This window comes from Taudactylus pleione, unplaced genomic scaffold (genome assembly GCF_031769625.1).
Source record: "Taudactylus pleione unplaced genomic scaffold, aTauple2 ptg000562l, whole genome shotgun sequence".
NCBI lineage: Eukaryota > Metazoa > Chordata > Amphibia > Anura > Myobatrachidae > Taudactylus > Taudactylus pleione.
This window is the reverse complement of record NW_028284964.1, coordinates 3033677-3105765: the sequence shown is the minus strand read 5'-3', so window position 1 is coordinate 3105765 and position 72089 is coordinate 3033677. Positions and strand designations below refer to the sequence as shown.

The 72089-nt window shown below is 48.2% G+C and overlaps 2 protein-coding genes across 2 annotated transcripts; one reads left to right on the top strand and one right to left on the bottom strand.

Annotated features, from left to right (window-relative positions):
- Nucleotides 1-11782: 11782 nt before the first annotated feature.
- Nucleotides 11783-37166, bottom strand: POLI (DNA polymerase iota). Its single transcript, XM_088452996.1, has 10 exons — nt 36832-37166; nt 35748-35870; nt 32415-32579; nt 26724-26876; nt 24016-24252; nt 22302-22480; nt 20027-20118; nt 19196-19329; nt 15180-15403; nt 11783-13131 (listed from the first exon to the last, which is right to left on the bottom strand). Exons 1-10 carry the CDS (start codon nt 36944-36946, stop codon nt 12442-12444), a joined length of 2112 nt encoding a protein of 703 aa, XP_088309122.1. The 5' UTR covers nt 36947-37166; the 3' UTR covers nt 11783-12441.
- Nucleotides 37167-37445: 279 nt separating this feature from the next.
- On the top strand, nt 37446-70951 carry CACTIN (cactin, spliceosome C complex subunit). Its single transcript, XM_088452995.1, is given in 14 exon segments — nt 37446-38486; nt 41650-42091; nt 45960-46055; nt 56680-56825; nt 58050-58212; nt 58304-58418; nt 67094-67286; nt 67406-67528; nt 68590-68873; nt 70291-70307; nt 70309-70425; nt 70428-70514; nt 70516-70647; nt 70649-70951. Coding segments are annotated over 14 exon segments (2889 nt in total). The 5' UTR covers nt 37446-37650; the 3' UTR covers nt 70787-70951.
- Nucleotides 70952-72089: the final 1138 nt, after the last annotated feature.

The following is a 72089-nucleotide window of genomic DNA, read 5'->3' as shown; positions in this document are numbered from 1 at the left end:
ACAGGGCACACAGTGACAATGGTGTGAGTGGTGGGTAAATAGGATAGGCTACAAAGCAGCCTGTGCACAGGGCAGACAGTGACATTGGTGTGAGTGGTGGGTGAATAGGATAAGGCTACATTGCAGTCTGTGCACAGGGCACACAGTGACATTGGTGTGAGTGGTGGGTGAATAGAATAGGTTACATAGCAGCCTGTGCACAGGATACACAGTGACATTGGTGTGAGTGGTGGGTGAATAGGATAGGCTACATAGCAGCCTGTGCACAGGGCAGACAGTGACATTGGTGTGAGTGGTGGGTGAATAGGATAAGGCTACATAGCAGCCTGTGCACAGGGCAGACAGTGACATTGGTGTGAGTGGTGGGTGAATAGGATAAGGCTACATAGCAGTCAGTGCACAGGGCACACAGTGACATTGGTGTGAGTGGTGGGTGAATAGAATAGGTTACATAGCAGCCTGTGCACAGGATACACAGTGACATTGGTGTGAGTGGTGGGTGAATAGGATAGGCTACATAGCAGTCTGTGCACAGGGCACACAGTGACATTGGTGTGAGTGGTGGGTGAATAGGAGAGGTTACATAGCAGCCTGTGCACAGGATACACAGTGACATTGGTGTGAGTGGTGGGTGAATAGGATAGGCTACATAGCAGCCTGTGCACAGGGCACACAGTGACAATGGTGTGAGTGGTGGGTGAATAGGATAGGCTACATAGCAGTCTGTGCACAGGGCACACAGTGACATTGGTGTGAGTGGTGGGTGAATAGGAGAGGTTACATAGCAGCCTGTGCACAGGATACACAGTGACATTGGTGTGAGTGGTGGGTGAATAGGATAGGCTACATAGCAGCCTGTGCACAGGGCACACAGTGACAATGGTGTGAGTGGTGGGTAAATAGGATAGGCTACATAGCAGCCTGTGCACAGGGCAGACAGTGACATTGATGTGAGTGGTGGGTGAATAGGATAAGGCTACATTGCAGTCTGTGCACAGGGCACACAGTGACATTGGTGTGAGTGGTGGGTGAATAGAATAGGTTACATAGCAGCCTGTGCACAGGATACACAGTGACATTGGTGTGAGTGGTGGGTGAATAGGATAGGCTACATAGCAGCCTGTGCACAGGGCAGACAGTGACATTGGTGTGAGTGGTGGGTGAATAGGATAAGGCTACATAGCAGCCTGTGCACAGGGCAGACAGTGACATTGGTGTGAGTGGTGGGTGAATAGGATAAGGCTACATAGCAGTCTGTGCACAGGGCACACAGTGACATTGGTGTGAGTGGTGGGTGAATAGAATAGGTTACATAGCAGCCTGTGCACAGGATACACAGTGACATTGGTGTGAGTGGTGGGTGAATAGGATAGGCTACATAGCAGTCTGTGCACAGGGCACACAGTGACATTGGTGTGAGTGGTGGGTGAATAGGAGAGGTTACATAGCAGCCTGTGCACAGGATACACAGTGACATTGGTGTGAGTGGTGGGTGAATAGGATAGGCTACATAGCAGCCTGTGCACAGGGCACACAGTGACAATGGTGTGAGTGGTGGGTAAATAGGATAGGCTACATAGCAGCCTGTGCACAGGGCAGACAGTGACATTGGTGTGAGTGGTGGGTGAATAGGATAAGGCTACATTGCAGTCTGTGCACAGGGCACACAGTGACATTGGTGTGAGTGGTGGGTGAATAGAATAGGTTACATAGCAGCCTGTGCACAGGATACACAGTGACATTGGTGTGAGTGGTGGGTGAATAGGATAGGCTACATAGCAGCCTGTGCACAGGGCAGACAGTGACATTGGTGTGAGTGGTGGGTGAATAGGATAAGGCTACATAGCAGCCTGTGCACAGGGCAGACAGTGACATTGGTGTGAGTGGTGGGTGAATAGGATAAGGCTACATAGCAGTCTGTGCACAGGGCACACAGTGACATTGGTGTGAGTGGTGGGTGAATAGAATAGGTTACATAGCAGCCTGTGCACAGGATACACAGTGACATTGGTGTGAGTGGTGGGTGAATAGGATAGGCTACATAGCAGTCTGTGCACAGGGCACACAGTGACATTGGTGTGAGTGGTGGGTGAATAGGAGAGGTTACATAGCAGCCTGTGCACAGGGCACACAGTGACATTGGTGTGAGTGGTGGGTGAATAGGAGAGGCTACATAGCAGTCTGTGCACAGGGCACACAGTGACATTGGTGTGAGTGGTGGGTGAATAGGAGAGGTTACATAGCAGTCTGTGCACAGGGCACACAGTGACATTGGTGTGAGTGGTGGGTGAATAGAATAGGTTACATAGCAGCCTGTGCACAGGATACACAGTGACATTGGTGTGAGTGGTGGGTGAATAGGATAGGCTACATAGCAGTCTGTGCACAGGGCACACAGTGACATTGGTGTGAGTGGTGGGTGAATAGGAGAGGTTACATAGCAGCCTGTGTACAGGGCACACAGTGACATTGGTGTGAGTGGTGGGTGAATAGGATAAGGCTACATAGCAGTCTGTGCACAGGGCACACAGTGACATTGGTGTGAGTGGTGGGTGAATAGGAGAGGTTACATAGCAGCCTGTGCACAGGGCACACAGTGACATTGGTGTGAGTGGTGGGTGAATAGGAGAGGCTACATAGCAGTCTGTGCACAGGGCACACAGTGACATTGGTGTGAGTGGTGGGTGAATAGGAGAGGTTACATAGCAGTCTGTGCACAGGGCACACAGTGACATTGGTGTGAGTGGTGGGTGAATAGGATAGGTTACATAGCAGCCTGTGCACAGGATACACAGTGACATTGGTGTGAGTGGTGGGTGAATAGGATAGGCTACATAGCAGTCTGTGCACAGGGCACACAGTGACATTGGTGTGAGTGGTGGGTGAATAGGAGAGGTTACATAGCAGCCTGTGCACAGGGCACACAGTGACATTGGTGTGAGTGGTGGGTGAATAGGATAAGGCTACATAGCAGTCTGTGCACAGGGCACACAGTGACATTGGTGTGAGTGGTGGGTGAATAGGAGAGGTTACATAGCAGCCTGTGCACAGGGCACACAGTGACATTGGTGTGAGTGGTGGGTGAATAGGAGAGGCTACATAGCAGTCTGTGCACAGGGCACACAGTGACATTGGTGTGAGTGGTGGGTGAATAGGAGAGGTTACATAGCAGTCTGTGCACAGGGCACACAGTGACATTGGTGTGAGTGGTGGGTGAATAGAATAGGTTACATAGCAGCCTGTGCACAGGATACACAGTGACATTGGTGTGAGTGGTGGGTGAATAGGATAGGCTACATAGCAGTCTGTGCACAGGGCACACAGTGACATTGGTGTGAGTGGTGGGTGAATAGGAGAGGTTACATAGCAGCCTGTGCACAGGGCACACAGTGACATTGGTGTGAGTGGTGGGTGAATAGGAGAGGCTACATAGCAGTCTGTGCACAGGGCACACAGTGACATTGGTGTGAGTGGTGGGTGAATAGGAGAGGTTACATAGCAGTCTGTGCACAGGGCACACAGTGACATTGGTGTGAGTGGTGGGTGAATAGAATAGGTTACATAGCAGCCTGTGCACAGGATACACAGTGACATTGGTGTGAGTGGTGGGTGAATAGGATAGGCTACATAGCAGTCTGTGCACAGGGCACACAGTGACATTGGTGTGAGTGGTGGGTGAATAGGAGAGGTTACATAGCAGCCTGTGCACAGGGCACACAGTGACATTGGTGTGAGTGGTGGGTGAATAGGATAAGGCTACATAGCAGTCTGTGCACAGGGCACACAGTGACATTGGTGTGAGTGGTGGGTGAATAGGAGAGGTTACATAGCAGCCTGTGCACAGGGCACACAGTGACATTGGTGTGAGTGGTGGGTGAATAGGAGAGGCTACATAGCAGTCTGTGCACAGGGCACACAGTGACATTGGTGTGAGTGGTGGGTGAATAGGAGAGGTTACATAGCAGTCTGTGCACAGGGCACACAGTGACATTGGTGTGAGTGGTGGGTGAATAGGATAGGTTACATAGCAGCCTGTGCACAGGATACACAGTGACATTGGTGTGAGTGGTGGGTGAATAGGATAGGCTACATAGCAGTCTGTGCACAGGGCACACAGTGACATTGGTGTGAGTGGTGGGTGAATAGGAGAGGTTACATAGCAGCCTGTGCACAGGGCACACAGTGACATTGGTGTGAGTGGTGGGTGAATAGGATAAGGCTACATAGCAGTCTGTGCACAGGGCACACAGTGACATTGGTGTGAGTGGTGGGTGAATAGGAGAGGTTACATAGCAGCCTGTGCACAGGGCACACAGTGACATTGGTGTGAGTGGTGGGTGAATAGGAGAGGCTACATAGCAGTCTGTGCACAGGGCACACAGTGACATTGGTGTGAGTGGTGGGTGAATAGGAGAGGTTACATAGCAGTCTGTGCACAGGGCACACAGTGACATTGGTGTGAGTGGTGGGTGAATAGGATAGGTTACATAGCAGCCTGTGCACAGGATACACAGTGACATTGGTGTGAGTGGTGGGTGAATAGGATAGGCTACATAGCAGTCTGTGCACAGGGCACACAGTGACATTGGTGTGAGTGGTGGGTGAATAGGAGAGGTTACATAGCAGCCTGTGCACAGGGCACACAGTGACATTGGTGTGAGTGGTGGGTGAATAGGATAAGGCTACATAGCAGTCTGTGCACAGGGCACACAGTGACATTGGTGTGAGTGGTGGGTGAATAGGAGAGGTTACATAGCAGCCTGTGCACAGGGCACACAGTGACATTGGTGTGAGTGGTGGGTGAATAGGAGAGGCTACATAGCAGTCTGTGCACAGGGCACACAGTGACATTGGTGTGAGTGGTGGGTGAATAGGAGAGGTTACATAGCAGTCTGTGCACAGGGCACACAGTGACATTGGTGTGAGTGGTGGGTGAATAGGATAGGTTACATAGCAGCCTGTGCACAGGATACACAGTGACATTGGTGTGAGTGGTGGGTGAATAGGATAGGCTACATAGCAGTCTGTGCACAGGGCACACAGTGACATTGGTGTGAGTGGTGGGTGAATAGGAGAGGTTACATAGCAGCCTGTGCACAGGGCACACAGTGACATTGGTGTGAGTGGTGGGTGAATAGGATAAGGCTACATAGCAGTCTGTGCACAGGGCACACAGTGACATTGGTGTGAGTGGTGGGTGAATAGGAGAGGTTACATAGCAGCCTGTGCACAGGGCACACAGTGACATTGGTGTGAGTGGTGGGTGAATAGGAGAGGCTACATAGCAGTCTGTGCACAGGGCACACAGTGACATTGGTGTGAGTGGTGGGTGAATAGGAGAGGTTACATAGCAGTCTGTGCACAGGGCACACAGTGACATTGGTGTGAGTGGTGGGTGAATAGGATAGGTTACATAGCAGCCTGTGCACAGGATACACAGTGACATTGGTGTGAGTGGTGGGTGAATAGGATAGGCTACATAGCAGTCTGTGCACAGGGCACACAGTGACATTGGTGTGAGTGGTGGGTGAATAGGAGAGGTTACATAGCAGCCTGTGCACAGGGCACACAGTGACATTGGTGTGAGTGGTGGGTGAATAGGAGAGGCTACATAGCAGTCTGTGCACAGGGCACACAGTGACATTGGTGTGAGTGGTGGGTGAATAGGAGAGGTTACATAGCAGTCTGTGCACAGGGCACACAGTGACATTGGTGTGAGTGGTGGGTGAATAGGATAGGTTACATAGCAGCCTGTGCACAGGATACACAGTGACATTGGTGTGAGTGGTGGGTGAATAGGATAGGCTACATAGCAGTCTGTGCACAGGGCACACAGTGACATTGGTGTGAGTGGTGGGTGAATAGGAGAGGTTACATAGCAGCCTGTGCACAGGGCACACAGTGACATTGGTGTGAGTGGTGGGTGAATAGGATAAGGCTACATAGCAGTCTGTGCACAGGGCACACAGTGACATTGGTGTGAGTGGTGGGTGAATAGGAGAGGTTACATAGCAGCCTGTGCACAGGGCACACAGTGACATTGGTGTGAGTGGTGGGTGAATAGGAGAGGCTACATAGCAGTCTGTGCACAGGGCACACAGTGACATTGGTGTGAGTGGTGGGTGAATAGGAGAGGTTACATAGCAGTCTGTACACAGGGCACACAGTGACATTGGTGTGAGTGGTGGGTGAATAGGATAGGTTACATAGCAGCCTGTGCACAGGATACACAGTGACATTGGTGTGAGTGGTGGGTGAATAGGATAGGCTACATAGCAGTCTGTGCACAGGGCACACAGTGACATTGGTGTGAGTGGTGGGTGAATAGGAGAGGTTACATAGCAGCCTGTGCACAGGGCACACAGTGACATTGGTGTGAGTGGTGGGTGAATAGGATAAGGCTACATAGCAGTCTGTGCACAGGGCATACAGTGACATTGGTGTGAGTGGTGGGTGAATAGGAGAGGTTACATAGCAGCCTGTGCACAGGGCACACAGTGACATTGGTGTGAGTGGTGGGTGAATAGGAGAGGCTACATAGCAGTCTGTGCACAGGGCACACAGTGACATTGGTGTGAGTGGTGGGTGAATAGGAGAGGTTACATAGCAGTCTGTGCACAGGGCACACAGTGACATTGGTGTGAGTGGTGGGTGAATAGGAGAGGTTACATAGCAGCCTGTGCACAGGGCACACAGTGACATTGGTGTGAGTGGTGGGTGAATAGGATAAGGCTACATAGCAGTCTGTGCACAGGGCACACAGTGACATTGGTGTGAGTGGTGGGTGAATAGGAGAGGTTACATAGCAGCCTGTGCACAGGGCACACAGTGACATTGGTGTGAGTGGTGGGTGAATAGGAGAGGCTACATAGCAGTCTGTGCACAGGGCACACAGTGACATTGGTGTGAGTGGTGGGTGAATAGGAGAGGTTACATAGCAGCCTGTGCACAGGGCACACAGTGACATTGGTGTGAGTGGTGGGTGAATAGGATAAGGCTACATAGCAGCCTGTGCACAGGGCACACAGTGACATTGGTGTGAGTGGTGGGTGAATAGGAGAGGCTACATAGCAGTCTGTGCACAGGGCACACAGTGACATTGGTGTGAGTGGTGGGTGAATAGGAGAGGTTACATAGCAGTCTGTGCACAGGGCACACAGTGACATTGGTGTGAGTGGTGGGTGAATAGGAGAGGTTACATAGCAGCCTGTGCACAGGGCACACAGTGACATTGGTGTGAGTGGTGGGTGAATAGGATAAGGCTACATAGCAGTCTGTGCACAGGGCACACAGTGACATTGGTGTGAGTGGTGGGTGAATAGGAGAGGTTACATAGCAGCCTGTGCACAGGGCACACAGTGACATTGGTGTGAGTGGTGGGTGAATAGGAGAGGCTACATAGCAGTCTGTGCACAGGGCACACAGTGACATTGGTGTGAGTGGTGGGTGAATAGGAGAGGTTACATAGCAGCCTGTGCACAGGGCACACAGTGACATTGGTGTGAGTGGTGGGTGAATAGGATAGGCTACATAGCAGTCTGTGCACAGGGCACACAGTGACATTGGTGTGAGTGGTGGGTGAATAGAATAGGTTACATAGCAGTCTGTGCACAGGGCACACAGTGACATTGGTGTGAGTGGTGGGTGAAGGCTCTGCTGCCACCAGTCTATATAGCGGTGCTGGTCACGTGGGCCGCTCCTGCCACAGATTCCCCTATGCAAAGCAATACAACTAATAAACCTCAAATAAAAAAAAAAATTGTCTGAATCGATTTTGTGGGTGAAGCCGCGGGCAACGGCTAGTAACAAATATTGCCATCATTATTACATTTACCTACCAGGTAGGGAACAGTCAGACATCTGCAATACAAATGTATAGGAGGATCCTTGTAATTCATTCCTGAAATTCTGCTGCTTCTCAGTAGGGGGCTGGCAGCTGTTGGCCTAGGGTAGGACCAAGCTAGTACCAGCTACATATTGACAATAGCTGGGCATAAGGGATTGTTCCCTGTATATTCCTGCTGGAAAGCAGGGACCGTGATGTGCAGGGTTAATTATCAACAGCATTTCTCTGCACTGGCCCTAAAAGCCAAAATGAGCACAAATGAGGGTCAACCCTGCGGGAACAATTAGCGTAAAAGGCAAACCATCAATATAGGAATGTCATGAATCTATGGGTAATGTAGCAAGTCAGAATAGCAATTGATTTTATTGCAAACAAATGCAGTGTTGTGTGTTATCTTATTAAACAGCAATATACAGTACAGCTCAGCAAAAGTGTTCACCAATATTTCTGCTACTATCTGACTATACAGCGATGCCCAATTATTCAAAGACTAAAACAGTCATTCATGTGCTATAGCATTATCATCATACACTGAGGACACCAATGTAATTCATTCTTCCGGGACAGTGCAGGAGCTGTGCATGTATAACCCTGGCTGTTCTGAGTACAAGGGGATGGGGACCAGCAGCAGCAAACAGCTGGGAGGCTTCTGTAATCCTGCACGGTCTCCATAATGCAGGGGGCATCCTCTCTTCCCTGACTATGACCGTGGCTCCCGACCAGTGTTAGGGCAGATGTGGCCATCTTAAGAATGTAACGGTTTGTCAATATATATATAAAGCAAATTGAAGACCTGCAATGGTACAGAATTCAAATGTTTACTATATTTTAATTTATAAGTGAAAAAAAAAAAAATGACCAAAAAAATATTTTTTATTTTCAAATATACAGTCAGGTGCATAAATATTGGGACATTGACAGAATTTTCATATTTTGGCCTCTATTCACCACCACAATGGCTTTGAAATGAAAAACAAGATGTGCTTTAACTGCAGACTTTCAGATTTAATTTGAGGGTAATTACATCCAAATCAGGTGAACGGTGTAGGAATTACAACGGTTTCTATATGTGCCTCCCACTTTTTAAGGGGCCAAAAGTAATGGGACTATCAACTCAAAAGCTATTTCATGGACAGGTGGGGGCTATTCCCTCGTTATTTCATTATCAATTAAGCAGGTAAAAGGTCTGGAGGTGATTCTAGGATTGACATCTGCATTTGGAATCAGTTGCTGTTGACTCTCAATATGAGATCCAAAGAGCTGTCACTATCAGTGAAGCAAGCCATCATTAGGCTGAAAAATCAAAACAAACCCATCAGAGAGATAGCAAAAACATTAGGTGTGGCCAAATCAACTGTGTGGAATATTCTTAAAAAGAAAGAACGCACCGGAGAGCTCAGCAACACCAAAAGACCCGGAAGACCACGGAAAACAACTGTGGTGGATGACAGAAGAATTATTTCCCTGGTGAAGAAAAACCCCATCACAACATTTGGCCAAATCAAGAACACTCTCCAGGAGGTACATGTATATGTGTCAAAGTTAACAATCAAGAGAAGACTTCACAAGAGTGAATATAGAGGGTTCACCACAAGATGTGTAAACCATAGGTGAGCCACAAAAGCAGGAAGATCAGATTAGTTTGCCAAACAACATCTAAAAAAGCCATTACAGTTCTGGAACAACATCCTATGGACAGATGAGACAAAGATCAACTTGTACCAGAGTGATGGGAAGAGAAGAGTATGGAGAAAGAAAGGAACTGCTCATGATCCATGTATGGCTGCCAATGGAACTGGTTCCCTTGTATTTATTGATGATGTGACTGCTGACAAAAGCAGCAGAATGAATTCTGAAGTGTTTCGGGCAATATTATATGCTCATATTCAGTCAAATGCTTCAGAACTCATTGGACGGCGCTTCACAGTGCAGATGGAAAATGACCCGAAGCATACTGCAAAAGAAACCAAAGAGTTTTTTAAGGCTAAAAAGTGGAATGCTATGCAACGGCCAAGTCAGTCCCCTGACCTGAATCCGATTGAGCATGCATTTCACTTGATGAAAACAAAACTGAAGGAAAAATGCCCCAAGAACAAGCAGGAACTGAAGACATTTGCAGTAGAGGCCTGGCAGAGCATCATCAGGGATGAAACCCAGCGTCTGGTGATGTCTATGCGTTCCAGACTTCAGGCTGTAATTGCCTGCAAAGGATTTGCAGCAAAGTATTAAAAAGTGAAAGTTAGATTTAGTATTGTTTAGTTTGTCCCATTACTTTTGGCCCCTTAAAGAGTGGGAGGCACATATAGAAACTGTTGTAATTCCTACACCAATCATCTGATTTGGATGTAATTACCCTCAAATTATATCTGAAAGTCTGCAGTTAAAGCACATCTTTGTTTCATTTCAAAGCCATTGTGGTGGTGAATAGAGGCCAAAATATGAAAATTCTGTCAATGTCCCAATATTTATGCACCTGACTGTACCTATAATAAATACAGAGAATCACGATGAAATGCATTTTAACATCAATATGTCATGGAAAAATTAACTGCCTTCTACCAATAAAAGTTGTGAACCATTGAACTAGGGCATATATTAAATTTCTCCTTCATCAAGGCTGGGGGACACTGGACCATGGGATTGTAGGTTGGGGCTGGCACTTAATAAAAACTGTATCTTTAAATCCTATGCTCCTCCCCCCTGCAATCCCACAATTCCAGTCTTCGTTAAGTGCCTGAGGAGTTAGGCACCGTTTTTACAGCCCTTCTGTAATTATTTGTGTGTGGGAGGCCAGGCAAGACTGGGCACAGTTAAGCTTCTGGGTTGTCAGCTACAGCTGGTTTGGCTTGAAGGGTCTTTTGGCTCTACTCTTCGTATACGCATTCATTTCTGGTCCCCTGTCCGCTCTTATTTACGTTTCAGGTTTTTTTTGCCTCCGGCGGCATCCACTTTGGGCGTACAGTTCTCCGGTCAGGCAGCCTGAGCGTTCCCTCCCTGGGGGGGCGGCTTTCGAACGTCCCATGGTCCAGTGTCTTGATGAAGGAGAAATGGGGACAGGACGGGGACACACAGAGAGACTGTTTAGAAAGAAGAGATAAGGGCATAGAGGGAGATTATGCTTTTAACCCAGCCCAACCAGCGTTGACACAATGCAGTGACCAGCGCTGTGTAACACAATATAATGTGCTGTAAATCGCTGTGTAGACACAGTCTAAAGGTGCCCACACATATAGCGACATTTTACACGATGTGGCCGATTTCGACAAATCGTGACGACGAATCGGGTAAAAAAAGTACAAATCGTGAGTTTATACTCACGAGCACGATGCCGATGCGCGTCCCCGCTCGTCGTACATCGCATCTTCTGATCTGCCGTGCTGCAGGGCAGATTAGCCAATCTGGGATACAATGCATTGGCTGCAAGATGGATCTTTAGTCAGACTGGACATTTTTAACTCCAAATCGTGATCACGACGGCAAGGGAGCTCCCGTGAAAGTTCATGAGGAAATTGGCCATAAAATCGTATCGTGAGGACATCGTTATGTGTGTGGGCACCTTAACCTGCTCTTCAATAGTCTAACCCCACTGTGCAGTCACAATCTGGGCAGACAAATCAGTCTCTCCGCTGTTCAGCGTGGTCGCCAGCCTCTTCCTGGGAGCGCTGGGGCAGCTCTGAGGCAGGAGCAGAACTGTGTGTTACGCGCCGCCCCCTCCATCTGGCGCCTTTCAGCGCTGCTTGTCTCTTGCTGCTGATGCCCGCCTTTCATTTCTCCTGGCCACCCTGCTACTCAGGGTGCCAGGAGTTACTAACCTTAAGGCTGCCAAATGCTGCCGACGGAGGGGCTAAGCTAATGGGGGACCGCGACGAGTGCAGCACGCAGCCCATCTGGGTACCCCCCAGAGACAGTGGTCTCTGTAGCTGAAGACCCCAGCACATGCTGCAAGCAGCTGCGGTGGGGTCTCCCTGGCAGCTCCAATGAAGCAGACAGGCAGGGGCAATGAGCTGCCTGTCTGTTCCTCTTGCTGATCGAGCTCTTGTTGTAGTGAACCAGCTCCCTAGGCACACAATTAAGACTGACTTGTAGGGGGGTATAGAGGGGGAGGAGCTAGCTACTATTCAAATTTATTTAAGTGCCAGCTCCCAGTTATCCCACATCTATACCTCACTGTACTGAGACTGCAGTGTCCCCTAGTGGATGAAGGAGAAATGACTGTACAGGAAGCGCAGCCCTCCAGACGGACCATTCAATGCACACGCCATATGCCCAGATAGCCTTCTCTTGTTGCCGGCATTGAGTAACAGGCTGTAGATGGGGACCCCCACCTAACGGATACATGGAGGAGGGGAAATCCCTAAGGATAGATCCATAAAGTCATTTTGCAGTCCAACCTTATCACGCAAAACAGAACAGATGAATTTTACTAATGTGATCAATTTTTATAGTACAAAAGTTTACAGAACACGTCAACACATAAACCTTAATGCTTCAGTATTTCTTAAAGCAACATTTATCCATTAACTTTCTTTTCCTAGACATGAAGATTACAGTTTAAGATTTGTACAAACGAGAGCAATGATTACAGGTTACAGCATCTAGCCCGGCTTAAAGTACTTCAGTAAGCTGTTCGGCTGGGTTGCGGTGTGCGACCTTTGGCCTTTGGGGTTTTTTAGTTTCTCCTGAGATTTTTTGACCGTGATTTTGGGAGTGAGGTTTTGGTGCTTCCACTCAGTCATAAGTTCTTTCTGCAGCTCCACCGGAAGCTGCGAATATACATTCAGATCAATATCTGCAGGAAATAGAGCTTCGCGGTCAGCAGAATCTGCACAGTCCATGGCCACCCCAACGTCTGTGTCAGCACATTGATTCCGCACGGAGGTTCTGTGTGGCATAGAAGAGGGAGAATCGGCAGATAACCCGGGGTATTTGTCGCTACCTCTGTCCCTGCGCTTACACAAGTTCTCGGTCTCTTTAGCCAGAGAATGAGCCCCATCTCCGCCAGAGCAGTGTGGATCCCCTGTGTTTGCCTTAGTAAAGAAATGTTGTATTCCCTTAGAGGCAGACGTCTGGCTGCTTCTGTGCGTCCTTCCGGTACGTGGGCTGCAGAGGATTTCCTTCCTGATGTCCTCGGGGAGCTGGCTGAGCACTTCCATGTCAATGTCCCCAGGTAGCGGTACTGAAGCAGGGTGAGCCATCTCCGTAGCAGATAAAGCGCTAGCTGGCCTTTTACAAAATGGAAGATTATTCTTGGCGTTTAAACCCTGTTTTAGTTGCGCTCCGGTTACCTTACCAAGCAAAGAGGAAAAAAAAAAAAAGGTAAATTCAATTTCACTGATTTAGCTAAAGGCGAGTTATGTGTCATTCTATAATATAGACAGATTAAAGGTGTGCGCCAATTTAGAAACAACTTCTCGAATATTGTTTTAGGTTGCAACATGACTGAATGGAAAAGGCCATGGCTAAAATACTTTGCAACACTCAATACCTAATAAATTAAATCAAACAAAATAAAAACAAATGTGTACACACCATGTAATCCACTGAGGGGACACAAGATTTCCACGGGGCACCTAGCGTGACGATAGAAAGGTCAGGCTCCCCACAGCCTACTAAGGGACCCTTACCACGCTAGGAAGCTCAGTCACCTCATAGCCACGAGCGTAAACAGAAGTAGTACGTCTTCACTAGAACGTGATGTCTGGACCTAGAGACAATAAGACTGAGATGGCAATGAGGAGATGACGTGCCATCCCTAGAAGGTAAGGTTTGTGGTCCTTACTGGATTCATAGAAGTGTATTTAACTGACAGGAGATGCAGAACACTACCCCAAATGCTATCGCTCCATCTCTGGTGATAGTCTGTTATAACCCTTCTCCTCCAAGGGAGATGCTAATTTACATAAAACATCTACTCAAAAGACCATGTCCCAAATTCCTGTGACCATGGTTGAGCTTCCTGGTATGGAACGGTGATTAAACAGGCTAGGAGGAGGCTGGCCCTTCAGGTGGGTGGAACGTAACCCACTGTCAATGCTTGTCAATCAGATGGTGGATGTTACAAAATAAATAAATAAAAACAGTAAACAGACCATATTTACCATCTAGTGCAGCGGTTCTCAAACTCGGTCCTCAGGACCCCACACAGTTCACATTTCCCAGGTCACACAGCAGGTGCACAGGTGTACTCATTACTCACTGACACATTTTAAAAGATCCACAGGTGGAGCTTTGTGATTCTGTCAGGAGACCTGGAAAACATGCACTGTTTGGGGTCCTGAGGGCCGAGTTTGAGAACCTGTGATCTAGTGTTTCAAAAAATACACGAATTTAAGAAACGTTTTGCTGTAAATTACATCTTTCAATTCTATGTTGCGCTAAATTGTACAGCTAATATCCCACTTTGGAGTGACGATATCTGGTCACATGAACGACAGCACCATGTCGACATCCTCAGAATGGCGACATGGTATACAGTTTCTGATGGTTAGGCTGCGGGTAGATTAGATTCAGACACTAGGGGAATGGTTAGGGATAGTGGGGAAATACTTGCGAAAACAGCCGGTCCCTCAGAGGTCTGAGCTGTAAGTGACGGCCGCATGACCGGCAGGACCCGGAAGCTGCGCTGGTGATGCTGGGACATGGTAAGAGACCACCAGGGACGGTTTGTCGACTGTTAATCATGTCGACATATCATCCAGATACACACAAATGACGACATGGCCACTGCCGACATCTACATGTTGATCGTTCGCCCATGCCGACATTCCCATGACAACCTGATAACCGTTGACATGGTCGCTGTCGATAACTGATACCACACCTTCAGGGTCAGCACAAGCAGTATATTCATATTACGGAGAGCTAATCATTGTCAATGGTTTACAGCAGTCCCCATCCATTCCCTACAATAGAAATGCGAGAACTCACTGTCCCCCATTAGTGACATAGGGGGAGATGTATCAAACTTTCTAAACATTGGAGAAGTTGCCCATAGCAACCAATCGGTTTCTACTCATCATTTTATAGAATGTACCTGCAATACTAGCTAGAAGCTGATTCTCTCTTTAGAAGTTTTAATACACCCCCCCAACACTTCCCCAACCAGGCACCTTATCAATAGTACTTGGTCCAGTTGTGTAGCATAAATTTGGGAAACTGAGAGTTTAGATTTTCACAACTGCCGGCCGCCATGTTGGTTACTGCTGAGTGGACCATATATTACATGTACGGTAAATCCATATATAGGCACAGGTATTATGTTCCACTGTGCAGAATAAGAGATAGTTATGTGTACATTTATTAGGGATATATATATTTACTGACACAAACTTACCTGGCCGCTCGGGCTGGCGCCACTTCCCGACTCCCTCTTCTGACTCAGGTAAAACCCAATTGAGTTTCGGGAGGAGTTTGAGGACTTGGAAGCTTTGAGGTTGGAAAAGCTAACATTCAGGAGAGTTAGGTGAAAAGGTGACTTGACATCAATCATCTTCTCAAACAGCTTCATGAGCAGCTCCATCAGGGGGGACAACACGGCCGAACACTCTACGGACGAAACTAAAGAAAAAGAGAATCCACTGAATGACGATAGAAAGTTACACATGCAGAACATTCTGTTACGCCTATAGGAAGAGGATGTTCCATGTTCTGTTTCATGGAGAACTTCATGAATCTACTCGTTACCCAGCAGCATAACCACCAACTGTCCCGGATTTCCAGGCTGTAGTCCCAGGATATGAAGGGGGTTGCTGAAAAGCTATGAGCTGAACAATTCCTGATTTACTTATTTAGTTGTCAGCATTTTAATAATATTTCCACTGACACATTCCTGCTGGCCAGGTGCCCCTGATCACATCACTGTGTATAATGCAGTCTGGATGGGCCTCAGTGTTCTCTACTCTAGTGCAGTGGTTCTCAAACTCGGTCCTCAGGACCCCCACACAGTTCACGTTTTCCAGGTCACCCAGCAGGTGCACAGGTGTATTCATCACTCACTAACACATTTTAATAGATCCACAGGGTGGAGATAATTATTTCACTTGTAATTCTGTGAGGAGACCTGGAAAACATGCACTGTTTGGGGTCAGAAGGACAGTGGACCTCATTCAGAGTTGCTCGCAAAATGTGAGCGCTCGCTCTGAATGAGGGCGGCCGCTTCTCTGTAAAGCGCCGGCCTCCTGGCCGCTCGCTAAGCTGTGGGTGACCACCCACAGCTTTAGCGAGCGGCCAGGTTGATGGTAACGATGGTCAAGACCATCGCAACCATCAGGGCTTGCGACGAGACCCTTGTGGTAGGGTCTCGTCTGCTGCAAGCCCCAGTGAGCTTTCGGCTCTAATAGAGCCGGAAGCTCACCACTGACACCACAAGTGATGTCAGTGGGGCCGCCCCCAAAATGCAGGCGTTCCTTCGGGAACGCCTCCGTTTGGCCAGCCACCCCCCCACCCCGCCTACAAAAAGGTGCGAGCTGTCGATCACCATCGACAGCCGCCCCTTTTGTAGTGAGCCCCAGAGCGAGATAATTTCTCTCTCGCTCCGGGTCTTGCGCACGCGCAGTGCGGCCGCTGCGCATGCGCAGAGCCTCAACATCGACCCGCTAGCGAGCGGGTCTGAATGAGGCCCAGAGTTTGAGAACCTGTGCTCTAATGGAATCCTTTATCTAGAAATCACCTATTCAAAAATGTCCACTACCTGGAAAGATAACATTTCTTTACACATTTACACCACCTATATGTACTGTGAGGAGTACTGCTAAACAACTTATTAGAGTGGGGTACCAAGGTCAGTGTGGGTAAAGGTTGGCCATAAAATTAAATGTACCTTAATATTACTTATATGTCATTTGGGAGACATTGGAACAATGGGGTATAGAGGTGCTGGATGGAGCTTGGGCAGGTTAAGAAAATTGAACCTAGAGTTGATCCTCCTCCTAACCCCACTATTTACCGTGAGGATCGGCGCCGGGATTCTGACTGATGTTGGGATTCTGGGGCCGGCATCAAACAGCCGGGATAGTGACTGATTCCCATTTAGAATGCCTCTGAATATATTACAGGTACAGCATTAGACACAAACTTGGTATCTGCTAGCATTTAGGTCTTGTGTTGGAGCCAGGTCGGCTCTCTGGCTTAAAGCACAGTAAATAGACTGTGAGTACAAGAGGTCACTAGAGGCTATTCCTTATTCAGGCGATATCCTATTCAGTCCCAAACTGCAAAGAAACGTTCTGCATTTTTATTTACTTTTGTAAACATCAGAATTATTTCAGGAGGAAGAATTATATTTGCTAAATTCATGTTTTCTGGCATTTGAGAATTCATTCAAAACTATGTCCTGTTATCAAACAATCAAACATCCACTTTCATCATTTAAGTTTAACCAATGATGGTTATTAGGTTATATGTATCATGTACACACTAGACAATATGTCGTCTGATCCGGCCGGATCGGACAACATATCGGACAACATATCTGACACATGGTCTAACGTCTATTTTCCTTCTAATTTTTTGAGGAAGTTGGGACACTTCCTGAGGCAGCTGCTAGTGGTATTAATTAGTTCTCCCTAGCCTGTGAGCGCTGTAAGCCTGATTTATTATTCCACATCGTCTATAGTGTTCTCGCTATGTCGCCGACGATGCGTGCTCCTGCGCGTATTCAGCGACATCGCCTGTCGGACCTGCATGCAGGTCTGATGGGCGTCATCGTTAGCGAGGACCATGCTGCCATAGCTTCCTGCATCGGCAAAGTGTGTACGCACTTCACGATGCCGGCACCCCGCCGGGTCCCGTTGCCAACAAGGCCGGTACATCGTCTAGTATGTAACGGCATTTAGTCTGATTTGGCCATGTGTTGTATACCAAGTATATGGATCAAAGTTTACAATTGCAGAAATAAGTGCACACAGGGCCTGATTCAGACCCGGTCGCAAGTGCTGAGCGATCACAACCGGGTCGATGGTGGCCTAGAGCGCATGCGCACGACGGAGCCAGCTCCGTCGTGCGCATGCGCGAGACCCGGATAGCGACGGGCAATCCGTCGCTCCGGGTCTCGTACCAAAGGGGGCGTGCTGTCGATGTTGAGTGACAGCACGCCCCCTTTGGTGGGCGGGTCGGGGGAGTGGCTGCCTAAACGGAGGCGTTCCCATGTGAACGCCTCCGTTTGGGGCCGGCCCCACTGACATCACAAGTGATGTCAGTGGGAGAGATTTCGGCCCTGTTAGAGCCGAAATCTCTTTGGGGCTTGCAGCAACGAGACCCTTTCACAAGGGTCTCGTCGCAAGCTCGATGGTCGCGATGGTCAAGACCATCTTCCTTGCCGCTCGCTATAGCTGTGGGTGGCCACCCACAGCTATGCGAGCAGCCTGGAGGCTGCTCTAAAAAAAAAAAAAGAAGACCGGCCCTGATTCAGAGCGACCGGCTCTGAATCAGGGCCACAGTCTAGTGTGTTCTCCTCACTTTAGGGTGTGATAAATTGTGATGTTGTTCCAAGTAAAATGACCTCTATCTGCTAGGTAAATGGAGGTTAAGAACAATTAAATAGCATCTTGTAGGGATTTCCAAATAATTTTAAGCTCACTTTGGAGTGCGATCTGAGCGCATACTAACTCTACACACCACGCCTGCGCGGCGGCCATTGCCGGTAATTTTTGCGTTATGTAGCCCATAGGATACAGCAGCGCATCTCCATCTTCAAACGGCGTAAGCAGTGGGGCCACGCTCTGGAATGCGAATTTTGGTAAATCTGACAGCATCGCCACCCCCATGGAAATCTATGGGGGTTGCGGCTGCTGTCGAAAATGGAGAGAACGCAACAGATACCCGGGAAATCTGCCGCTGTCCCTCCATAATACATCTGGGAGATACTAAATATTTGCGGGAATCATCCGAAAACGGGTGTTTTTGGGGAACTTGCCGCAAATATGTAATAATAAATTTTGTATAAGAGAGAGATTCTCAGCGATCGCTACTGCGATCATACATGGCAAAGATAATCGCTGCTTTCTGTACCGTAATACCATAAGTGTGCGTAGCGGGACCTTGTGCTTAATTCAATCTGCCCCTATGGGGGAGATGGAGCAAAGCTTCTAAAGAGTGGGGAAGTTGTCCATAGCAACCAATCAGCTTGTAACTAGCATTTATCAAGTACATTCTATAAAAATGATAGACAGAAGCTGATTGGCTGTTATGGGAAACTTCTCCACTCTTTAGAATCTTGTTTCATCTTCCCGTAAGTGTGCTGTATATTTCTCAAGTATAATTTGCTTTCATGTGTAATCCAGCTCGTTGCATTATAATCCAGCTCGTTACATTATAAGTGGTCAGAACACTTTCTGCGCAAGAAACCCTCACCGCTGCTCACGTTTTGTACCACGTGCATCGGAATAGGACACTGGCGACTTTCCCGGTTAGAATATTTATTGGTTGGCGAGAACTGACGAAGGGTTAATCGCAGGGTGCGAGGGCTCCTCCCATCTGCGGACAGTCTGCAGGGCGAAAGATATTAAAGTCATACAAATCACATATAGTAAAAGGATAAACATTTAGGGAGAAAATCAATTACCCGCAGCAATTAGTGGGGTTAACCCTGAAAATTATTTCCAAGAGGTGGACTGTAAGAAAAAGGCACCATGGGGGGTTTAACGTGCAGGGAAACTCATTGCTTCTGCAGTTTCTGCGGAATCAGTGGGTTTATGCGATGTAACCTTCATTTGCCGTTCAGGGAAAAGGCTATTTAATTGAACAGCTTTTTCGCCGTGCTGCGAGGTTAGTAGGCGCAGGGCGCTAATTGAACACCCCCCCTTAGTGCAGAGCTACACTGCACGCAGGTTCCTTAAAAATACACATAGCCTGTGACAGAGGTGGTCTCAGAGTCACAACGCCCATTGCATAAGTCTTGTAGCCCTTTTTATATCCTGATCTATGGGAAGCATTTATATGACACACATATGAAAATACAATATTAATAATGGTACAAGAAGGGTGTTACATTTAGGAACTGCGTGCATTTTCGGAATAATGGCTTTTTAAATTTGGTTTCCAATATAAAATCCAGGCAACATTCCCAACGCTGGGGAAACTACAGTATACATACATGTTTATTAATATGCCTGTGTTACAAAAATATATAAATTATACGGCATCAAATATGGTTTAAGCCACTCACAACATTCATACACAAACCTGTCCAGGAGACTTCTAAGCAGCTCTTCCACCTTCGTCCTTACTTCCGATACCGTGGAATACTTTTTAAACGAATCTTCTTCACTAAGAGACTATTATAAAACAAAGCAGAAGAGGAAATAAACTAATTACTTTTTTTTTTTTTTTTACTTTTGTTTCAAAAGCAGCAGAAGACTCTGCAAAAAGATTGTGAGCTCTTCTGACCGACGACCAGAGCAGCTGATTAAAGAACAAAAAATATTTTTCAGTGGAGTTAAAAAAAAAAAAAAAAAAAACATAGAACACCTTAATGTTTACCTACCTACCATGCTCCATTTGTGGGACCCGCTTGGGTCCTTGCTGGGCAACACTCCACTATAATCTCCGCTTCCTACTCAACCTGTCTGAAACAAGCAGAGTGCTTGTCGGTGCCCCTACTCCTGTCAATGTTCCATTCAGGTGAATACGAAGCTCATGGAGGAGGAGGCAACAACCACCACTTGGCCTATTTGAAACAAGATGTGCTTGGTAAGAGCGTGGCATGGAGCGGTTAGACCCAGCAAGAACAGCAGAACATAGAACATAGTAAGCATTCAGGTTTTCATCCAGAATGAATAAATTGGGGCTTATTCTGCGACGTACGCTGCTGCGACTGCTTTCGTGTATTTTGCCATAGTCGCGTCTGTTACTAATGCTAGTATCAGGCCTTCCCCTGGTGTACAAGCTTGCGTGTTAAGCCGGGTACACATTAGATGATATATTGGACGATTTGTCGTTTTTGAAGTGAAATCGGGACGACAAATCGTCCACGTCGTCCAGTGTGTATGCACTATTGTGTGCTCCCGTGTGTTTGTCATAACGTCAGATGGCCCCCCCCACGACTTACCTGTTCCTCCGCAGGCACATCTCCTCTCCCGGTTGGCTCCATGGGGCCCATTTATCATTGAATATTTGCGGTAAAATCCTCAAACACCTGTCTCCGGAACCCTCCCCCGGCAATGGCCGCCAGTTGCTGGGACTGCGCATGTGCAAAAGCCTCGGCACTGGCCGGCAGATCTCTGGAGACATTGCAGGAACGGGCTCCTGTGTCCCTGCATGTCCCCTATAGTACATCCGGCCGTTATTGCAAATGCGATCATTAATAAATGGGTATCAGTCAATGAGGAGAGCCAGAGGCTGAGCCGACCGGAAGGACAAGACCACGGAGAGAGTAAGTCGAGGAGAGGGAAGTGAGGAGGGTGCGGGGCCGCGGACTAAGGCCTGGCACTGTAGGTGCAAGGGGAGGGCCGGGCCCCATAGAAGCCGCACCTACCTACGGTAGTTACGCCACTGTGACAGGAATTCGGCTCCTCCCCAGGCCCATAAATGACGAGACTACAATATCTGACAGGAAGTAGTCTCTTCCTCAGGCGCAAATTACGAGACTACAATATGTGATAGGAATTAGGCTATTAAATGAACATCACGCTGTCTTCCACGGAATTCGCCATTCGCCTGACCCCTTAGCCGGCACTGGAAGGCTGTACACTTATATTAGCCAGCACCGGTGACTACCCTCTGACCGCAGCTCACCACATCTTTTTCTGCCTCCAGTGTTGGGAGGAGAGCTGGGACACTGAACTCCACATCCCTGGAGCACAGTCTTGTGCAGGATGGCTGCCTGTTGCTATATGGTATACATTTCCGGAGACCTAAATGAAGAAAGAACTGGAGGGTGGCAGTAGGACATACTTTCAAGCACTTATTCCCCATTCTCAGCACACAGTGGTGCAGATTCAATTAGCTGCAGGATATGTAAGAAAACCCTGCTTGCATTATTGCTGGCACTGCTATGGGACCCAAGCATGCACGAGGCCTCACAGTTAATTGAATCTACCCCAGTGTGTGCAACGCTGTCTGCCAGCCAAAAGTGGTGGCAGCTGAAATGATTGAAACAGAAATTAATAAAATAATAATTTAAGGCTTCTATAACATCCAACTTGTTTCTGCCCAAGTTCTTTCTATTGCGCATGTGTGCAGCTTAGTAGTAATAATAAGATGTACCGACGACAACATAGGAAATGCAGCTTGATGCTCGTTCACCTTGACGCAACTAAACCAAACTCTTGAGAAGTTTTTAGATCCAACACAGCTACCATAAACTGTCCACAGATCACCTGTTTGTTTCGATGCTGTAGGTTCTCTATGGAAAATGATCACAACTGAGCAAAAAATTATACAAGACAAATCCCGTACATTGCAATCTCATCATCCATGACAAATGACTGAGGTTTCTATTTGCCAAAATCTCCCGTACCTGTGGCGGCCCCGAAGGCGTTACGGGTGAATCATCCTCTCCTCTGCTGAGCTTTTGGATGCGACGAGCGACAGAGGCTCCCAAAACCTTTTCCAGGACAGCGATTGGACAGGACTGAAGGGCACATATGCTGGTCAAGGCCAAACCCTCAAGGTGCTGGGCTGTTTTGTAGCCAATACCTGTAACATGTAACAAAGACAATTTCTTAGCAATAATACTTTATTATCTGGCCAGTAAGTGAGAAAGCGTTTCTAACTATCCTGTTGTTCTAGTCACTATGGGGTCTATTTACTAAGCAGTGTTAGGAGACAGAGTGAAAAGTGATAAGGTGCCAGCCAATCAGCTCCCAACTGTCATTTTTCAAACAGCCTGTGAGATGGCAGTTAGGAGCTGATTGGCTGGTACCTTATCACTTTTCACTCGGGCCCCTAACACTGCTTAGTAAATAGACCCCTGTGTGTAACAATGCTCTTTGCAGCGTATGGAAACCTGATAAATTATTCTCTAACATTACGTATAAAAACCATGATATTTCCACAAATTTTTTTTGTTTTGCTGAATTAGTAATCCCATTTTAGAATATGTACTCAACGTTAATTACAAAACGTTGTCTGACCCTTGCCATACTATGGAGCCAATTCCAAATCGCACTTCACAGGTGCAAACGGTGAGTTTCTGCATACAGCGCAGGCTCAGAAGCAACGTTACGCATTTTTGCGTACGCCCCGTCCTGTGTCGGAGCCAGGTGCAACTCGGTTGCCTCCGTCACGCTCTTGCATCTGTAGCATTGGGGCTGGTGCAAGTGCAGATACTAAATAAACGTGATCAAGAGGAATAGATAAAAACATCACATCCGGGAATAAAAAATCAGCTTTAGACTATGATAAACTTTAACAAGAGAATTATAAAGTTATTGAAAACAAAAAAGTATGACAACTCAGTGGGACAGATGTACTAAGCCTTGAAGAAAGATAAAGGACCAGACAATCAGCTCCTGTCATTTTTCAAACACAGCCTGTGACATGGCAGTTAGGAGCTGATTGGCTGGTACTTTATATCCTTCTCCAAGGCTTAGTACACCTCCCCCAGCTGCCCCATAGGGGAAGAGGGGTGTACGTCACAAAGTTGTGGTGCGTAGCACAATCGGGCTGAACTGGCATCCTTGGAATTAATACAATAAATTGTGGCCGCCCAACCCTGTGGGCTCAGCTTACACTCCATGCCGCACGGCTCACACAGCAAACCCTGATCTGGGGTATTGTGCCTTCACATAGTAAGAAACAGGATTCCCTGCACCAATGTAAAGCACGGCGAATAACACAACCGACCCATCTAGCTGTAGTCTATTTTGACACAGGGCAACCACTTTTCCACAACATCTCTAATACTGTACGCCTCCATCTTTGTACGCACACTCTGAGTAATGCGTGCGCCGTGGGGCGTTTTTAGGAATTTTCACACCTGCGCATTTGCAAAACAAATCTCTCAGCTATGTGAACATGGCATTGTGAGTGTCTCTGGATCAGGCCTATAAACATTTTAGATGGAATGTCTTACACAATACTACTAACAGAGAACAACAGCATGACATAGAGGAGTGACGGAACAGTGTTTGTGACACTAATCATGAGCAGAATAATATAACATATAAGGTTCACAAACATTGTTCTTCCCACCACTGAAATCCCCAAAGGATTTACAACACTGGACTCACCTGGAATTCTATTCACATGGCTCAGGCTGTTGATCAAGTGGCTGCTGCTTTCAGGGAAGAGAACAGTTTGTTGGTTAGGTTTAAAGGTCCCAGAAACCAGTTTGGAGAGCAGTTTATTAGATGCAATCCCAGCACAGCCGGTGAGGCCCAGTCTGCTGTATACCGCTGCCCGGATGTCGGCTGCAACGTGAGACCCAGCAACCATCCTCCTGTGATTGCAGTCACTAAAATTTACAACTGTGTAAATACAGAATACAGTATGTAGTTACTATCATGGACATAGATGTAGACTCATATCCTAGGCACAGACCAGCTCTACATGATAAAAATTATTCTACCTTTATAATGACAATTCATCCACTCCTTGCTCCCCCTTGCACAAATTGTATTAGTTGTACATGTAAAGTAAGCCCTCTCTGATACAATCAAAGACCGCACCACATCAGAAGAGGAATTCTCCTGGTGTTGGGACTTAAGTAATTTAGGTAAGGGAAGCAAGGGGTATGGGGACAGTTTTTAATTATACTTTGTATCAGGCAGTGGTTTTATAATGGAAACTAATGTGGGGTACACACCTGGCCGATCCCGCGGCCGGCCAACTGTCCCGGCAACAGATTTGTAAAGCGTCCACTTACCAATCGGCCGCACAATATGTCTGGCCAGTAAGTTTAACCCTATCCCACCCCGGCTGCAGCCAAACCCACCACTCCTGCACCCTAACCCTCCCATCCCGCAGCCTAACCCTAACCCTCCCATCCCGCAGCATAGCCCTAACCCTCCCATCCCGCAGCATAGCCCTAACCCTCCCATCCCGCAGCATAGCCCCAACCCTCCCATCCCGCAGCATAGCCCCAACCCTCCCATCCCGCAGCATAGCCCCAACCCTCCCATCCCGCAGCATAGCCCCAACCCTCCCATCCCGCAGCATAGCCCCAACCCTCCCATCCCGCAGCATAGCCCCAACCCTCCCATCCCGCAGCATAGCCCTAACCCTCCCATCCCGCAGCATAGCCCTAACCCTCCCATCCCGCAGCCTAGCCCTAACCCTCCCATCCCGCAGCCTAACCCTAACCCTCCCATCCCGCAGCATAGCCCTAACCCTCCCATCCCGCAGCATAGCCCTAACCCTCCCATCCCGCAGCATAGCCCTAACCCTCCCATCCCGCAGCATAGCCCTAACCCTCCCATCCCGCAGCCTAGCCCTAACCCTCCCATCCCGCAGCCTAGCCCTAACCCTCCCATCCCGCAGCATAGCCCTAACCCTCCCATCCCGCAGCATAGCCCTAACCCTCCCATCCCGCAGCATAGCCCTAACCCTCCCATCCCGCAGCATAGCCCTAACCCTCCCATCCCACAGCATAGCCCTAACCCTCCCATCCCGCAGCATAGCCCTAACCCTCCCATCCCGCAGCATAGCCCTAAACCTCCCATCCCGCAGCATAGCCCTAAACCTCCCATCCCGCAGCATAGCCCTAAACCTCCCATCCCGCAGCCTAACCCTAACCCTCCCATCCCGCAGCCTAACCCTAACCCTCCCACAGCCTAACCCTAACCCTCCCCTCCCACAGCATAGACCTAACCCTCCCCTCCCACAGCATAGCCCTCCCATCCCACAGCATAGCCCTAACCCGCCCCTAGTGCCTAGCCCTAACGCTCCCCCTAACCCCAATAGTCAGTGTCGGGATTCTGGAGCAGGGATAAAGACTGCTCTTGGGATTCTGGCAGCCAGCATTGCGTGCGCCTGGATGCTCACTACATCCCCTTCAATGGATGTAGCATCCCATGCAAATGAGAAGGGGGGGGGGGGGGAGGGAGAGACAATTTAAGCAGATTCTTGTAATTTTAAATTAAAAAAGAAAAAAAATTCAACCCTGGCTCTAAAGAATCGATGGTCAGTTACAAAAATGAAAGAATATAATTTTTTGTGCATCACAAATCTCACCTTTATGTGTCAATAATGCAAAATTCCTGAATTACTATATTATGAAAGAACTAAAAACATTTTTTCACTTTAAGCCTTTTTTTCCCAGATTAATACATTTAATAAAGAAGTCTCCTGTTTGAAAGTTTTAGCTGCACTATCCAATGCAGTCTCTGGTTTCTGGGTGTTCCAGTTCAGGTCATTACAGGTAACTCCCTGTACTGCAGGTGCCTGCCTAACCCCTGTTCCTTAAGCTGGGTACATACTACACGATATGTCGTCCGATTGCGCTATTTGGAGCAACATATCAGGTACATCCTCTAGCTGTACCCATGATATGCGCGCTCCCGCAGGTCGCTAGCGACATCACCCATCGGCATGTCTCTAACGATGCCATGCTGCAGAACGCAGCATGACACGTACCTCCCCCCCCGTCGGACCCGGCAACGGCAAGTGTGTATGCACTTGCCACATGCTGGGTTGCGTTGCCGGCGATGTCAAGCTGGGTACACATAGTGTATTGGGTACTCAGCAATACTCAGCTAATTGCAGCAGGAATAGGATGGACAGCCTCTTGTAGCAGCATCAGAAATAGGGGCACAAAAGGCCAGAGACAGCTCAAAATCAAGTAGATGGAACCCTTTAAATAATATATATCTGGGGTGCTAAACTCTTAAGTAAAATACTCTACACTGAACGGTATGTTCTACTTTTGACAGCCACTGATTATTTGTTTCAGCAAAGAAAACATATAGAACAGATGACAATAAAGTTATTATGTTCTCACTTTGATCATTGTACACATGACCGGACACCTCTGGAGTTTTATCAGCCTGCTGGTCCAGCTCGTCCAATTTCTTATCCACCAGTTCTGTGACATCAACAAAGTTCTCATCAAACCCGAGCCGCTCAACCTTTGGACTGAATTCTTCCAGTAATTCTAAACCAAAGTGAAAGTTATCAGCAGGAGCAGCCAAAAAGGTACCTCGCCGAGGACAGGACAGAAATCCTGTCCGGTCACCTGCTTACTATGACCAACAGAAGAATGTCGTACAGTGCCAGGAGATGTTGGGCGCAGAATGTCATACAGTGCCAGGAGATTTTGATTGCTACGTAACAGCGCCCAACGAGGAAAATCGAGGAATTAAAAGTGTTTAAAACACTTTAGGTTTAAATATGAATTAGGTTTCATAACAGACTATGAAACACTTTCCAAACCTCAGAACTTAACAATGAACAGTCTTTGACGCTCATTTGCGGTGAGCTCACTTACATTTTGTATTATCCATATCATGCAACATATTATATACCAACATTACTCCAAGGTGCAAATCTGCACTGAACCCATAGCACGCAATCAGCAATGGCTTAGTGCAGCTTTGCTCCCCATAGGATATAGATTTGCTTACAGATATTGGCCTCATGTAGATTAAGGGAGTAAATCCAGAGATGGAGGCTGATGTAGAGTTGAACCTACGCCCCTTTGCAAAGTGCATCTTGCGTGAACTCACACTGCACATGCTCCAAAAATAGACTTGTGATGCAGACTACTACGCGTTTCGCTTACAGTACTGGATTGTAACTGCGCTCTCACCTACAGATGTCGTGCCAAACAGCAGCTCCCAACGCGCCAGGTCTCGTACTTCTCTGTTTGCAGTGTCTTTTTTGCGTGTTTTTCGTCCGGAAATATGTTTTTGTTGCAATGCGATGTAACTAAGATGCACCAGGCGACTGCTCTAATTAATTTGATATACGACACTTGTATACCCGTGTCTGAATTTGTATATGATTTGCCACAATGCAGCAACTGCAGCTTTTTTCCACGCCAAATTCCATTGTGCTCCGTACACAAATTTAGTCACACACAGACCATACAAATGTCACATATCAGTGCATTCTCCTGTGGCGTATCAGGCACGACGCATTGTGACTGAGACATTTTCGGGGTGAAGAAAAAAAATGCTTGGCACTAGTTGAGTTGCGCGGGACCTGGAGGCTCACTCACGCCGGGCATCTCGTCCCGTGGGGTGTATTGAGGCGTATGAGGACACATCTGCAGGCAAAGTTCTTTCAGCTATGCAGACCAGGATGTAAGCGGAAATACATGAATATATGTAATATAGGGAAGTGGTTGGTGATGATGACGATTAGCAAACCAGATTACAGACGCCCTTTGATTTGCGTACAGCTCTGCACATGGCTGAATATACACGTGTATTGCTACGTAAGCTTCATTTCAGAAATGTACAATTTACTATCAACTTTGCAATAAATGCATCCTCTTTGCTCATGCACGGTGTACATACAATACTTCTAGCTTCTCTCCTTCATTTCTATCCTCAGCTAGACATCACAATGCATAAAATATACACAGCGCTAGGCAGCCCCGCACAGGGACCAGGCCCAGCTTCCATGCTGTAACCTGCTTTCATATATTATAATGGCGTCTGTAATGCTCATTAACTGCGGATTCTGACTGAATATCACATGAGCTACCTATGTACTTGGTAAGACTTTTTCTAGTCAGAATGACTGTGATGCCTTAATAATCCATCAGACGGACTGAATATATAAACAATTAAGAGTGTACCTGTTGCCTACATAGGCAGGTGTTTTCATGGGCAGCACGGCTGGTGTAATGGTTAGCATTACTGCCTCACAGCCCTGAGGTTCGATTCCCACCATGGCTCTGTGTGAAGTTTGTATATTCTCCCTGCGCTTGTGTGGGTTTCCGCCATGTACTCCGGTTTCCTCCCACAATCCAAAAAAAATCACCGGTAGGTTATTTGGCCCCTGACAAAAATGAACCCTAGTGTGTGTGTACATGTGGTAGGGAATATAGATCGTAAGCTCCACTGGGGCAGGGACTGATGTGAAGGGCTAAATATCCTCTGTAAAGCGCTGCGGATTATGGGTGCGCTATATAAAATAACATAACAAAAACACAAGTACAGTAAAACACACAACAGTAAAGTTGGGTACACACTTTGACGACGGATCCGCCGCCAGAGCGGGTGGTTGGTAAGCTAAACACACTTATCAATCGGCCGCTCGATAGGTCTGTGGTGTTGGCAGTCCCTGCAGCCGGCGGGTCGTCCGTACACACATGCACCGATATACAGTATATTTCAGATATTTTGGCATCGGCTGTGCTACAGGGCCGACCTGGCGATAGAGAGTTTACAAACCCGCCGATGCACTCACGATCAAACAAACGATATATTGACAAGTGTGTACCCATACCCAGCTTAAGCATCAAAAGGAGACACGGGAGGGCAACTGGCTGTAGCTAGAGAGTCAGCAGGGGAAGGCACAAGAGCTCCAAATGATCCTGTACCCAGCGTATGGGCGAGCTGACAATAACAGAGTCGGTGAGGGGAAGAGACAAAGAGTACTAGTGGCAATGGAGGAGGGCCTCCATAGGCAAACGCAGGGGGGGTTTCCGTCTACCTGGAAACCCCCCTCCCCAGCCCACAATACAAATAGTAATGTAATAGAATTTTACTAGTGCTGAATGTTCTTCTCAGTATCACAAATGAAATCATTAGTACCAATGATGTTTTAACATGTATCAGTCAGTAATAAATAACCTGTGCACCAACTAGGAGATCTGGAAAACATTCACTGTTAGGGATGTGCTGCTATAGAGCCCAATATGTACATATATGTCAAGGGCAGTGCTAGGTTTTTCTGCTGCTCCCCGAGACTCCCGGACTTGCTCTAATACTCTGAAATGGTTCCCAAATCTAAAATAAAAACATTCAGCTCAGGCAGGATGGCCCTACTGCCACATTTAATGGCTTACTGTGATCGCTGGTCCTGTATATGCTGGAATTATGCAACACAATATACTTTGTATGACGCATATTAAAGCTGGTTAAGTGCTAATTCTACCCTCTTCATGGACTGGCCACACTCACTCTAAATTCAAGCATTTGGAAACCCCCCTCTAGAAATCCTGCGTTTGCCACTGGCCTTAGGTCAATAAACCCTGATTTTTGTAAAGTGTTCATAACACACCACATCACGGAACCCTAATTGGGGCACTTGTGTTTGACACCTATCGGCTTATAAGAAACTAGTGACATAACTGAGGCACTCAGGGGCCCATTTATCAAGGAGTTTTATCATAAACAACGAGTTTTTAAACTTGCTGCATATGATAAATGGTGCTCCAGCCAATCAGCTCCAAACGGTCATTTTTCAAACAGATGACAGGAGCTGATTGGCTGGAGCACCATTATAATACGGAACGAGTTTTAAAACTCGTTGCGTATGATAAAACTCCTTGATAAATGGGCCCCACAGTGTAATGCTTTCAGGAACAGCTGTACAGCCTACAGAATGGCAGCCTCCTTTATGCGTAGAGTACCATTATATTTTAAGTTCTATCCATATGAAAATTAGTTTTTTATATCCTTATAAAAGAAAAAAAAATATTCGGCTGTTAAATTTACTGTTATTACTTAGAGTAATGTAATGGAACTGCTGTACTCCATAACAGTTTTATTATGCAATAAACGCATGTTTATGAAGGTTATAGACATTTATTTTACATTACCTAATCTGTACTTTATAACTTGTTTCCCAGTTTCATTTGAAATTAACCAGTTACTCTCTGCTCTTTGAGATGCTCTGCAGACCTAATCTACAGGTTTCTTAAAACAGATAGGGAGTCTCCCAGCTTACATGGGAACTGCTTTAGCTGTGTGCGTCCGTCACCTCATTATTTACTGCGCCAGATTTGTATTAAGGGACATTCAGAGCGCTGCACCTAGGGGTTAAAGTGGGTCAGAAAGGAGTGGGACTGCATTCCGTCACTTCTATTTGGAGACGGAACTAGTTACGCCCCCTCCGGCCCACCTCAGCCCGGCGCTGCAGGGAGGCTCCATTTGCCAGACGCCCGCTGAGATTTTGTTACCAGCGGGCGTCCAGCTCTTTCCCCGTAGCAACAGCCGGTGGCTGGAGTTCACCCCCGAGCTCCGTTTCCCGCAGTGTGCACTATGGGAGAGACGTTATGACGTCGCTCCCGCAGTTCCGAGGAGCAGCCAGTCAGACAGCCGCTTACGCAGGAGCGGGGCTTAAGGTAAGTTTTTTCTGTGTAAGTGGCACAACTACAGGGGGCATTACTATTAGGACATTACTATTGGGGGCACTACTACTGGGAGCATTACTATTGAGGACACTACTACAGGGAGCATTACTACTGGGGCACTACTACAGGGAGCATTACTACTGAGGGCATTTCATAAGGGGCACTACTACAGGGGGCATTGCATAAGAGGCACTACTGCTGTGGGCATTGTATAAGGAGCACTACGGCTGTGGGCATTGTATAAGGGGCACTACACTGCTGTCGGCATTATGTGTATAAGGGGAACTACTATTAATTTTATGACACGCAGTAGTGCCCCTTTACACAATGCCCTACTGTCTCTACTTTTCAGACCGCGCGCCGAAGACGTGCAATGTCGTTTTATTGAAAAAGCGCCGAGGAGAGGGGGTGGGGGGTTCCACCACTTCTCTAGGACCTCTTTAATGAACACCATTGAAGATTGCCAGCATTCCACCACGGCTGCTGTGGAGGGTCTCAGCCAAGGTCAAATGATCCAAAAGCTTCCAGCCCGTTTATTATGTAGAGTCTCTTCATTCTGTAATAAGTCCTTAGCACTCATTTATTTTGTGCCTCCTAGTGTGAACTGACTGATTCAAAACGCTCTCCCTTGAGGTAGACATGGGGTCATTTTATTTCTGAATGTAAACATAGGCCAGAGGGTTAAACTTTAAATACGCCGCTTACCGGCATGATTAAAGTTATAACACCTGCACAGGTAAAATGCTGTAAGGTGCATTAAACCCGTGTTGGGTTGTGAGGCTGACAATCACTGTACACATAGTGAGTGTCAACATCATGATCATATACTTCTGGCAAATATGGTACAAAAAACAACTGAAAAGAAAAAAAATAACATTTACTCAAGTTTCTCCATAAGGATGCTGCTCCATCATTGTTTGACGTAAAGTGCCCAACTGTCTTTTGGTTGACAGAAAATAGGGTATACAGCTTACTACTGTACTCCTGTAATGGAAACCTGCTCAGGTATAACTGCAGCTCTTAAAGGTAGTGCTGAAGTCTCGTTACACACAATGGTAAATTCACATTTGGTGCAGTGCGATGGACAGCCTAAGACGGTGCAGCCATTATAAATCATAGACCTTAGAGGACATCTGGGTATGACGTAGACTGGCATGGCAGCATGTGCCAGGCTTCGCCATTCGAACAAAACATTTCTCAAACAGGAGCGTTCTCTAGTCCGGCGACAGTGTTCCCTAGTTTTAAACAAGTCTAGAAGAGCTTTATTTGTATGTAAATATTCCTTTTTGAATGCAGTGATCTGGTCCATCAATGGTATGATAGGGCTCTGGAGCTTTTCCCACAGTACAGATATGTAGCATTGCGGGCGTATACAGCAAGTACCTGTAACTTTGTAGGAAGTCTCTCTGTAGTGTGTCAGGTCCTCTCCACTGACCAGGACAAGCTCAGGACACTTCTCCTTCGCTTTTTTAATAGTCATGCATTTGTCAACGCCAAGCCTCCTGGCTTCATAATTACAGGTAATCATCACATATTTCTGTTGAACACCTAAACAAAGTGCAAGTTTTGGAGTAAAGTTTTATTTTTATGTTTTTAATAAAAATGACTATTAAAAAAATATATTTTATATATATTTGCTGACATTACGGGTTTACATTTTAGGTTCAGATATTATTACAGGAATAAAAATGGTAAAAAAGTAAAGCAGGGAGTATATATATTCACATATCAAACGCAGAAAGCAGCATAGTCTATTCATGGAGAATGTAACCCAACTCATTATAAAGATGATGTCTAACCAAACTTTTTAGTTTACAGAAGAACCTCAAATCCTCCCCAAACTAGCCAAATCAATGTCTGGAAGTTCAACTGTGATAGAAAGATGATTTATTTTACTCAGCGTAAAATCAATTCTTCCGAGTCCATCTGGGGAGCACTGCAAGACTGTGGGCTTAGAGGAGAGGCTAAGGAGTAAGCACTAAACAATTAAAACTATTGGAGCTGAAACTCCTCCAACCCCTCCTTTTGCCCTTCTAACTGCTGCAACAAGTCAGTTATATATCTAGCATAGCCTGGGGAACACTGCAAGACTGTGGGACTTTCTAAAGCAAGCAGCAAAAGAGGGAGGAATATTTCTCACGCACCGGCAGAGCCATGCGCATAACCTAACGCCCAAAACCCACGTCAGTGGACACAAGGGTGGAACCGGGAAAAAAAAAAAAAAGTTGATAAAGGACCGTACAGAGGACCATGGAGCCATCCAGTACATCCGTTCAACCGAGGCACCCAGCCTTAACGTTCACTCGCAGCCTGGGGAGAATGCACCCAGGGGAGGGTCAGGCACCGGCTGACCCCAGGAGACATAAGTGTATTGAATCAGCAGTACCACAGACCAAATGGAAGCAGGTCCACACCATTGGTGTCACAAAGGACCAAGAGGCCATCTGACTGACAAACCAACGTGGCCCAAGCCACGGAACGGCAAACTTAGAGTAGTGCAGAGCATCGGCCGGGCAAAGTGAAAAATCAGGAAAGGAGAACCAGCAAATGGAGCCACCAGCTCCAGGAACTGATGAGAGGAAATGATGGCCAACAGCATGCCACCTTTCAAGTAAGCCACCGCAAACCAACCGAGGAACCCCGCGGAAAAGCCGCCTAAGCCAAACTGAGGTCCGAAGATGAAACTGGTAAAACAGAAAGAGGCCGTTCTTGTGGCACACACAAGAAGGCAGAAATGTGACCTGACAGCTGCACCCAAGGAAAGGAGAGACCCTGGAAGCATGCAAGGATGCCCATAGAAAACTATAAGCTTCAACTGGAAAGCGACACGAAACACACACTAAAGATCCACCAGGCTAAACTACAAGTGTAATCCCAACAGAACAGCCTAGTGACTGAAACTAGGAGAAAGTACACAGGAGTACAGCCACCAAGTCTAGGAGCGGACAAAAAGCTCAAAAAAAAAAAAATACAGTCTCAGCAAGCCTAGAAAGGATGGAATGGAAAGTTAAAAACACCAACATTGGGAGCCTGTAAATCAGAAGCAAACCCCAGAAGAAGTTACTGGAAAATACCAACATGACCAGACCAAGAAGGGCATCCATACCAAAACTGACCTGGACTCCCTGACTATAATACTACAATAGGCAAACTAGAAGTCGGGAACATGGACATCCGCTATAGTAAGATCATTCCAATAACAGATGTGCCACAAGCAGGCCCGCATCTCCCAAGAAGCCAAGCCTGCAACCTTTAGAAAAACTGGAACCGAATAGAAAGGCTTGATCCGCACAGCTAATTCTGGTTAAAGGATTGCACTGCGTAGGCAATTCTAGCTAATCATACTGGCCCACTTACAGACAGGCAATAACTGCAGCCTCAAAATGGTCCCTAGATCTCCAGTAGAGGACACAAGATCACGTCAGGGAGTACATAATAGAGTCTCCATCCAAACCCCAGGAGGAGAGGAAAAACTCTGCAACGGAAAGGTCAGCAACGCAAAACAGGAAAGAAATCCCAGACCTGGAGAAAGGAGCTAAGCATCCAAGGTTCCAAAATAACGCTCCCTGAAGGTTGGAAAAATAACACGATCGGGCTGCAGTCCAATGGATAAAGACATAGCCCAACTGGCCGGCCAGGGCTGTGCCCAAAATACCAAGGAATGTAACCTGCTAAAAGTAGTACAGGCTATGGAAAGGAGCTCCGTACCCACCGGTCATACTGAAGAACAGTCACTGTTCATCCCAGGAGGACACCGCAAACCCCTCGCTTGCAGGATCCCTGGATTCAAAACAAAGGGGTAGGTACTATGAGTCTTGGGTCACAGGACACCAAAAACGGAGGGCAGAGAGAGACACCCATGCAAATCAAATTGCCATCCTGGGAATGGATAAACACTGCTCATGCAAGCCACATGACCAACACTGCAGGAGGGGGGAAGACTGGTTAAAGAAAAAAAACAGATGTGGGAACCCACGTCAAAATACGGACAAACCCGCTGGGGAACTGACACATGACAGCAGCCATTATATAGTCCTAGCACCCCAAGGACACTACATTATAGTCTGAAAATGAAGAGAAGCTACGTAGGTAACCAGGTCATGAGAGATGTGAAAAGGGCCCCGACATACTGGTCCACCAGCTCTTAATCGGAATCTTTATCCCTTAGGAAGGGAGAGTACAGCATAATAAATGATTCCCTATAGACTGCAAAATCAATGTGTATTTCTCGCAGCTCCGAGGAAAGGTCCACCTCTGCAGTTTAACACACGGGGTAAACCCTGCTGATTGAATCGCCCGGCGCAGATAATTTGGATTCCCCCGTAAAGCGAACATCTTCTAGAGCTCCAAAATTCTCACACAGCAACTGTTTGTAGTGTGTGGGTTGTTCAGGAGAGGGGAGGCTAACACCTCATTGTGTGACATTAATGCTTTCTGATGCTCCCATTGTCACCGTAGACAGCAGTGGGTCCACTTCTATTTGCCTGGGGACAGATGTGGAAGAAGGTTCATGTGCTCTAAAGCGGTTGCAGGAGAATGCAGGACTGCAGAATGAACCTCTTCCACATTGCAGGGGACAATTGTAGCTGTCCCTAAATTGTGCACATAGATCAAAGCTGGAAAAAAAAAAATAATAATAATTTTTTGACCCCCCATTCCTGCCTCCTCTTAGCACTGAACAAATATTATACAAAAACAGAAGAAAATAAAAATTACCAAGAGGTTTATCCCTCAGGTTCGGGTTCCGAATCATTTCCACTTGTGCATAGAAACAGTCCATATCCAGGTGCACAATAACCCTTTTTGAAGGCATTTCGGGTTTTGCCCCATTACTGGTAACTAGACGGGGAAAAAAAAAATACTGATTTGTAATACACATTATGGGTAAGACATATGGCAATATGACATACACCATTTGTTTCTTTAATATTCTTAATTTAACATTTTAAAATGTTATTTATTCATCAGTACCGATACAATTGGCTAAATGCGGTCTGTCCATAAAAGGAATAGGTTGGAAAACCGATAGAACTATAATCCAGCATATAGAGCGATGGAAATTCTACTCTGCACTCGTACAGACTGCTGACACAGGATGCAGATACTGAGAATTGCATCGAACGTATTGGTATTGTAGTTAACAATATAAAGGCTTGATGCAGAGTTGGACGCATTTGTGTCTTGCGCATTTCCACAAGTCATACGCAATTCAGTTGCGCCTCCACTTGCATATAAAGGGGTGTAACGGGTGATAACGTGACGCAAACACACAAGACATTTTTGTGAGGGCATGTCAATGGAAGTGTTGGCTGCGTGCATAAATAAGCCTGTTTACAGACGCATCTTTTGTGCCAAGGATGGGGCTGGTGTAAGCGAGCAATGAAAATGATGACAGGTGTCAGACTAAACATGGGGATGGGAGAAGCAGACCTGTCGCAGAGGTGGGAGCAACTAAACATTCAGGCAAATATCCCGGGACCTGAAGGTGGCTGATGAGAATCCCTTGCACCCCATCAGCTGATCTCAGGGGAGCCCCGGGCAACCCCATCTGGTGGTCTCAGGGGACCCTCGGCAACCCCATCTGGTGGTCTCAGGGGACCCTCGGCAACCCCATCTGATGGTCTCAGGGGACCCTCGGCAACCCCATCTGGTGGTCTCAGGGGACCACCGGCAACCCGTTGTGGGGGCAGCAACCCGTCGTGGGGGGCTCAGGGGACCCCGGCAAGCCGCCACTCTTAATGGGGAAAAATCATGTCATTACTTGATCATAATGATACATGACTAGAGGGGTGTAAGTTACATGATGCAGCGGGCTGCCAGTGCTGGTGGCCGGCAGTCCTGTCATCAGATTCCTCCTCCTGACACAGCCAGTCCGTCTCCTCGTCCTCAGACTCATCTTCCCGCGGGGAATCCATACTAGTGGTGGCAGGAAGGATCACGTCGTCGCCGCCTCCACCTCCTCCAGTCACTAAGAAGGCTACACAAGCTAATAGGGAAGGGTTCTATGCCCACGTGGAAGGTAGGGAATGACGTTGGACAGTAGCTGATGACGTCAGGGTACAAAAGCTGAAAGGGATCTATTCACTTCCAAGATAACAGCGCTGTGAGGGCACGGAACCGCACTTCCGCCCTCACCTTACGTCACGTCCGGGTTCTTAGCCTGAAGGCGTTTCCCAGCCGGGCGCGACGTCACAAGGGGCAGCAGGACACGTCACAGACGCTGTATGAGAGCAGTGTCAAAAGGCGGGGCATGGGCGGTGCTCCTCATTGAATGAGGGACGGGCGCTGTATGAGGGCGGTGTCAGGAGGCGGTGCCAGGAGGCGGTGCTCGGGCGGTGCTCCTCATTGAATGAGGGACGGGCGCTGTATGAGGGCGGTGCCAGGAGGCGGTGCTCCTCAGTGAATGAGGGAGGGGCGCTGTATGGACCCTAGAGCTGCCCGTAGATGTGCCTGTTACACACAGCAGCAGTAATCGGGCCCTCTGTCAGCAGCTCCCCGCGGTGGATGATGCCTCCTCAGTGTTCCCCATGGTGTGCTATTAGTACGGATATCTCCGTGCATCCGGCATAGCTGGGGGCGCCGCAGGCAGTAGGACCCCAGTGAGGACGCAGTCGCAGGCATGCCGCCGGGTTCCCCCTCTCCGGTAGGGACCGGCCGCTCTGGGAGATGGTGGCGGAGGAGCCGGAGCTCGGAGCGGTCCAGCAGCTCGGATTCCGGGGGGAGGAAGTCTCGTTGCCGGGACTGGAAACGTTTCGGCAGCAAAGAAAGAAATCCATCTCGGGCCCGTTCCGGCAGTCAGGGGAGCCCCGGGCAGAGGAGGCACCGGGCTCGTTCCGGCAGTCAGGGGAGCCCCGGGCAGAGGAGGCACCGGGCCCGTTCCGGCAGTCAGGGGAGCCTCGGGCAGAGGAGGCACCGGGCCCGTTCCGGCAGTCAGGGGAGCCCCGGGCAGAGGAGGCACCGGGCCCGTTCCGGCAGTCAGGGGAGCCCGGGGCAGAGGAGGCACCGGAACCGTGAGAGTCCCGGGCAGAGGAAGCACCGGGCCCGTTCCAGCAGTAAGGAGAGCACAGAGAAAAGGAGGCACCGGGCCCGTTCCAGTAGTCAGGAGAACACTGACATAAGGAGGCACCGGTCCCGTTCCAGTAGTCAGGAGAACACTGACAAAAGGAGGCAACGGGCCCGTTCCAGCAGTCAGGAGAACACTGAAAGAAGGAGGCACCGGGCCCGTTCCAGCAGTCAGAAGACTGACAAAAGGAGGCACCGGGCCCGTTCCAGCAGTCAGGAGAACACTGACAAAAGGAGGCACCGGGCCCGTTCCAGCAGTCAGGAGAACACTGACAAAAGGAGGCATCGGGCCCGTTCCAGCAGTCAGGATAACAATGACAGAAGGAGGCACCAGGGCCGTTCCAGCAGTCGGAACCATTCAGGAAGTAAGCAGAAAGGGCACAGAAAGTCCAGGTAAGGAGCTAGCGCTTACATACATGGAGGATGTTATATTGTGTTCTCCATACAGCCAGTCTGGTGAATTGAATCCTCCCAACCCCACATATAGGGGTATTCAATATGGGAGCGAAAACTCAGTTTTTGCGTTAATTTCGCACCTATAACGTCATTATCGCATGTTTTAGTTTTACACCATATTCAATTTCAAAGACTTTTCGCAGGTTCGAAAAGTCTTTGAAAAAAAAAAAACGGGGATAACATTTCACCACTGAATAGGTGTCGAAAAAAAGTGCAGAATTGGAGTTTAGGGGTGCAGGCTTAAAAAAAATAGCCTGCACCCCTGGAAATGACATTTTAAAATGAACTGTGTCAAAAAAAAAAAAAAAAATAGGGACACCCCAAAAAATGTATTTAAAAATTGGAGTGAAAAAAAAAAAATGGGAAAAAATTGTTTAAAACTAGGGAAATAGGTTCAGGGCTATTCTGCATGTATGCGGCAGGTGTATTCTAGAATAGATTAATAGCGGCAGGTGCACAGTTGCAGAATTTAAAAAAAATTACTTTAGGGACATAAAAATATGCTAGTACCCATTTTCATGTACCCCAAATTTGATGGGATCACTTAAAAAAACGAAAAAAATAACCTAAGTGCTCTTCTGCATCACTTCTTCAATGTCGGGAAAAAAGCACCTGCCGCAGCTATTTATTTATTTATAACCAGTTATTTATATAGCGCACACATTTTCCGCAGCGCTTTACAGAGAATATTTGGCCATTCACATCAGTCCCTGCCCCAGTGGAGCTTACAGTCTATATTCCCTATCACACACACATACACACTAGGGTTAATTTGTGTTGGGAGCCAATTAACCTACCTGTATATTTTTGGAGTGTGGGAGGAAACCCACGCAAGCACAGGGAGAATATACAAACTCCACACAGGTAGGGTCGTGGTGGGAATCGAACCAACGACCTCAGTGCTGTGAGGCAGTAACGCTAACCATTACACCGTCTGTATTTAAATCCCCAACTTTCATTTGCAGGCTAAAACGGGGGTACCCATAGTGATCCCCCATGTTTTTACAGCTTTAGGGGGGTCCTACCATTTTTTTCAGGAAAATTTCGTAGTTTATCGCAAATCCCACTTCGCCAGGTCCCGTTTTCGTAGATCTTATATTGAATACGGGGATAAAGCGGGCGCGCGCCCGATACTTTATCTCAGAAAAATCTCCAATGTGGAGCGAAAAGTCCAGCACGGACTTTTCGCTCCCATATTGAATACCCCTCTTAGTATGAACTGAAAATACAAGTTATTGCAGGCTAAGCTGGGCCAGGTTAGTGACTTCAGCAATAAGAGCCCATTTGCACTGGAAATTATATTATTTAACTGTTCAGATACATTGAACTCACAAAATAACCACACAAAGGGCTGTATTCAATTAGTTTCACGTACGAGATAAAGTTTCGCCTGCCGGATTTTTCACCTACATCGCGTATTTTAGCCGCGGAAACTTATCGTGCGTGTACCCGCGATTCGCCCTAGTCATTTCCAAAAGACACGCAAACGCAGAATAGGCGAAAAGTGGTGTCAGAGTCGGGGAAAATAGCATGAACCCCCCCCCCCAAAAAAAAAGATGCAGAAACATAGGGGATCAATGTCGTAGTGCCTGGTTAGCCCTAAATAAACGGTTGGGTGTACTTAAGTTGGTCCAATTGCCTCTAATTAGCGACTTTGCACAAGTGGTGAAGAATAGCATTAAGCGGTTTTTTTTTGGGGGGGGGGGGGGGAGAAAATAAGTAGTCCTGTCAAATTTGGGGTACTTGAAAATGGGTGCAAGCATATTTAAAAATTGCTAAAGTGAAGTTGTAAAAAACGCACCTTAAGCAAACACCTGCAATCAAAAGAAACACCTCCCCCATACTTGCAGACCCCCCAAAAAGTCTAGTTCGCTACTTTTTATGTTTGTACCCCCACTTTGTACTTTTTTGCCTCCATTTTCAGTGTTTTATTTTTGGGGGTGTTCACTTTTTTAAAGGTGCTTTTTGACTGTTATCCTTTGGGGGTCTGTCCCAAGGGTGCTGAGTGGTTTCCCCACCTTTGCACCCCAAAATAGTGATTTTCGCGTACATGAAAAGTGTTTGCAATTGAATACGGAGATGAGTTTCTGTCTGGCAAAGTCGCAATCGGCTATACTTTTTCGCGGATTCCGACTTTTCGCCGCTAATTGAATACGGGCCCTGGTTTGGTATATGTGCATTTAAGAATAAAACAGACAGGAACTCGAAGGGCTCTGAATGCTGAGTGTGTGAAATGCTTTAGTCTGCCCGCTGCATAATTAGCTGCACACACAGGGGTCAATCCTATTAGGTGCGATTTGCGAGTAGCGAGTTTGTTTCTTGAAATGCCTGGCGCCGGCCTATATAGCCCCTGCGGGTAAAGCGTTGCGCCAGCCTACCTGCCCCCCCCCCGGAGAAAAGCCTCGTGCCAGTCTGCATGTCCCCAGTGGGAAAGACCTCGCATCAGCCTACACCACAAAAAAAAATCAACTGACTGTCTCCCAATTCCCCAACCACCTACCTGGTTGTGGTATCTTATTGCTTTAGTAGTTCACAATGCTAGAACAGTTTTCACTCCTCTAGGAAACCGATGGGATGTCACAAGTGTTTGCTGTGAGATCGGCTTTGTTAATGTAAAAACGTGGCACCATTAGACTTGGCACCCAATATTTAACTCTTACAGCCTACAGAGTGCTACCGCCAGTACATTCTACATACAGTTTGTCATTTCCCTGGCCAGTAAAAATGCGTCCAATGGTTGTTTAGTAGGCAGCATTTTATTTTAATAATTCTTAAGCAAGGGACTAATAGATAAATTACAAAATCTAATAATCAATTAACCACTTACAAAGTCAGTTTTCAGTTTGCACAAAACCAGATACATTTCTGGGGTGTCGCTCTCTTTTTCTGGTGCTTCTAGCACACTCTGCTCTGTATCTGAGAAGTTTGTTGCATCAGCTGAGTGTGCTAGAAGCACCAGAGCAGAGAGCAACACCCCAGACAGGAAAGAGGAACTGCTCAGGTTGTGACAGGTGCAGGGTGCTAGAATTGAACATTAATTGAGCAATTGTACAATTTTGCCTTCATCTTGTCTTTATAATTTTTTATTTTTTTTTATGAGGTCAAACTCAGGTGAAAAAAAAAAATCTCGACGCGGTAGAGATGAGAAGAGACAAAAACCTGTCCATTCGTCGTCCGAATCAGAGAAAGAAGTCTGTGGCAAAGCGAGAAACCGAGAGAGAGGAAGGTCAAAATCAAGGTGTTCGGTGTCGTCTGTCTCGTCATTATCACCAGCTAGGTCACAGAGCCCAGAAGATGGGCCTAATGGAGGCCTCAGTCTGCAGGAGCTCTTGAAACAGAAGGAGGACAAAAAGCAACAAATGGAGGTGATGAAGGCTATGGAGACGCCAGAGGAAAAGCGAGCCAGGCGATTAGCCAAGAAAGAGGCCAAAGAGCGGAAGAAGCGAGAGAAAATGGGCTGGGGAGAGGAGTATATGGGATATACCAATACGGACAACCCATTCGGAGATAACAACTTGCTGGGCACTTTCATCTGGGGCAAGGTTAGTCCTGAAGAATATGTCTTATTAGCTGAGGCCTTCTATTGACCAAAGCTTGTTGCAGGATTTAAGTATTAACCACAACTTGCAGCCAATTAAGGGATTTAGTTCAGCGCAATGTGCCACAGCGCTGTACATTACCGCTTAATACAGTAGCCAAACATCGCTGACTTTCCTATGCACCTGTGTGAGGAGCGAGGGGAAAATAGCGTCGTTACTGGTCATGTGGTGCCTTCACCCAACCCATTTAGCAGCCATCGTATTGGATTAAATACTCTCCCGTGACTGCTGCCTGGGAGTAATGATAGGGGAATGTCTGAAAGTAGACCGCTCCTCTTACAGAGCAATAGGTTAGTAGACTATAGCAGTGCCCGTAACTGGCCTCACTCACCTGGCCACTCCACATGTGTATTTTAATTTTATTTGTATAGCAAGCAATGGTTAAACCGGTTGCTGGATCCTCTTATGAATTTGAGTTTAGCTTCTATTACTTTTGTCATGCAGATATATATATATATATATATATATATATATATATATATATATATATATATATATATATATATAAAAAAAAAAATCTCTATTTTTATATTGGCTAAGAAAGCCTAACTGCAGTGTAAACCTTAACACACCATTCAAAAAAAAAAAAAAGCCTCTCTTGCGCTCACTCTAAACACTTTGGGGCAGATTCAACCAGCCTCGGGGTTCGCCCTGTAGCGAATAGTCAGTCAGTCTTCAGGGTGTGCACTTAACGTAGATTTTCTTTCTCGCTGCCTCAGGAGCTGTGAGGGGAAAACAAATCAGCAAGACTTATGCACTTAACGCAGAATCTATGATTTACCGTGCAGGGAAAATGCAGAAAGATTGAACAGCTCCAGGCGTTAAACCCAGAGCTTTACCCGTGCAATAAACACTGATGTTCATTAAATGTGGCCCTTTGTGATATTGTGTATTTATGAAGCGACACAGGTTCCGCAGCGCTGTACAAGCATCGGTTCCCTAAACGGAACTAATTAGCATAGAAGCAGTTACATCAGTTATACAAACTGGAGCTAGAAAACAATTGAATCAGTAAGAACCCAATACAGCTTGAGATGTTGGATAGTAGCAGTTACAACAGGTACAGCGTAGGAAGGCAAGAGGAGGTGAGACTTATGGGAAGACTTGGGGAGAATCCATTTAGATGGGGCAATGAGTTCCCAAGATGGGGAGCAGTGCCAGCATAGTCCTGTGAGGTGGTGTTAGGAGACGTAAAGTTCACTAGCAGAATGGAGGACTTAATGGGTGATGGGCACAAGTTAAATTCTAGAAGGAATTTGGAGCTGGCAGAGGGCTTTACAGAGAGATACGGCAGAAGATAAATGGAGAAGAGGATTATCAGTGATACCACTGTCAGAACAGATTGCAGGGGGGAGGCGAGTGAGTGGTAGGCTAGAGATGAGGAGACTGGAATTATCAAGACAGGAAATAAGAGCGTGGATGAGGCTCATGGTGACAACCTGGCAGAGAAAGGGTGAACCTTGTATTGTTGCGAAAGTGGAGGTAACGGGATTGCGTAAGGGACTGGAAATGGAGTCTACAATGACCTCTAGGCTGTGTACATGGGTAAAAAGGCAGCGGGTGACATCAACTGTGAGAAAAATAGAAGGATGTGACAATGGATGGTGGAAAGGTGACCAGTTGGTTTGGGTTTATGTTGAGCTTGTGGCATCATTCAGCCATCTAAATGGAGATGGCCGAGTCATCAGCAGAGAGGTGAGCTAACGATCTGCACAAGAGAGGATGGGTATAGAGAAATGCATTTAATCAAAAACTGATCATTGGGGGACCCTTACAGATAGGGTAAGACGGGGGTGGCAGAGATGGAGAATGGTAAGCCAGGAAAGGATGGCATTGCAAATGCCAAGGGAGTGATGGATGTCTACTAGGAGTGGTCAACGGTGTGGAAATCAACAGAGGGGTGAAGTAGTAAGAACAGATAGAATTGGTCCTTGTACTTGGTGAAGAGCAGATCATTTGTCACCTTTGTGAGAAAAGTCTCGGTGGAGATTGCGGCAGACCGATTGCTATATGGGTCCAGAAGAGAGTGGGGCAGTGAGACTGTTTGTTAGCCAGGAGAAGACCAGCAGTTTCACAAGTTTGGGAGGGTGTTGGAGTAGCGATATGGAGTGAAAGTTTGAGTGGAGGTGACGAGATGGTTTATTGAGAATGGGAGTTATGAGTGCATGTGTGACAGCAGGCCAGAAGCAGGAGAAACGGAGCGAGACCACCTCTGAGCCCGTGACATTGGGGTGGGGAACATGGAACTGTAGGGAGAAGCTATCATGATAGATGGAGTTGATGACTCTCTTGGAGTAGAAGGAGGCAGGGGGCAGAGAAGGAATGAGTGACAATGTAGGTTGTTAGACTGGAGGGGATATGAAGTTTCTGTAGTAGGTTTGTTTGGCAAGAGAGAGGGCAGCGTATTAAGGAGATGGGATGATTTTGAAGTGGAAGAAAATCCTATGGTGTGAATCCCGAAGGACAAAACAAATGCCTGAGAACTTCATATTGTATCGCATATTATTAAATGGCTTTGATGTTCCTTAGCAACACAGCATTAAAAACCACATCCGTGCTGCCGACAACCGTTATTTCACTGGAAAATGTTTTAGAAGAATGTGACTGCTTCACATGTTCAGAGAATATTTTTGTAGGCACCGCTGTTGTTGGGTTATGTTGTTCTTTCCTAAGTCTTGCAGCTGCCCGGCACAGCCCTGTTTAACTATATTAATTTGGCAAGGTTTTAGTTTCAGTCCAGCACCATGGGTATGTTCCTGTTTGTTGATTGGCAGCCTAGTACTGAGGTTATATATACTCTGTATACAGAGTATATCTTAGAACAACGAGCCATTTCTGTTCTTGCTTTAAAAGTAAATTGCTCCAGTTTTCTAATCCCTGCCACTCCAACTTTTTTGATAAGCAAGTTGTGTACAAAAGTAGATAGTCTTATGGAAAGTGTGCTCTTTAAATGTGTCTCTCTGACTAATGTTTTCAAGGGATTGCAAGAAAAAGAATTTCCAAATTGTATATATTTATTTTATTCTCACATAGGTGCTGATTCGGAGTTGGGAGCAAACCAAAAAAAAAAAAAAAAAATCCAGTAATTTTGTACCTTGGTCAAGCCATACTGCACGGCAATGTAGGCAGATATAAGATTAAGATTTGGGAGTGGCACCTGCAAACTCCTATCTAAGGGCCGGATTCAGAGATGGAGGCAATAGCACAGCCGATGTGTCTTTGTATGCAGCGGCTGCGCTACAATAGGCTTCTCTGATCCGCTACTGCGAGGACGCAGCATTGTATCAACTGCGTGAACGTTGGACATCGGATTACACAGGATGTCCGGCAATATCACGCCGCCGAGGACGCAGCCTTTGGCTTCGGCGCACCCAGAAAACTGAGCCGGAGCACCCCCGTTTTCGGGGACGCTCTGTGACGCCGTTCCCAGACGCCAGCAGCAAGTCGGTCATGCTGCGGCATTTGGGACACTGCAAGCGACATCACAGCCCCAGATCTGCACCAGCATTTGTGGGTTACATGCAAATACCGCCTGTAGTTACCATGCATGCACGTGAAATAAATGCATTTGCCCTCCCTTGCTTGTCAACATGTTTTTGTTTTTTTCCAGATACGGAAAAGCAAACACATGAAAGCTAGTACTTCTTACATGTTTTTCTCCCCCTCTGTGTATATTTGTATTAGTATTCTATTATTTCTAAAATATATTGCTGTAAGTAGCACCCAGGCTGCTTCACTGTGGTCATTGAAACCTCTTCTTATGTGTTAACTGAAGATGTGAATATCTGTTGGGTGTTTTGTATTTTTAAAGGCTCTGGAGAAGAAAGGAATTGGCCATCTGACCGAAAAGGATCTGAAAGATCGGAACAAACTGATCCAAGAAGACAATCGCTTGGAGCTGCAGAAGGTGAGCAAGAAAACCTGTGTGTGTGTGTGTGTGTGTGTGTGTGTGTGTGTGTGTGTGTGTGTGTGTGTGTGTGTGTGTGTGTGTTTGTGTGTGTAAAATAAATATATATTCAGTGAAGTGAAATAAGTGTGCGTCTCTTGTAAAAATGGTCCTTGTGGGATGTTGCTGCAGAAGGCTGGCTAACCTGCCCGTGGTGTCTTCTCTGTAACAAAGGGACCCTGTAGTGTAGCGATGTGTCCAAGCCGAGCCTACATAAGGGTTTTATTTCCCTCAGTATGTGTGTAAATAACATTATGGCAGCAATAACAAGACGCTGCATATAATCACAACACAGAAAAAATAAACCTCAATACTCTTAATGCAATCTGTAATATAACTGGACGATGCATGTCACATATACTGCCTCCTACTAGTCATTGTCAGAAAGCAAATTGCTCCAGGTGTCCAGATGAGGATATGAGTAATATCACATGGGTTTATATTGGGCTCCCCTCCAAATGCCCGCTAACGTGCTAAAGCTCACTTGTCCCCTCTGGATACCAATAGGTGTACAGGTGCCTACTGGGAACATTTATATGAAAGAAGGTAAATGGGGTAATGTAATATCCTTTTTAAAGCACCAATCATTTAAAAGGCACAAGCAGCCAGGTGAGTGGTTAGGAGACGGGTACTAGATGAGGGCAGCTGCTGTATTGGGCCCTGGTGGAAGTTAAACCCCTGGCAGCATAGGACGTCTTCCTTGACTGTCTTTGGTTCATTGACCGAAACCTGCCTAAAGGGTTGATATTGGGTGCCCAGCATCTGTCTTTCTCCATCTCCTCTGTCGTGTGTGGGAGGGTGTAATTGCGGATCTAAGGCTGCTTATTTACACACTAACCAGGTAGAACCAACCTGGGAGATGTCTCTGGCTTGGTCTTTCTCTGAGCTCTGGTGGCTTGCTGCAGGTCCTCGGGTTACAGCCGAATTATTCTTCCAAAGATATTACCCCAAGCAAAGGTCATCAAGTGCCTGCGCGATGCCACCAGGCGAGCTAGTTTGGGGACAAACCTTGGCTAAGTTGGTGCAAGGGCTGGCTAATGTTTGTTCCTGTATAGGTGACGGGGTCCCAAAAACATCAGTTCTGCTTTAGTCCCTTCCTGGGGAGTATCTGATTCTGAAGGTTCTTCTCAGGAAGAGAAGAAAGACTTGGAGGGTTCCCCTCGTAGTAATTAGGACTATACTGTGGACACTATGGGGTGGTGAAGGTGTGACTGGTGAGACAGACACTAGGCATCCAGGACAGCCAAGAGTCGGCTGACAGTGCGCTGTGTAAGAGGAATTAGTAGTCGTTACTTGGCTTCCCTCCTTCTCTGCAATTGGCTAACATGAGATGTGATGCATGGACAAAATTCAAACAGAAGTTTAGCTTGCCTAAACGGATTGCAGATAAATGAGAACCCAAGGTGGACACCCCTATAGCACAACTTGCTAAGGCCACCACTCTTCCAGTCCCGAAAGCCACTATTCTAAAGGAAAGTACGGATTGAAAAAGTGAAAGTTGTGGTAGCCACTTTTGGAGGGCTTACTGTAACAGAGGTCCATGGCCCAGAGAAAATTATATAACATAAGTAATATCGTGTTGCCTTATTCGCTGTACTTGGAGTTTATGCTCTAGGCTTTAGGTTGCTTTATGCTGCCAGCATGTCTTTCTCTCTACATGTTCGATGTGTGTGTGTTCAATATTGCCCATGCACCCTATAGAGGGCCTGATTTAGAGATGGTTGGTATAAGGCCACGATCGCAGCTACTGTTGCAATAGTGTTTCTTCTTCAGCCGCTAGGGGACACTGGAGTTCAAGACAGTGGGGTATAGACGGTGGTAGAGTAGAGCCTGGCACTTTAAATAATTTAGAAGTGTGACTGGCTCCTCCCCCTCTATGCCCCCATCAGCCTCAGTTTAGAAAATGTGCCCAAGAAAGCCGGTAGCACATCAGTTTCCAGCCTTTCATATATTTTTATTTTTAAATTGTTTTTTATTAAACAAGAATGAGGACAGGCAGACAGCAGGCAGACTGTCACAGCAAGCAATGGGGGAGCTGCCGGGAGAGCACCGCCACGGCTACTGCAGCCTGTGTCCGGTGACCTTGAAGCGGGGGCCCACAATGGCGTCATTGACCCTGCGAGGACTCGCCACAGCTGAGCCCAGCATCCCGGCCACAGCAGCCTGTAAGTATAATCGCTACCCCTGGCTAGCAGGGGTGGTGAGATAATTGCTGGGCAGTGTGATCGGCATATCACACGTAGGACGCCTGACTTCCCTCCATGCTCAGAGAGGGAGTCTGCTGCGTCCCACTACTCCAATTGCGCGGGAGTCTGCATGCGCAGCCCCGACATTTTACAGCTTCAGACATTTTGCCTTGCACATAGCGGGGCTTAATTGTTGCCGCGTCGGTGCTTGTATGAGAGACGCGCCGGCTTTTGCACAGAGCCAGCTGTTAGTTGCCGCGCCGGTGCTTGCACTGTGCGTGATCGCTCCCCCATGTAGCAGCGTTCAGTCAGCCTTGCCTTCCTATTCCAGCCAGTGTTAGAGACAGTACACTGGCTGGATACCACGGAAAGCGCCCGGCCCGCTTTTTGCTAGTAAGAACTGAGTGGGCGGAGTCAGGGGGCTCAGTTACTGCTGGTGCTCACTTTACTAGGTTTTTGCAGTCTCCCTGCGTTCCATGTCGGTAGCCTGGTCTCCCAGAATGCGCACTTTCAGGTGCTCAGTTAAAAGCGCTGGGGGCGGAGCTTAGGGGCAGCGCAGTTCTGACATGGGCGGAAGGCCATCTGCCAGCCATATCAGCAGTATTCATTCAGCTCTTGAGACATCCCTCCTAAGGTCCAAGGGTTTTTCTGGTTCTGTGGTTGACACCATGCTCAGAGCAAGAAAACCTGCCTCTGCCAGGATTTACCACAGGGTGTGGCATACCTATTTTGAATGGTGTCATCCAAAAAGTTATGACCCCCCCCAGGTGCTTAGGATATCCAGAGTGTTGGCTTTCCTGCAGGCGGGTTTGGACCTGGGTCTCCGCCTTGCTACATTGAAGGTCCATATCTCTGCCCTTTCAGTATGATTCCAGTGTAGGATTGCTCCTCTTCCTGACATCCTCACCTTTCTGCAGGGGGTCCTTCGTATCCAGCCTCCCTTTGTCCCTCCTGTAGCGTCTCGCGATTTGGTTGTTGTCCCTAGGGTCCTCCCTTTTGAACCACTGGGCTCAGTGGACCTCAAATGGCTTACTGCTAAGACTGTTTTTTTTTTCTTCTGACCATTGCTTCTGCCAGAAGAGTTTCCGATCGCTTGTCGTTCCCGATTTCTAGTTTTTCACAGGGACGGAGCGATGCTTCGAACTCGCCCTGGATTCCTTCCTAAGGTTAACTCTAGTTTCCACATTAATGAGGAGATTATTGTACCGGCCTTTAACTCTCCAGACCTCTCGGTAGGTGAGGCCTCATTGGATGTGGTACGTGCCCTCAAGATTTATGTGGATCGTACCAGTTCTCTGGAAATCAGACTCCTTGTTTGTACTTTATGGTTTCCACAAGAGGGGATGGCCGGCCAATAAACAAACTTTGGCTACATTGCTGCGTATGACGATCTGAGGCTTACACTCATGAGGGCCTTCCTGTGCTGCCCTCTGTTACTGCTCATTCTACTCTGGCTGTGGGTGCCTCATGGGCAGCTCGTCGTGGTGCCTCGGCTGTTCAGCTTTGTAAGGCAGCCACATGGTCTTGCCATTACGCTTTTGACACCTTTGCCGCTCAGGATGCTCCCTTCAGGCAGTGGATTCTCCTTTCTGCACAGGAGCGTCCCCGCCCTTAAAGGTACTGCTTTGGGACATCCCCAAGGTCACCCTGGGGACCTTCTATGGATCCTGAAGTAGAAAAGAAGAGTTATGGTAAGAACTTACTTTTGTTATCTCTATTTCTAATAGGTCCACAGGGCACCCGCCCTGACGCACCCGTAATTCAGTTGGGCTTCGCTCTGGTCACCTGTTTTTCGTCTCCTTCTGTGTGAGAGTATGATTCTAGTGTGTGCCAGACTTTCTTTTCTCTCTTTTATCCTCCTCCGGCCTTTGGCTTGTTACGTAACTGAGGAGCCTCCGGCCCGGGGGCGGGTTATAGAGGGAGACCCGTTGCATCCCGGGAGAAGAATTTACTACGTAAGGTGCCCGGATGTCTCTGCATCACCTATACCGGTTGCCCTGTGGACCCTATGGACCGCAAAGTAAAAGAGATAACAAGGGTAAGTTCTTACCATATCTCTACTTTTTTGGGCTATATAATCTCTTAATAGTTCTCGGTGCTTCCCACCCGGGAGGTTAGCTTTGGGACGTCCCTACCGTCTTGAACTCCAGTGTCCCGTAGTGGATGAAGGAGAACAGGATTTTGGTACTTACCGAAAAATTCCTTTCTCCGATTCCACAGGGGAAACTGGACGCCCGCCCAGCGCTACGTTCCTGCCGTTTTGTTGGTTTATTATATGGTTGTCTGACTGTATGGGTTCCCTGCAGTGGGTGCCTCAGTTGGTCTTCTTCTGTAGATTTCTCCTTCTCCTCGATTCCTGTTGTCCTCAGTCTCCTCTTAGGCTCAGTTTCTTAAACTGGGGCTGATGGGGCATAGAGGGGGAGGAGCCAGTCACACTTCTGAATTATTTAAAGTGCCAGGCTCTACTCTACCACCGTCTATACCCAGTGTCTTGAACTCCAGTGTCCCCTGTGGAATCTGAGAAAGAGATTTATCGGTAAGTACCAAAATCCTGTTTTTCTACTTCAGGGTCCATAGGGTATCCACAGGATACCTTGGGGTATAGGTGATGACGTCAGGCATCGGGCACCATAGAGTTAAAGTTTTCAGCCTCCCAGGATGCACTAGGGTCCCCCTCCTATACCCCGGCCCCGAGCCAAGGCATCCCAGTTTCGTTTGGTGCCCGGCCGGAGTCGGATGCACCTGCTAGAGGGGGGCTTAGAAGAGCCCCTGAAGTTTTCTTCATGCAGCTGTGGCTGCACATCTGGAAGTACAGCATGGACAGTCAATGCTGACGTCCATGCTGTCTTCCCTACACCCCGCCGGTACCAGAACGCCGGTACCGATCCGGGGATGCTGGTAAGCATCTGGGGTCACAGCTAGCGGTGACCCCAGATGTTTTGGACCATGGCCGGATCTAAGGGGGACAACAGGTAAGCAGCAGGGGTCCCGCGGTGGGACCCTGCTGAACATGGTACGAAGTCCCCAGGCAGGGGGCTCCCTGGGGACTGGCTGCAGCGTGGAGCCAGGTATTAACCTGCGCTTCCACTTACCCCCTGGGACAGCGGACCGCGGCAGAGCGGTAGCGCTGCGGCGTCCCAGGGGTTAAAAGCATGCCAGGGGAGCGCGCCTTCCCTGTCTCGCAGCCGGTGACTGCCCCGCTGCACACAGCCCTCTCTGCACACGCCGACTGGCCCTGTGGCACCGCTCTTCCCCCCAGGCCAGCCTCCTCTATGCTCCTCGGTGGCCATCTTCTGTAACGCATGGTGAACGCTGCTGGAAGCCTAAGATCGGAGGCATCGTGGTCTGGGTCCCCCCGCATACCTCTCCTCCGTTTGGTCAGGTCTGTGTATGCTGCGCTGTGTCCTACCAGGCCCTGTGTCTGCGTAGTTGATTGATCAGCGCTGATAGTGCAGGATTTATTTTTCTGTGCATTGTATGTGACTGTGCTAGCGCTGCTGCCTGTACTTTTTATTTCTTACTGTCAGCCTTATCACTGTCCCTGTTCTTTCTGCTAAAGCCCTTGAGGTGCGGTGCTTGCAGGGTGGTCTCTCGCTATACTAACAAGTATTGGTGAGAGGGGTCACATACTTTCCATCATGTCTGAGAGTGACTTTCCTCTGCAGCTTCAGTGTACTATGTGTAAAGTACCTGTAGCGGAGGGGGAGGGTAGCGCGGAGGGGCTATGCCGGCAGTGTTATTTATTGGCGCGGCCAATTACTGTCACGGCACCGGTACAGGAGCTGCCCTGGGCTTGTTTCGCCAAGGCGCTTACAACCCTGGTGGGCCAGTTAGCTCCGCAGCCCGTGTTCTGACAGATGGGATTGTCCCAGCAGTCAGTGGCGTCGTCACCCATGCAGGGTTTCCCGAGGCAGTTGATGGTACCCCACAGTCTCCCTATTTCCCCTCCCCTGGTCTCTCAGGAGCCTGCGTGGGTTAATTCCCTGACTAGTTCTGTTCAGCAGTTGTCGGATGTGTTACAAGGGGAGTCTGTGTTGCGGCCGGTGGCGTCTGTCTGCTCCTTATGAGGATGACGACGTGAGGTCTGATGATGGGGAGATTCTGGATCTTTCGGACCAGGAACCTCTCCGTACTAAGGAGGCGGATGCTAGGTCCAAGGTGTATATTCCTGGACTTATTCAGGCAGTCCGTACAGCTTTGGTGATTGAGGACGAAGATCCTCCGGTGTCCAAATCTAAATATGCCTTTTTTTAAGGATATTAAGGGTGACTCCACAGTGTTTCCTTTCGGGTCAGTTGGTGGACCATTTAGAGGAGGCGTGGAAACAGCCTGGCAAACGATACCAGCCACAGAGGCGTTTGGCGGTGGCTTATCCGTTCGCGGATAATTATTTTTCTAAGTGGGAATCCCCTCCAGATATCAGTACCCTGGCGTCTCGGATTTCTTCGGCAGCTGTAGCTGCTCGTCGCACCTTATGGTTGCGATCTTGGAAGGCGGACGCTGATTTCAAAAAGGGCTTGGAAGCGATGCCTTTTAATGGAGAAGTTCTATTTGGTCCGGACCTGGACAAAATTGTAGCCACACTGGCGGCAGCCAAATCGGCATGTCTCCCGTCTGCTGCAGTTCCTTCCGGTTCAGGTAGATCGTCCTTACAATCCTTTCCCCGACAGGCTGGCCCCAAAAAATCGGCCAAGCCCCGGAAGCAGGCCTGGAGTACCAGGTGTCCGGCCCCTAAGCCAGATGACAAGCCTGCGGCCTGACGGTCCGGGCCTCCCTTTGGGGGATCCCAAAGTGGGAGGCCGCCTGCTGCAGTTCGCCCAGTGTTGGTCAGTCACCACGACAGACACTTGGGTTCTCGAGGTGGTTTCACACGGGTACACCCTCTCCTTCCGGCACAGACCCCCGTCTCGATTCTTCACCACGGGTCTGCCATCAGACTGGAACAAAGCCTTGGAACTGCGGAAGGTCTTGCACACTATGCTCCAGGCTGGAGTTATAGTGCCTGTTCCATTCTCCCAGAGGGGCCTTAGTTTCTATTCCAATCTCTTTTTGGTGCAGAAACCCAATGGGTCGTATCGTCCGATTCTCAACCTCAAAGCTCTCAACAAGTCTTTGCGGGTGCCAAAGTTTCGGATGGAGACCCTGCGGCCCATCATTCTGGCGCTGGAACCTGGGGACTACATGGTGTCGGTGGGCATACAGGACGCTTACCTGCATGTCCCTATTCTTTTACGCCATCAACAGTTTCCCAGGTTTGCAATCCGCAACAACCACTTTCAGTTCCGGGCGTTGCCTTTCGGCCTGGCGACAGCACCACGTGTTTTCACCAAGGTGATGGCGGTCATGTCGGCTTCCCTGCGGCTGCAGGGGGTACGCATGTTACCGTACTTGGACGACCTTCTCTTGGTGGCAGGATCTCCAGAGCTCCTTTTACCCCACTTGGACCTGACCATTGCGGCACTGCAACGGCACGGCTGGTTAATAAACTGGCAGAAGTCCACCCTGATCCCGTCTCAGCGGATTCTGCACCTCGGAGCCTTACTGGACTCCGGACAGCAAAGGATCTTTGTGACGAGGGGGAAAAGATCTCTGCCTTGCAGTTGAGGGTGCGCAGTTGTCTGCAGAGCCGCCGGGTATCTCTGCACTCGGCGATTAGGTTACTGGGCTCCATGGTGTCAGTATTCGACATGGTGGAATATGCCCAGTTTCACTCCAGACCTCTGCAGCACCTGATTCTGTCCAAGTGGAATGGACTGCCTCGGTCTCTGAAATCTCAGACGATGGTGCTCACTCCGGAGCTTCGCCTGTCCCTAGCCTGGTGGTTGCAGACGACCCATCTCAACAAGGGTCGTCCTTTCTGGGTGGCAAATTGGGTCCTGTTGACAACGGACGTCAGTCTTCGGGGCTGGGGAGCAGTCTCGGGTCCACACTTGTTCCAGGGCAGGTGGACTCAGGCAGAAACAGAGCTTCCTATAAACATTTTGGAGCTCCGCACGGTGTTCAATGCTCTCCAGCAGGCACATCGGGTTCTCAAAGGTCACCCAGTGCAGGTCCAGTCGGACAACGCTACCACCGTGGCCTACTTAAATCGGCAGGGAGGAACCCGAAGTCGGGCGGCTCTCGTAGAGGTGTCCCGAATTCTGGTATGGGCGGAGCGCAATCTCCCGGCCATATCAGCAATATTCATCCCAGGAGTGCTAAACTGGGAGGCGTACTTTCTCAGTCGCCAGGACGTTCATCCGGGGGAATGGTCACTGCACCCGGACGTTTTTCAACCGCTGGTGGACAGGTGGGGTCTTCCAGAGATCGACCTCAAGGCGTCCGGGCACAACAACAAGTTGCCGGTGTACGGGTCTCGCACAAGAGACGAAAAGGCGTCTGGTGGGTGCTCTGTCCGTCCGGTGGACGTTCCGGTTCGCTTATCTGTTCCCTCCGTTTTCACTTCTTCCGCGGGTAATCCGGAAATTCAAACAGGAAGGAGGGACGCTTCGGTTGATAGCTCCCGCTTGGCCCAGACGGCACTGGTTCTCAGACCTTCAGGGTCTGTCCTTGGACAGTCCTCTGCAGTTGCCGCTACGACCGGACCTTCTGTCACAGGGTCCCTGTCTTCACCCGGACCTGACTCGGCTGTCTTTGACGGCGTGGCTGTTGAGACGGCCATGTTAAGGTCCAGGGGGTTTTCCAGCTCTGTAGTGCAAACAATGCTAAGAGCTCGGAAACAGTCTTCCGCGAGAATATACCATCGTGTGTGGCATACGTTCTTCCAGGGGTGTCGACCGAGAGGTTATGCACCTCGGGAATTTCATCTGTCTAGAGTGCTAGTCTTCCTGCAAGCGGGAGTGACCATGGGCTTCGCCTTGCTTCTTTGAAGGTGCAGGTTTCTGCCCTGTCCGTCTGGTTCCATCGTAGGATTGCTACAATCCCTGATGTGCACACCTTTATGCAAGGTGTTCTGCGAATTCAGCCGCCTTTTGTTCCACCTGTGGCGCCTTGGGACTTGACTGTGGTCCTGAGGGCTCTCCAGGGACCGCCGTTTGAACCACTGGGCTCAGTGGATCTTAAATGGCTAACAGCTAAGACTGTTTTCCTTCTGGCCATCGCTTCGGCCAGATGTTTCTGATTTAGGGGCTTTCTTGTAGACCCCCTTTCTTGATTTTTCATGGGAACAGGGCAGTGCTGCGCACTCGTCCTGAATTTCTTCCCAAAGTCGTTTCCCGGTTTCATATTAACGAAGAAATCGTTGTGCCGCTTTTAACTCACCTGGTCTTTCAGTGGGTGAGGCCACTTTGGATGTTGTGCGGGCCTTAAGGACTAATGTTGACCGCACTTCTTCGTTTAGGAAGTCTGACGCCTTGTTTGTCCTCTATGGCTTCCGTAAAAAGGGTTGGCCTGCTTCAAAACAAACTTTGGCAGCTTGGATCCGTATGGCCATTTCAGAAGCTTATCTTCATGAGAGCCTGCCGGTTCCATCCTCTGTGAGGGCTCATTTCCACTAGGTCTGTGGGTCCTTCGTGGGCAAGCTCGACGTGGTGCCTCTGCAGTCCAGATCTGCAAGGCTGCCACCTGGTCCTCGGTCCACACCTTTGTGAGGTATTACGCGTTTGACACCTTTGCCTCTCAGGATGCTTCCTTCGGGCGGCGGATTCTCCTTTCAGCACAGGAGCGTCCCCACCCTTAAAGGATACTGCTTTGGGACATCCCCAAGGTATCCTGTGGATACCCTATGGACCCTGAAGTAGAAAATATGAGAGATGGTAAGAACTTACCCTTGTTATCTCTATTTCTACGAAGTCTATAGGGTTCCACAGGACTCCCGTCCTGTCGCACCTGTGCTGCAGATGGGCTTTACTCTGGTCACCGGTTTTTCCATCTCCCTTTGGTGAGAATGTAATTCTTGTGTGTGTCCAAATCTTTTGTCTCTCTCTTCCTTCTCCTCCTCCGGCCTATGGCTTGGTACGTAACTGAGATGCCTTGGATCGGGGGCGGGGTATAGGAGGGGATCCCTAGTGCATCGTGGGAGGCTGAAAACTTAACTCTGTGGTGCCCGATGCCTGACGTCATCACCTATACCCCAAGGTATCCTGTGGAACCCTATGGACTTCGTAGAAATAGAGATAACAAGGGTAAGTTCTTACCATATCTCATATTTTTGTCTTGTCAGACTAAGGCCCCCATTTACTAACGAGTTTTATCACCAAAACGAGTGATAAATGGTGCTCCAGCCAATCAGCTCCCAACTGTCAACTGTTAGAAAAATGACTCGTTAGTAAATGGGGGCCTAAATTGTAAACTGAAAACTAGGATTTTAAGGAGGAGCAATTATCAGGTCTGTGAAGTGCCGGGTCTCCTAGGGGTGATGCATAAACACCAGCATTGAACTTTTGTTTTGTCTTATAAAGGTGAAGCAGCTCCGTCTAGAGCGTGAGAGAGAGAAGGGGATGAGGGAGCAGGAGCTGGAGATGCTGCAGCGAGAGAAGGAGGCGGAGCACTTTAAGACGTGGGAGGAGCAAGAAGACAACTTTCATCTTCATCAGGCAAAACTTAGGTGTGTGGCTGTGAGACCTAGAACGGGCTGTCCGAAGTGTGTTTTATGTCTGACAAATTCACCCTACTCCAAATAGTGCTTCTCTTTCAACAGTTACAAAGGGGTCTAAGTACTAAGCCTTGGAGAGAGAGAAAGTACCAACCTATCAGCTCCTGTCATGTTACAGGCTGTGTTTGAAAAAATGACAGGAACTAATTGGTTGGTCCTTTATCTCCGTCCACATTATTTCTCTCCAAGGCTTAGGGGTTCCGGACTGTAGATAGACAGTAATTAGTTAGACAATGTCTAGATAGACCCCAGATGTTAGACAGTCAATAGATTGACTGGTGCAAAAGGTCCACATGAAAATGGTCGACTCATGACTTTTTTTATTTTTTATTTATTTTTTAGGGTTAGGCACTTACTATAGGGTTAAGGTTAGGCACTTACCCCCACGGTTAGGGTTAGGCACCAGGAGGGAGGGTTAGACACTAGAAGGAACAGTTAGGGTCAGGCACCTACCCTGACGGTTAGGGTTAGGCACTTACCGGTGGGTTAGGCACTAGAAGGGACGATTAGGGTCAGGCACCTACCCTGACTGTTAGGTTTAGGCACCAGAAAGGGGGGGGGGGGTTAGGGTTAGGCACCAAGGGGAGGATTAGAGTTAGGGTGAATATTGGGGTAAAAAAAAAATCATGTCTACCATTTTTGTGTCGACCATTTTTGTTGACATTTTGTACCTGTCGACCTATTGACTGTCTAACATCTGGGGTCTATCTAGACCAGGGGTTCCCAACCACGGTCCTCAAGGCACACTAACAGTCCAGGTTTTAGGGATAGCCATACTTGAGCACAAGTGATGTAATTAGTACCTCAGTTATTTTGAGTTAACCATCTGTGCACAATCATGATTATAACTAAAACCAGGACTGTCAGTGTGCCTCGAGGACCGAGGTTGGGAATCACTGATCTAGACATTGTCTATCTCTTATACCACACCCAGGGCTTAGTACACAGACCCCTTAGTCTCTGAAATAAAGAAAATATGAGAACCCACAAAACATGTTTGTACATTATTCTAAATTGTTTTTTTTTAATTTTCAGTGCTGTTTTAGTTTTTTTTTTTTAAAAAGTCACCTTTTCCATCTTTTATACCCCCTGGTTCTGCACTGTGGGAGCCTCTAGTAAAATTGGGAAATCTCGTCCCCTGATTTCCCCTTATTTTTTTTTCCTTTTAATCCATAGGTCTAAAATCCGTATAAGGGATGGGCGTGCTAAACCCATCGATCTGCTGGCAAAGTACATCAGTGCAGAAGATGACGATTTGGCTGTTGAAATGCACGAACCTTACACCTTTTTAACTGGACTCACTGTGTCTGATCTGGACGATTTGCTGGAAGACATCCAGGTGAGTGTCTGTTACTCTCCGGGGAAGGTGGTTATAGCCCCACATAACCCACACAGGGCCACTGTATCATCTTCATCCCGTTTCCTTCCAGATCTACATGGAGCTGGAGCAGGGGAAGAACGTTGATTTCTGGAGAGACATGACCACCATCACAGAGGATGAGATTTCTAAGCTACGCAAGCTGGAAACTTCTGGGAAGGGTCCAGGTGTGTTGCAGGAGACCTTGTTATGCGTTCGATTGATTATAGGATATGGTTCTAATGGTGGCCGTACACTGTGCTGATCGGGCCGATAAATGTACAGTGTATAGCCGCGACCGAGCAGCGTGTGTATCGCTCTGTCGGGCAGTAGGGCTTTCAGCATGGCCGAAAGATGCGGTAATTGCTGCTCGCATCTGACAGCAGATCGGGCGCACAGACCAGTGAATGGCAATGTCTGATAATGAACCTGTTTATTTGATGGTGTTATATCTATAAGGTGCCATTAGACATTATGTATTATACTTTATAGTATTTACAAGCGGTTATTACCACTGCCACCAGTTCAGATACTGTTTTAGCACAGATATTGCACACATCGCGTGTTTGGTAGGCGTTAAAGTATTGCGCGCGTGCACGCTTTACCCCATATTCAATTTGAAAGTACGCGTTAACGGGACCCGGCGATACTTTTGCAAGCGGTAAGTCCTGTCATTTTTTTGGAAACCAGCCTGACACCCCCCAAAAGATGCTCTAACATGGGGGTTCACTATGGTACCCCCCCGATTTGGCTTGCTTGAAGGTATTTGATGTGTTTAAATGGGCACAATTGCTGCTAAATAGCGTTTCTACTTCAGGGTCCATAGGGGTCCACAGGGTGATCTTGGGGTATATCTGGATCCTCGGGCACCACGGAGTTAAAGCTTTCTGCTGCTCCCAGGATGCACTTGGGTCCAACCTCCCCAATACCCCACCCCGAGCCACAGGCACCTCAGTTTTAGATGGTGCCCGGCCGGAGTCGGGTCACCCTGCGGGGTGGGCTGCAGGAGCAGCCACCTAAAGCGTTTAATTTTTTTATTTAACTTAGTTAAATTTATTTATTTTTTTTTTTTCTAAATTTTTTCTCCAGAGCGGCAGCGCTCGGCTGTCTGTACAGACTCCCACGCTGCCGCTCCTCCCTGCTGGCGCCGCGACGCCAGCACTGAACTGGGGATCGCGGCGGGGGAAGCCAGAGTCTGTACTAGCCGGACTCTGGTTTCCCCCGGGACTGCTGCCGGAAGACGCCGGGGAGATCAGGTAAGCCGCGCACCGCTGATTAGCGGCAGTGCGGGGTTCCTTTCAAATGCAGTCCCATGCCCCCCGGTCTAGGGGACAGACCGGGGGCGCTAGCGGTGGCGGCGGGCCCACCCTCCAGCGGAGGCATACCCCGCCAGACCATTAGACCACCATGGTTAATATCGCGGCAAGCGGGATGCCGGCAACCCGGGGGTTAATATGCTAGCCAGGGGAGGAAGCCTTCCCTGTCTAGCGGCTCCTCCCCTCAGCTCAGCGCGCCTTTCAGCACGGAGTCTGGCGTCGCTGAGCTGCAGCTACTCGGCCACTCCTCCTCTGAGGTCTCCAGCAGCCATTTTCTCTGTGGCAGCGTGGATACTCTCAGGGAGCACGCGGACCGGTCCCCCTGTGTACCTCTCCCCCGACAAGGACAGTGTACACAGCACTATAGCCCTCCCAGACACTGAATCTGGGAGGTTGATTGTAGTGGAAAGGTGCAGTGAGTATATCTTCCTGCATGGTATGTGACTTTTGCTAGTGCTGCCTGTCTGTGTCTTTTTTCTACTTACTGTCAGCCTATACCTATCCCTTTCCTTCTCCTACAAGCCCTACAGGTGTGCGGGGGAAGGGTGTTTCTACTGACCTCACCTATATAGATCACGTATTTGTGAGGTCCGTCACATACAGTTGTGTGCTACACTGTGCCATATTGTGGGCTGTTGTCCAGTACACGGGTGAGTGCGCACGTTTTCTTCCAACGTCATGTCCGAGGAGGAGATTGAGCACTCCGGGGCTCCGGTATTGTTCTCCTGCAGGCGCTGTTCTGCAGGAGTGGATAGGGAGGATTTGTCACAGGACGGCCTGTACGGACGGTGCCAGGCGCTCCCTGGTACGTCTAAACCTCCCATGTCGCAGGAGTCACCATGGGCGATGTTTTCCCAGGTGCTGGTGTCCATCGCGGACCGTCTGCCGGTCCCGACTGCCGCCCCTACTAGGGCGTTGCCCCAGCCTGCCATCCCCCATTCCCCGGGTGTCCCACAATCATTGCAGACTCCCCCGGGGTCTCAGCCTGTTGGTCCCTATGCGGGGTTGCCGATGTATATACAGTCCACCCCGGTGGCACAGCAGGCTGTGGTGCCGTTTCAGGCTCCTGTGGCAGCTCCTCCACCCTGGGTGGATGCGCTTTCCCACACTGTCCAAGATTTGGCGGCAACATCTTCGGCTTTTCAGTCGATGTTGCGCAGTGACGTGCCCTCCAGGGCGTCTAAACGCTCAGTCATGGCGCAGGCTGCGCATCTTCCGGATTCTGAGGGGTCCTCGGATGATGGTGAGGGGCAGGATGACTCAGCCTCAGATGCCTCAGTCCAGGAGGTAGACACTAAGTCTTCCATCAATGTGCGGGCTCTGGTTAAGGCGGTGCGGGCCATTCTTCTGATTGAGAATGAGGCACCCGCTCCCAAGTCGAGGTATCCTAGTTTTAAAAAAAGCTAAGGTTACTTCTGCAGCGTTCCCCTTGTCTGATCAGTTGACTGATCACATGGCGGTGGCCTGGCAGACACCCAGTAAGCGTTTCCTGCCACAGAAACGCTTGGCGTCCAATTATCCATTCCCGGAGGCGCATTGTAAGAAATGGGAAACTCCGCCTGCAGTTGATTCCCATGTAACACGCCTCATCAGGAGTGCTACTTTGCCATTGTCGTCTATATCCTCGCTGAAGGATCCTACGGACAGGAAGGTGGAGACTTGTTTAAAGTCTATTTATTCTCTCTCAGGGGCTGTAGCCCGGCCGTCCATGGCCATCTCCTGGGTGGCCAAGGCCATTGAGGGGTGGGACAACGCCTTGGAGGACGCGTTTACGGATGAAGCTCCGGACGTCCAGAGGGCGTTGTTAGGACAGATGAGAGATGCCGCCTCCTACATTGGAGAAGCATCTTTGGATGCTAGCCTGTTGACCTCTAGGGTTTCGGAGGCAACCCTAGAGGTCAACCCTGTCTGCTCATAGATCCTTGTGGTTGCGGTCTTGGAGAGCAGACGCGGATTCAAAGAAAGGCTTGGAGGCCTTACCTTTTAATGGAGAATTACTATTTGGTCCGGACCTGGACAAAATAGTAGATACCCTGGCGAAATCCAAGTCAGCCTTCCTCCCTTCAGCTACTACACCTGCTAAGGTCCGGAGCTCGGTCTTTCGTTCCTTTCGGGTTCAGGGCAAGGCAAAGGGTCAGTCCTTCCCGAGGCAGTCCGCACCCAAGACCGCCTCAATGCCAAAGAAGCAAGCCTGGAGTGCTAGGCGCCCTTCTTCCAAGCCAGAAGATAAGCCTTCTGCGTGATGGGACGGGCCTCCCTCTGGGGGACCCCAGAGTGGGAGGCCGACTTCTTCAATTCGCCCAGTGCTGGCACAATACCACCACGGATGCCTGGGTGCGGGAAGTGGTCTCCCAGGGGTACACCCTGTCTTTTCGGCACAGGCCGCCTTGCCAGTTTTTTTGCTCAAGTCCTTCTCAGGACAAAACCAAGGCCTTGCAGGTTCAGGAAGCCATAGAGGCCTTGCTGACGGCGGGGGTCATTATACCCGTACCATAGTCTCAACGTGGGATGGGGTATTACTCTACGCTGTTTCTGGTGCAGAAACCCAATGGCTTTCATCGCCCCATCCTCAATTTGAAGTCCCTGAACAGGTTTCTCAGGGTTCCCAAATTCAGGATGGAAACTTTGCGTTCCATCATTCTGGCGATGGAACCGGGGGATTATATGGTCTCCCTGGATATCCAGGACGCCTACCTCCATGTGCCTATAGCAACATCGCACCAACAGTTTCTGCGGTTTGCTATTCTCCACAACCACTACCAATTCAGGGCTCTACCCTTTGGTCTCTCCACGGCACCAAGGGTATTTACCAAGGTGATGGCGGTCATGGCGGTTCATCTTCGGAGCCAGGGGATACGGTTGCTACCGTATCTAGACGACCTCCTCTTGCTGGCAAGCTCCCCGGAGGTACTGATCCAGCATCTCCACCTGACGGTCGCTTGTCTACAGGCGCACGGCTGGTTGATCAACTGGAAGAAGTCCTCCCTCATCCCATCACAGCGGATGGTTCATTTGTGGGCCCTGCTGGACTCTCGTCAGCAACGGATTTTTCTGACTCCAGAGAAGGTCTCCTCCTTACAGCTGCGGATTCACGGCTGTCTGAGCAGTGGCAGAGTGTCGGTGCACTCAGCAATGAGAGTTTTGGGGTCCATGGTGTCGGCATTCGACATGGTGGAGTTTGCCCAGTTGCATTCCAGGCCCCTGCAGGGGCTGATTCTTTCGGAATGGAACGGATTGCCACACAGGATCCGCTCTCAGATGCTGGTGTTGTCCTCGGAGGTGCGTCTGTCCCTAGCCTGGTGGCTGCAGACAGCTCATCTCATAGAGGGGCGCCCCTTTTGGATCCCGGAATGGGTTCTGCTCACGACAGATGCCAGTCTCCAGGGTTGGGGGGCGGTGACAGGCTCCTTGTCACTTCAGGGTCGTTGGTCGGCGGAGGAAGCGATTCTTCCCATCAACATCCTGGAACTGAGGGCAGTATACAGAGCCCTTCAGTCGTCCGGCACCGCTCTTCACGGAAGGGCCGTTCAGGTGCAGTCAGACAAAGCCACCACGGTGGCGTACATCAATCACCAGGGAAGGTCTCTCAGTCGAGCTGCGATGTCGGAGGTGTCCCGCGTCCTGGCTTGGGCGGAGCGCTATCTTCCAGCTCTCTCGGCAGTTTTCATCCCAGGAGTTCTCAATTGGGAGGCAGACTTCCTCAGCCGTTACGACGTGCATCCCGGGGAATGGTCGCTTCATCCAGAGGTATTCCAACTACTCGTGGACAAGTGGGGGCTGCCAGAACTGGACCTGATGGCGTCCCGTCACAATCACAAGCTGCCCGTGTACGGGTCAAGGACAAGGGACGCAGGCGCAAGTCTGATAGACGCGCTGTCGGTGAGATGGCTGTTTCAACTGGCTTACTTGTTCCCTCCGATATCTCTGCTGCCTCGGGTCCTGCGCAAGTTCAAACAGGACGGAGGCACACTGATCCTGGTGGCCCCAGCGTGGCCCAGAAGGCCGTGGTACTCCGATCTGCGGAGCTTGTCCATCGACGCTCCGTTCCTCCTACCTCAACGGCGGGACCTGTTGTCTCAGGGGCCCTGTCTTCACCCGGATCTGGGTCGACTATCTTTGACGGCGTGGCTCTTGAGACAGCCGTCCTGAGGTCTCGGGGCTTTTCTAGCTCCGTTATTACCACCATGCTGAGGGCGCGCAAGCCTGCTTCCGCGAGGATCTATCACAGAGTGTGGCACACTTACTTTCAGTGGTGCGAGGCCAGAAAGTATGATCCCCAGGTGTTCCGGGTTTCGCGTATTTTGGCTTTCCTTCAGTCGGGTTTGGACTTAGGATTACGTCTTTCCTCACTGAAGGTGCACGTGTCTGCTCTGTCGGTGTGGTTCCAGCACAGGATCGCTGCTATGCCGGACGTACACACCTTTTTCCAGGGAGTTTTAAGAATCCAGCCTCCCTTTGTGCCACCTGTGGCCCCGTGGGATTTGGCGGTGGTTCTTCGGGCCTTACAGGGTCCGCCTTTTGAGCCCTTGGAGTCAGTGGAGCTCAAGTGGCTAACTTTTAATACTGTTTTCCTCTTGGCAATTGCTTCTGCCAGGAGGGTTTCAGATTTGGGGGCGCTTTCTTGTCGTCCCCCTTTTCTGATTTTTCATCAGGACAGAGCGGTACTTCGCACTCGTCCTGAGTTCCTGCCTAAGGTGGTTTCCAGGTTCCACATTAATCAGGAAATTGTTGTACCAGCCTTTCAGTCGCCTGATCTTTCGGCTGGGGAGACTTCCTTGGACATTGTCCGTGCACTCCAGGTTTATGTGGACCGGACTAGTTCTGTGAGGAAGTCTGATTCTTAGTTTATCCTCTTTGGTTTTCACAAGAGGGGTTGGCCTGCCAACAAACAGACTCTAGCCCGTTGGCTTCGTTCTGTTATTATTGAGGCTTATATGCAGGAGGGTTTACCTGTTCCAGCCTCTGTTAAGGCTCATTCCACTCGTTCTGTGGGTCCCTCTTGGGCTGCTAGACGTGGCGCCTCTGCTGTTCAGCTCTGTAAGGCGGCCACCTGGTCTTCCATTCAGACCTTTTTGAAGTTCTATGCGTTTGACACCTTTGCCTCTCAGGATGCATCCTTTGGGCGCCGGGTTCTCCTATCAGCACAGGAGCGTCCCCGCCCTTAGTTGGACTGCTTTGGGACATCCCCAAGGTCACCCTGTGGACCCCTATGGACCCTGAAGTAGAAAACAAGAGATATGGTAAGAACTTACCTTTGTTATCTCTGTTTCTACGAAGTCCATAGGGTCCACAGGGCACCCGCCCTGACGCACCTGGCTTCATATGGGCTGTGTGACGGGTCACCGGTTTTCCGTCTCTCATTTCTGTGAGTATGGTTCTTGTGTGTTCCAGTCTTCCTTCTCTCTGTTTCGTCTCCTCCTCCGGCCTGGGCTGCTTACCAACTGAGGTGCCTGTGGCTCGGGGCGGGGTATAGGGGAGGTTGGACCCAAGTGCATCCTGGGAGCAGCTGAAAGCTTTAACTCCGTGGTGCCCGAGGATCCAGGATCCAGCTATACCCCAAGGTCACCCTGTGGACCCTATGGACTTCGTAGAAACAGAGATAACAAAGGTAAGTTCTTACCATATCTCTTGTTTTTTCAATACCTGATGCAGAAAAGTTTTTTGGAGTATTTTTTCCTGAAAATAACTTATCCCAGCAAATTTGGGGTACATGAACATGGGGGTCAGGATATTTTGAAGTTTCTAAAGAGAAGTTTAAAAATCTTTCAAAATCCACCTGACGCAAGCACCTGCAATCCAAAAAACACTTGGGGCATACTTGGGGACCCCCCCAGAGTCAAGTTCGCTAGTTTTTAAGTTTGTACCCCAACTTTTTTTTTTTTTTGCCCCTTTTTTTTCAAAGTCAATTTTTGGGGTGTCCAGTGTTTTTTGAGATTTTTTTGACAGATTACCTTTGGGGGGCTGTCTGAAGGCTGCACGGGGGTTCCCAAAACGTTGCACCCCAATACTGCACTTTTTACCGCCTGCTATTCATAGGCGATACTTCACCGCCTAGTACATTGCATTGACACTCCGCATACGTGGTAAGTCTTTCAAATTGAATATGGAGGTAAACCAAAATTAGCGATAATGACTTCATCCGCGTTAACTTAACGCGGATCTGGACTTAGCGCTTCAAATTGAATACGGCCCATAGGTTCTGAAAGGGTATTTAAAACCCTGTACAGCTTGGTGTCGTCTGTGAATATGGGTATTTTCATTTTGATGTTACCTGAATGTTAAATTATCTGCACCCTCTCTGCTTTCAGTCTGTGAAGAACTTAGTGCCCAGAGCACATGCAATCCTGCATTTTATTTCTGGTTGTTTTTAATTGGCGTTTGCAGGACTATAGTTCACCATGGGTTGGGGAGGGGGGTGGGTGACCATATCCAAATTAACTGGGTTCAGATGGTCTCCGAGGGAGTTTTGTTGTTAGTAAATGTGTTTTGGATAAGTTCCTCTCTCAGGCTTTAAAAACGCTAATGTGGCTTTTAGCTTTAATGACCGATGATCCTTAGATATTGGGTCATTCCATGTCAGGTGAACGAGGGGGTCCCCCACCTGACCATCTCCAGTTTTTTTTGATTCAGTAATTTTTATTGGTTTTAACATTGTGTGTGTGTGTGTGTGTGTGTGTGTGTGTGTATATATATATATGTGTGTGTGTGTGTATATATATATATATATATATATATATATATCTCCTACAGTAATGCAATAAAACATATACATCATGATAGGTAGGAGGAAACGAATGCAACATACAATATATATGGGTATTAAACATTGTATAGGTATACCTAAGATTACATAAATAAAAAAATTAAAGATCAGGATATACAATATAGTCCACATTTGTGCAGAAAATAGTAGGGACCCAAAGGCGCCTTTCGGGCCCATATATCCAGATGAGGTTATACAAATCCCCCGCCACATCTAGATATATCAATTATATATCAATCATTATAAGGTATCAAATATAAGAATAAGCTTCCACATCTGCCAGATATCAAAACTGCACAATTGGGGTGTATACAATAGACATTAAAAAAAAATAAGGGGACTAGTAAAATTTACACCCATCATAAGTATATGTCCAAACTATTGCCTCCGTACACCACCAAATCTACCTAACCCATAACTAACTACAAACTAAACATATACTCAAAATAAAAAAATAGAAAAAGATATATATAATTACCCAAAGCAAACCTTCCTGTAACCCCCCCACCCTGTATAACCTGACCCCAACCTAGGCATACCTTACCATCTCCACTTTTGATTAAAAAAAAAAAAAAAAAATTACATTATGGTTGACCTAAATGTCAGGCTAACTGTGGGTACATTTTTAGTTCACAATATGCAATAGAAGCTTACGTTGGTTGCACTAATTTTAGTGTTCACTTGTTTTATATCTGTGATAAGAATAATAATCCCAAATAATTCTATGCACTGGAAAATTAGAACTCGGAGAACGGGAATGACAGCCTTCTGTCCTGTCTTGTAGGGGAGAGACGAGAAGGGGTGAATGCCTCGGTCACCACCGATGTGCAGGCGGTGTTTAAAGGAAAGACCTACAGCCAGCTACAGGTCATTTCACAAGGGATTGAGAGCCGGATCAGGGCCGGGGGACCCAACTTGGATATCGGCTACTGGGAGAGCCTCCTCCAGCAGCTGCGTGCGTACATGGCACGAGCCAGGTAAGTGACAAGTTTTCTGGGTATCTTTATATTAGATCCTGTGGATGAATTTGTCTTGGTGATTTCAACGAAGAATGCCGGATGTCCTGTCACCATTTATTTCCCCCTCCCTTTGGCAGGCTTAGAGAGCGGCACCAGGATGTTCTGCGCCAGAAGCTGTTCAAGCTGAAGCAAGAGCAGGGAGTGGAGAGTGAGCCCCTGTTCCCTATAATGAAGCAGGAGCCGGATTCCCCCAATGACAGGTAGTGTAATTGTGATGTGCTCTTTTAGGTACCTCCTTCACTGTACATACATGGTTTTTGTTTTTATATACTTCTAAAAGTCTACATTAGTAAGTAATGTAGGCAATGCTCACAGTTCACACTATCCTATCTATGCCTTGATTTCCTGCCATGGTTACTTCATATTAGGGATGGCTATCGGCAGGTATACCATCGGTGACTTACATTGATGTCAGAACACATCGATGGTGGCCAGTGCAGCGGCTATCACTTTCTGGGAGGCGGGCCAATCAGGGAAGAGAGCGGAGCTATGCGACGCTCTCTGCTATGGATGGTAGAGAAGACTCTGATCTCCACCATCGATGGCAAAACCATCAGTGGCAAAAAAAAAAAAAACATAAGCTGCAGCACCATTGACATGTTGCAGCCATTTTGTCGAGCAGCGTTGGGCTGTGTTCTTGAAAACTTGCCCCTTTCGGGCCCTGTTTTCAAGACGTGCCGACACCAGGGTTTTCCGACGCAGATTTCCTGTCCTCTGCAGCACGGTTACACTGGCCATCTTGATTAACCTGAGGTTTACACAGATGTCTGGTTGTCACGCAGAGGGATCCGATGCTGCGTGTTTGGAAGCAGCTGCAGCAGATCACAGAAGCCGGCTGGAGGCGTCTGTTAGCACAAGACTCCTCCTGCTGCATTAGCAAATTTTTAGCACGGCCGCTATTTTTTAGACGCGGCAACTGTTGCTAAAGCGTCCATCTCTGAATCGGGCCCATTATAGCTATAAGTTACCTGTTTATGAATTGTACCAGCGATGTGCGGCATCTGGTATGCCCATGTACTCTCCTGTCCGATGTGAGCTCTCTTGGTAATAAGTATGGATTATATATATGGATATGTACAGGCGGCCCCGTATCTACTAAATGAGCCAATATATTGATGTTTTATAGAAAAAAAAAATATTTTATTTTTTTATCGGCAAATGTGACCTCTCCACTTTAATGTTTTTGAAGGTTTTTTTAAAAATTTGCAGCATTTATTTCATAGGGTTTCTGTATTTAGTTAGTTCTGTTTATCCTTCTCAGGCCAGTTAAAGATGAGCCTGCCTCCGGGGAGCCTGGCCCATCAACGTCTGCCACTGAGCCCGAGGAAGCTGGGAACGCCCCAGATGGAGAAGCCAAGGATGGGGCTGGGGAGTCGGTGCTCATGGAAGAAGACCTCATACAGCAGAGCCTTAATGACTATGACTCGGGCAGGTACAGCCCCAAGCTGCTGACCAACCAGGAGCTGCCCTTCGATGCCCACGTCGTGGACTTTGAAGAAGACCAGCAGAGGCTGGTACTGTGCAGGCAGCAGCTGCAAGTGACCGGTAAGGCAGCATTGGGGCATCCAGGGGGAATGGTGTAAAAAAATTCTTAACGAGTGGAGAAATTGCCAATAGTAACCACTCTGCTCCTGATTATGTAGATTCTGTAAGATAATAGGTAGAAGCTTATTGTTTGCTATGGAGGAATTTTCTACTCCTAGACGTTGTTACTGTAAGGTATAATGTTGGGTTGAGGGCAGATAATTACCTAATGAAGTGTGTTATGAAGGACTTGGGGGGGTGGGGGTGGGATGAGTTGCTGTAGTGCCCAACCATGTCCGCCATAGGCAGAGTATAGTTATTTATCAGATCGGCCTCTGATGATCCATTTTATTGGTCAACTTTTTGTCTGTCATTGTGGAACAATCTGCTCATTCAGTTTAATCACTGAATGACCAGATCAGGATCTAAACTGAAAAGAAAACAAAACTAATCCCACCCCCCCCCCTCCCCCTATATGCAACAATCATATAGGCTGATGGAATTGCCATATAATGTAATAATTCATTTTGAAATGGATAAGAACAAAGCTTACACCCTGACCTACCGATAACATTGCAAACATCTTAAATGTTCTGGCACATAATCTTAGAAATGCTACCAGACGCCTTTCCATATCGTAGAAGTTCAGTGGGCAAATTGTTGGAATATAGTCAGTTTGCCGACACTCGATATGTCGACAAACTGCGTATGTCTTTATGCCTACATGGTTGTAATGTTGAAGCATTTTAACCGCATTGGCAGTAAAACTTTTTAAACATGATGCTTTACTTAAAAAGCTTTAACATTACAACCATGTTGGCATTGCCCTGTCAATGTATAGTTTGTCGACGTTTTGACCATATGTATTCCAGTTGCTGTTTTTATCTTTGCATTGCATTTATCCCATTCTAACATTATAAAATGTGTATATGAGCTTTTTCCTCCCTGTCGTACAATTTCATTTGTTGGCTTGTTAGTAACTTGGCAGACGTTCTAAAATTTTTCCGTATTGTGAGGACTGAATAACATGTTGGCACTATATAGATACTGGCTAATATACAGATGTGTCCTCATACAGCTAGCGTCCATACGCCATGCAGCGTGAGGCACCAGCTGCGACCGAGCCGCTCCAAGAGGAGCAGCGCACCATCTTTTGCTTTAAATTGTGTTTTGCGCATTTAGACGCTGAGCTGCGACTTTAACCGTACAAGAATTGGTAAAAAAAAATAGTGCAAAGTCGCGGATGGCGCACAACAGAACTTTCGTGATGCTCGGCGCGGCTCTGTCACCTGCGAGGAGCAATTTGCTGCAACTAGAGCCACAAGGTATGAGGACACATCTGTCTTTAAACTGGGGCAGGCCTGATTGCTATTTTGTGAACGGTCTCATGATACCTAGTAATGGTTTATGCTAACTATTGGCGTTTGGGCATTTCCAGGGGATGCCAGCGAGAGCCCCCGAAGACCTCTTTATTCGGAAGGCCAAAGAAGGAATGGATGGGGATGAGGCGCAGTTCAGCGTGGAGATTCCCGTCGCCAGCAAAGCTTATCTGTGGGCAGACAAGTACCCGGCCTCCGGAAACCGCGTTTCTTCAACCGCGTCCACACCGGCTTCGAGTGGAACAAGTACAACCAGACCCACTACGATTTCGACAATCCTCCTCCCGAAAATTGTGCAGGGCTACAAATTCAACATTTTCTACCCAGACCTGATCAATAAACGTTCAACTCCTGAGTACTTTCTGGAGGCTTGCCAGGACAATAAGGACTTCGCAATCCTGCGGTTCCATGCAGGACCCTCCTTACGAAGACATTGCCTTCAAAATAGTGAATCGCGAGTGGGAGTATTCTCACAGACACGGCTTCCGATGCCAGTTCTCCAACGGGATCTTTCAGTTGTGGTTCCACTTCAAGAGGTATCGCTACAGAAGATAACGGACGATCGCTTGGAAGAGACCAAAATAAATATGTATGTTTTTTTTGGGGGGTGAGCGTTTGTAAAAATTGCGTGCCTGTCTCTCGGCAAAGGAGGGTAAAGAACCTCAATTGTGGAGACTTCACAGAATCCTTGGTTAATATTCAAAGAGAGGAGAAAAATACCAAAAAACATGTTGATTATCCCATTTACCAACTGGATGTTTGTTTTTATCCTTTTTTTTTTTTTTTTTTATTCGTTTTTTTTCTTACAAATAAAAAAAAACTTCATTCTTGATGCATCTCGCTAGATGTGAGTGTTATAGAATCATAGTAGAAATGTACTAAATGGCGCAGGATTATACAAATGTAAAATTTGTCTGACTAGCAGTGGAGGAATCGACACAGGTCAAGTTATTGTTGAGAAATAATGTGATGTATTTAATGACTGTATATGTATAATATACAGGGACACACTGTATCTTTATTTTATTGAATTGTGACACCTGAAGAGAGAGGCTGACAAATATATGATCACTGCCTGAAATTACAAAGCATCTGTAATCACTCAGGGTTCTCGTGCAAGCAGACAAGGTGTCTGATTCTGGGTTGGGATTAAAGCCAGTAATACCCTATTCAGACATGCAACCCGGGAAATTTCCTCCTCAGACCCAGGAATTTCTCCTGTGCAAAATCCCAGGTATTTGGCCGAGACCCCCCCCTTCACACTACAGCTTCTACCCGGGAAATTCCCAAGTAGACCCCTTTCAGGCATAAGGCTGGTTTTTCAGATTACCTGCCTCTCCTCTGCCCCCCCCTCTCCGGCTGCCGCTGATTATGTCATCATCAGGCAGCTGGCCAATCACAATGCAGCCATTTTATTTATTTTATTATTAAAATATTTTATTACCTATTTGCCCTGGTGGTCCAGCGGGAGTGCGGGCAGCCCGCTGTGGCAAAGACCCACTAGCGGGTATCCCCGGTGTCCTGCTGGGGTTCTCTGTGCCTGAGGACACGGCCAAGGTCGCTGACTCTGTCTACAGCGCCACAGCCAATAGGGCGGGGAGTGGTGAGCGGCAGCGCTCAGCGTTTTATAGGATGCTCAGCGCTGCCCACTCAATGTAAAAGCTGCTTGGTGCAACCTGGGAGTAAATTCCCGGGTAGCACCATTCAGATATGAGCAGGGTAGTTTCCCAGGAATTAACTCCCGGGAAATTCCCTGGTCAATTGGAGGGTCGTCTACCCCGGGAACGTGTTCCAGGGCAGGTACCTTTCAGGACATACACGAGATCCCGGGAATTGGCGGAGGCAGGCGAAATTCGCG

Coding starts and splice junctions, on each gene's coding strand:
- POLI (XM_088452996.1), bottom strand. CDS start 36,946: ATGGATTCCCCGCGGGAAGATGAGTCTGAGGACGAGGAGACGGACTGG. Junction 32,580..35,747: donor CCTGAGGGATAAACCTCTTG/GTAATTTTTATT, acceptor CACTTTGTTTAG/GTGTTCAACAGAAATATGTG. Junction 20,119..22,301: donor CGCCTTCGGGGCCGCCACAG/GTACGGGAGATT, acceptor GTTTTATAATAG/TCTCTTAGTGAAGAAGATTC.